Source organism: Emys orbicularis, chromosome 2, assembly GCF_028017835.1.
Source record: "Emys orbicularis isolate rEmyOrb1 chromosome 2, rEmyOrb1.hap1, whole genome shotgun sequence".
In the NCBI taxonomy this organism is placed as follows: Eukaryota; Metazoa; Chordata; order Testudines; family Emydidae; genus Emys; species Emys orbicularis.
Genome location: NC_088684.1, coordinates 25,273,280 through 25,345,368, shown reverse-complemented (window position 1 = coordinate 25,345,368; position 72,089 = coordinate 25,273,280). Strand labels below are relative to the sequence as shown.

At 45.9% G+C, this 72,089-nt stretch overlaps 1 protein-coding gene across 1 annotated transcript; it reads left to right on the top strand.

Annotated features, from left to right (window-relative positions):
* Positions 1–52,399: 52,399 nt before the first annotated feature.
* CCN3 (cellular communication network factor 3) lies at positions 52,400–57,700 on the top strand. Its single transcript, XM_065399282.1, has 5 exons — positions 52,400–52,471; positions 52,575–52,800; positions 53,504–53,755; positions 56,377–56,585; positions 57,407–57,700. Exons 1-5 carry the CDS (start codon positions 52,400–52,402, stop codon positions 57,698–57,700), a joined length of 1,053 nt encoding a protein of 350 aa, XP_065255354.1.
* Positions 57,701–72,089: the final 14,389 nt, after the last annotated feature.

The window sequence follows — 72,089 nt, the reverse complement described above, 5'->3', positions numbered from 1 at the left end:
CCTGACTTCCAGCTGTGAGTTTGTCAGATTACAGCTAAGCCAACTGATTTGATCAAAGCTGGCATCAGTGTCACACCCTCAACGCAAAACTTGTGTAGGAAGGGGTGTCATCAATGCTGCTGAATATACCTTAGGGTCCCCCCGTTCTTGATAAGGCATCAGACACTACACATTTTCTTTCCCCTTTATATGAATTATTTCCATGTAAAATTACTGTAGGGCTAAACTCCAATGCAATAATATAGAATTCATCCCCTTCGCTCAATGCAGCCATGTTAATGGTGCACGGTCAGTCAAAACCTTACATTATTTATTACACAAATATTGTTTGACAGCCCAGACAATGGAATATCATTCTTTTTCAATAACAGCGTAGTTTTGCTCAGTGAGGGGTGAGTCAGTTTTTTGCTTAAGTAGGCATTTGGATGCTTCTTGTCCCGCACTCCTTCCTGCATCAGCACTGCACCTAACCCAGTGCCAGTACACAGCACAAATGGTTTGTCACCAGCTTCCATAAGAGACCTTACTCAATACATTTTAAAATACAATAATATTGTATACAATCAGCTCATTCAGTTGCTTATTCTTTGAGGTTCAGACTACCTGTTTCTCCCAAGAGTAGCTTATAATTTTCCTCTTTTTAAAAATAGGTACAATATTTGCCTGTCTCCAGTCCTGTGGGACCTCATCTAACCTTCATGAGTTCTCAAAGATAATAGCTAATGGTTTTGAGATTCCTTCAGCTAGTTACTTAAGAACATAAGAACAGCCATATAGGGTCAGACCTATCGTCCACTTAGCTCAGCATCTGGTCTTCCAACAGTGGCCAGTGCTAGATGCGTCAGAGGGAATGACAGAACAGGCAATTTTGAGTGATCTGCCCCCTGTTGTACAGTCCCAGCTTCTAAAAGTCAGATGTTTAGGGACACCCAGAGGATGGGGTTACATTCCTGACAATCTTGGCTATTAGTCTTTGATGGACCTATCCTCCATGAACTTATCTAATTCTTTTGGAATCCACTTATACTTTTGGCCTTCACAACATCCCCTGGCAATGAGTTCCACTGGTTGACTATGCATTGTGTGACGACTTACTTATGTTTGTTTTAAACCTTCTGTTTATTAATTTCATTGGGTGACCGACCCCTGGTTTCTATGTTATGTGAAGGGGTAATTAACACTTCCCTATTCACTTTCTCCACACGATTCATGATTAGATAGATCTCTGACATATCCCTCCCTTAGTCATCTCTTTTTGCTAAGCTGAACAGTCCCAGTCTTTTTAATTTCTTCTCATATGGAAGCTGTTCCATACCCCTTAATCATTGCCCTTCTCTGTACCGTTTCCAATTCCAATATTTTTTTTTTAAGATGGAGTGACCAGAACTGCATGCACTGTTCAAGGTGTGGGTGTGCCATAGGTTTATATTGTGGCATTATGACATTTTCTGTCTTATGATCTATCCCTTTCCTAAGGTTTCCTAGCATTCTTTTTGGCTTTTTTTGTTTTTGTTTTCAGAGAACTATCCACAGTGACTCCAAGATCTTTCTTGATTTAGACCCCATCATTTTGTATGTATAATTGGTATTATGTTTTCCAATGTGCATTACTTTGCACTTATCAACATTGAATTTCATCTGCCATTTTGTTGCCCAGTCACCCAGTTCTGTGAGATCCCTTTGTAGCTTTTCAGAATCAGTTTTGGACTTTTCTTGAGTAATTTTGTATCATCTGCAAATTTTGCCATCTCACTGTTTACCCCTTCTTCCACATCATTTATGAACAACACTAGGCCCAGTACAGAATCTCGGGGGACCCCACTATTTACCTCTCTACACTGTGAACAAAGACCATTTATTCCTACCCTTTGTTTCCTATCTTTAAGCCCATTACTGATCCATGAGTAGCCTTGGGTGGATTTAATCAGGCCCTGACGACTTGAATACATCTAACTTATCTAAATATTCTTTAACCTGTCTTTCCCTATTTTGGCTTGCCTTCCTTCCCCCTCATTGTTAATATTAATTATGTTGAGTATTTGGTCCAAATTTACCTTCCTAGTGAAGACTGAAGCAAAACAGGCGTTTTTGATGTCGTCCATTATTAGTTCTTCTTCCCCACTAAGTAGTGCATCTACATTTTCTTTCATCTTTCTCTTGATCTTAATGTATTTAAAGAACCTCCTCTTATTGTCTTTTATGTCCATTGCTAGGTGTAACTCATTTTATACCTTAGCCTTTCTGATTTTGTCTCCACATGCTTGTGCTATTCTTTTGTACTTGCAATTTGTCCATGTTTCCACTTTTGGTAGGATTCCTCTCAATTTTCAAGTCATTAAAGAGCCCCTGATGGAGCGATATTGGCCTCTTGCTATTCTTCCTTCCTATCTTTGCTTGGCATCAGGATAGTTTGCCATCGTGGCTTTATCATTGTGTCTCTGAGAAACTACCAGCTCTCCTGAACTCCATTTTCCTTTAGATTCTCTGAGTTTGTTAAAGTCTGCTTTTTTGATGTCCACTATCTTTATTCTACTGTTCTCACTCCTTTCCTTAGAATCATGAAACATATCATTTCATGATCACTTTCACCTAAATTGCCTTCAGATTCACAGTCAATTAAGAACTAAGGTTTCCCACTAAGTTGATTTTTTCCCCATATTTGCAGAATAACTAAAGTTTATGGAGATGAACAGAGTTCTCCTTGGGTACTAGCTGCTAGCAACTAAACCAAGAAGAGTTTATGTTCTAGCACTTAATTAATAAGAAATGGGATGTTTGCCGAAAAATCATTCAGGAAGGCTCAGTGCCAAGAAAAATTATTTTTATCTCTGGTATCCAGCATAAAAGGAGCATCATATTCCTTCAAAATGTATTTTGCTTTTCATTTTTAACACAAAATCCTTATATACTCTAATCCAGGGGTGGCAGAGGTTGTAGGTGTTGCCATTTCTATCCCCCAGCCCCGCTCAGACAGACACATACACGTGTTACTGGAATGAGGATTCCTTTCTCACATGGCTTAGCCCTAAGCAAAGTAATTCTAGAGATCCCCTGGATTCCTTACTGGCCTATTCATCCCTCTATAGAGCAGTATTTTCCTACAGTATATACTCCTCTCGGGTGTCTGTGGTTTCATTCTTTGACAGAGAGAAAAGGATAAGTGACCTCTTCAGAGATCATAAACCTTATAGTATTTCCCAAACTGTTGAAAGCTGAGACCCACCCCAGTCACGAAAAATGAAACCAATCAAGCTCCCCTCTTGAGCTCCACATGTGTAGTTGAAGACCTACTCAAAATGAGCCAAGAGTAGATCATGTAGCTCTTCATAATATGAAACTTTCTCTTCTTTTCTCATGTACTTTAATGAGCGATAAAATGTTTCACAATATAAGACATTTAAGGTATCACTGGTATCTGAGTTGCCAGCTATTGAAATGAGCAAGGCAATTCACACCTCAGAGCTATTGTGTCAGGCTCTCTGCAAACTCAGACAGACACTGCTGCATCAGTTACAGCCATTTCATGTTTTCAAAGTTTTCTTCACATAGGTTAAAAGTTATAGACTTATTTAAAAAAAAAAAAAGAAAGCTGAGACTCTGGAACTCAGAGGCCTGTCTGTGCCCCCAGTTAGTACTTCCGACACCCACAAGCAATACATACTTTGGGAAACACTGGCCTACAACATCATTTCCTTAAGCCATTGTAAAGATGGGCATGGTGATGAACAGATATTATCGATGACTGTACCATTTTACTTTCAAAGAGTAAGATGTGATGGTTGCAGCAACTGTTAAGTCCTTTACTGGGTCTTGCCCTTCAAGGTTTCTTGGAAAGAGGGTAAATACATTTTTCCTCATAGTTTTCACGATGGGCCCGGTTCTCTCCTGTTGTTTGTATTTCCCTCTCCAGGCCGAAGACTGAGCCTGCTTGTGACTCTGACCCTTTCTTTCACAACTACTTCCACACAAAGTATTCTACTGCACCAAGACTCCTATTTGAGAAAGCCTCCCTATCCAAGGAAGCATGTGCTTACATCAATGGAAATTAAGCATATGTTAAAAGATAAGAATATGCTTAAATGCTTTTCCTGAATCAGGGCCTGAGAGCATTGCTCAAGGAATATATCTTCCTACAAAGTGAGTAACAGAGTTTAACCTTTGAACAGGAAGGATCAACCTTTGCAATATCCACAACCACCTTGGCAACTTACATACTAATTTACGTAACTATATTTGTATAAAAAACAAAGCTACAGAAACTAATCTATTATGAAAGAAGCAAGGCCAAGTAAAAGTTTTAATCAATTTTACTTAGGGTATGTCTACACTACGAGAGTAGTTCGATTTTACTTAAATCGAATATGTGGAATCGATATTACAAAGTCGAACGTGTGTATCCACACTAAGGACAGTAATTCGACTTTGTGAGTCCACACTAACGGGGCAAGCGTCGACATTGGAAGCGGTGCACTGTGGGCAGCTATCCCACAGTTCCCACAGTTCCCACAGTCCCCGCTGCCCATTGGAATTCTGGGTCGAGCCCCCAATGCCTTCTGGGGAAAAAAATGTGTCGAGGGTGGTTTTGGGTAACTGTCGTCATCCAACCGTCACTCCCGCCCTCCCTCCCTGAAAGCGCCGGCGGGCAATCAGTTCGCGCAGTTTTCTGGTCAGTGACAGCGCGGACGCCACAGCACTGCGAGCATGGAGCCCGCTGCGACCATCGCTGCAGTTATGGCCGTTGTCAACACCTCGCACCTTATCATCCACCTTTCCCAGAGGCAGATGCTGAGAAATCGGGCGAGGAGGCTACGGCAGCGCGGTGAGGACCTGAAGTCTGAGAGTGGCACAGACCTGTCACAAAGCACGGGACCCCGCGCCGAGGACATCATGGTGGCAATGGGTCAAGTTGATGCTGTGGAATGGCGATTCTGGGCCCGGGAAACAAGCACGGACTGGTGGGACCGCATAGTGCTGCAGGTCTGGGATGAATCCCAGTGGCTGCGAAACTTTCGCATGCGGAAGGGAACTTTCCTGGAACTTTGTGAGTTGCTGTCCCCTGCCCTGAAGCGCAAGGACAGCCAGATGCGAGCAGCCCTGACTATCCAGAAGCGAGTGGCCATAGCCCTCTGGAAGCTTGCAACGCCAGACAGCTACCGGTCAGTCGCGAACCACTTTGGCGTGGGCAAATCTACCGTGGGGGTTGTTGTGATGCAAGTAGCCAACGCAATCGTTGAGGTACTGCTCTCAAAGGTAGTGACCCTGGGAAACGTGGAGGTCATCATAGATGGCTTCGCCGCGATGGGATTCCCAAACTGCGGTGGGGCTATAGATCTCAGCGAAACCAATATCCCCATTGTTATTGCAGCTTGCTGTGTGCTCCACAATCTGTGTGAGAGCAAGGGGGAGACCTTTATGGCGGGGTGGGAGATTGAGGCAAATAGCCTGGCTGCTGATTACGCCCAGCCAGACAGCCGGGCGATTAGAAGAGCCCAGCGGGACGCGCTGTGCATCCGGGAGGCTTTGAAAGCTAGGTTCCTGAGTGAGCAGGGTAACCTGTGACTATGAAGTTTGTTTACAGAGAAGCTGAACCTGCCCCCGTTTCTTTACCCAGTGAATGTTCACTATCCTCTCCTGTCACATACCCCATTCACCCTGTTCCCCCCCTTCCGACACACGTTTAAAAATAAAATCACTGGAAATTTGTTAATGAACACCGTTTTCTTTATTACTGTTTTCGCGGTAAAGTGTTGAAACTGGGACGCAGACTGTGGTGGGGAGCGGGTGTAGTGTAGTGATGCAAAGGACGCTTCTAAACTCGAGGAATGACAGGCTCCTGCTCCTAGAGCGGTCCGCACTGGTGGACTGGTTGTTTCAACGGAGCCTGCCACCCCTCCTGTTCGGGACTCTGTGTGTGGGGGCTATGTGACTTTGTGGCAGGGGGAGGACGGTTACAGATCCCCTGCTTCGTGGCTCTGTGATCCAGGATAAGGACCGCTGCCTAAGATCTCTAACCGCCCTCCCCCGCCACAAAGTCGCATAGCCCCCCCCAACACAGAACATGAAAACCACCTCCAAGACTGACCAGGGTAACTAGTGACTGCAATGTATGTGTGCCCTGCTGCTGAACCTGCCCCCGCGTCTGTACCCTGGTAAAGGTGACTGTCCTGTCCAATTACCAACCCCCTTCCCCCCCTTCAAACAGACTCTCCTCTAAAAGAACATGATGGAAACAGTAATTAACAGAAACGTATTTTTTATTAGCAACTACACATGAAACTGGGGGATGAAACTGGGACGGGGGCTTGGGTGAGGCGGGAAGGAAAGGACTTATCAAATTTTGGGGAATGAGAGCCTTCTGGTACTTGAGCAGTCTGCAGGGGTGGAGTGAGAGTTTTCACGGACTCTGCCGCCCCTCCTTCTTGGGACGTTGGGTGAGGGGGGTATGGGACTTTGTGGCGGGGGAGGGCGGTTACAGATAGACTGCAGCGGGGCTCTGTCCTCCTGTCTCCGGTCCTGCAGAACATCCACAAGGCGCCGGAGTGTGTCCGTTTGCTCCCTCATTAGTCCAAGCAGCGTTTGAGTCGCCTGCTGGTCTTCCTGCCGCCACCTCTCCTCCCGTTCAATGTGTGATCGATGGATTTGGGACAAGTTCTCCCTCCACTGGGTCTGCTGGGCTGTCTGGGCTCGGGAGCAGCCCATAAGTTCTGAGAACATGTCATCCCGTGTCCTCTTCTTTCTACGCCTAATCTGCGCTAGCCTCTGGGAGTGTGATGCCAGGGTAGGTCAGGAGACAGTCGCAGCTGTGGGATGGGAAAAAGGGAGTGAATTCCTCAGAAAGATAAATTTTGTTGGGAACAAAGAACATAGTCTTTCTCTGTGAACAAGACCATGCACAGCACCTATCACATGCGCACTCAGGACAAGGTCGAATTTTCGGCCTTCGCTTTCAGTGCCTGGGGTCTTGCAGTCCAGATCACACAAGCGGGGCAGGACAGCGGAATTTTGGTAGCAGGCTGACATGGTAAGCCATAGACTTGTGGCTGCTTAAAACTTTAATAATAGCACTGGCCTCCTTTCACGTTCAAAGCAATGCTCCTAGCGTTGGCCAGTTCCTGCTGCCAGCAATCCAGCCAGCATGAACTCTGCCCCTGTCCCACCCCCTCGTGGCTGTCCCAGGGAAAGATCCCTGTATGCTGCCCCTCTCCCGCCTCCACCGCGTGGCTGTAAACCGCCGGTTACAGTTCTGTAAAGGAACAAGCAAGCAGTCCCAATACTAACATTCCCCTACCTAATTCAAAGCAGGTCACCATGAGCGACATCACTCTGATGAGGATTTCAGAGACCAAGAAAGAAAGGATGCTTTGGGAAAGCCTGCAAAGACCAGGGCCGTATGCCGCCATGCTCTGCAAGGCAATGATCCCCGAGTACTTGCTTATCTCCTGGCGCGGAAACGTTTCGTACTACGGAGGACACAATAAGGCCGCTCTCCCAAGGAACCTCATGCAAAGGCTTTCCAATTACCTCCAGGAGAGCTTCATGGAGATGTCCCATGAGGATTTCAGCTCTATCCCGGGACATATAGACCGGATTTTACTGTAGCTGCACTGGCAAGGACTAAACAGTAGAGCGCCTAGGGCAAACCAATCATGATAAACCGGACATTGTTAGATTTTTTTGCAGTAGTTGCACTGCCAAGGACTGAAACGTTAAGCGCCTAGGGCAAACTAATCATGAAAAACCCATTGTTAATATTGTGAAAGTTACTAATGACCCCCACTTAACAGAGCAGCCTTTATGTCAACGAGTGGCCATTAGGGGGAAGCAGACACTTCAAGTACACAGTAGCCTGAACTTTTCAACTGTTTTCCCTTCAAGGCCTTAAGGTAGTTGGAGCTGGTCCCAAGCCGGTTTTCACTGACCAGATAGCAAAAGCACGGGTCTGACCACCACCAATCAAGTGTTAACACTGCAAGGACCTTTGTCTGAATGTGTATAAAGGATCTGTAAAATGTGTGTAAGACAGAGGTTTTGTACCAAGGTGCAAAGCTCTCCTTTCTTCTGCAGAATAAAGCAACTCCTCCTTATCCCTGTCTGGCTGTTATTGGCTCTCAGCTAGGTGGACCCGATATTTCGGTGACAGTTTCTGGCGGCTCTGCCGGGACTCTCCTAGCTCGGACACTGGACTCCGGACGGCTGCGGCGAACTGGGAATGGCGCCAACGGGGTGTTTCGCCCCTTTTCTCTGCTTCACCGCAGCCCCTGGGGTTCGTGCTCCGATAAGGTGAATTCTAATAGGATAAGGAGACACTATCTGGTTCTGGTCTGGTCTGGTTAACCGGTTAATGAATTTCTGTCTTATACATTTGGGCGTTAGGTGTGTGGATGGAACTAAGCCTCTCATTCGTAATTCATCAGAGTGGAAGCCATTGCGTGCGATAAAGCTCTGAGGTTGAATTGGGATCCTTCTGTCCCGTCCCCTGTAGCGGTCAGTATTAGTAGAAATTCCTGTAATAGGATCCTATTAGGCCATAATTCCCTCTGTTCTCTGTGTAATTCTCTGTTAGAGTGTCAGCAGGCAGATGGGTGGGTCTCTGGTAAAACCCTCTGAGGATAGCCCTTTAGATTATATGTTAAGTAAATGGTCTTTACCCGGTGTTCAAAAAGAAATAGTTACACCTTGTGTAGAAATGGATGTGGCTAGTGTTGTGGAAATTGAATTGTGGAGAGGATGTGCATTTTCCCCAGAACAAGTGCAGTGTATATTGTAGTAGAGGTAAAAGAAATGCAAACCTACCAATATAGGTTGTGTTGTCTTTTTCAGATCACTGTGTGTTTGAAAGCAGGAGTTAGAAGTAAAAGGCAATCAAAAATCTGGGAAAGTTAATTGTGTCCTTTTATTTTTAAGTAAGAATCTTTAAACTGTGGATAGCTTTGGATCTGGAAGCAAGCCAGAAAGCATCTGTATTAATGCAATTTTCTAACTAATAAGGTAGAAGCCACTGAAACCTGGGCTGCCTATGAAACACATACAAGGAAATATGGGGTAATTCCTCTGTTTTGCCTAAAATCAACAAGAGTATGTGTATATAAAGGAAATATTTTAAGCAATGACTGACTGCCCAGAAGGGGTAGACCTCTGTTCTTTTGTCTTTCAGATCATCAGAGAAAACGGATGCCAGCTGAATAGCATTCAACGTACCATGCATTTACTGGCACAATAGGAATTATTTTTGTGTTCTATGGCCAAAATTGTTGTTAAAATTTGCATACCAACAGTTTTTGGAAGCAAGGACATGGAAGGTTAACCCATTCCCCATATTGCCCATGGGATCCTTCTGGCTACCTCAGATTTCTAGCCAGAGGGCTGGGGAGGGAGGAAAGCTATTAAACACCAGAGGTTGTACCGAGTGGACTCCTCAAAAGTGGGTGTGCTTGTCCTGGTTTTTTGCTCCAAAGCTCTGTATAGAAGTTATTTTATTAGAAGGGTGTATATGGCATATATTAAATAATAAGACTAATGTACTGTATAATGGCAATGTGTATGTGTTTATTGTTGGGAAAAGGTGTATGAATGAAGAGTGCAAGTTTCCTTTGTAGGTTAAAAGAAGCCAAGAAGGGGAGAAGGAAAAAAAACAGAACAAGTTAACCAAAAAAAATAGCTAGCAAGCTCAGTCCAAAGATAAGATGCTGGCTCCATCCAAGGACACTACCCACAGCTAAGACTTGGCTGACAGCCAAGAAAAGGGGGGCCTGAATGTGCCCAAACAACTATGAGATCTGCAAAACACTGCCAGGCATTAATGAAATGTGTTAGGTTTCTTTTCTCACAGATAAAAGAAGTGCTACCCAAAGACCCTAGCAGCCCTGCTGTTCATTGAAACAAGGAGACTGAGTCTATGTAAAGTCCATCAACAAAAGACTGCTTTGGCTCCACACTGGAAAGGCCCTTTCCAAGTGCTGTTAACCACCAACACTGCTGTGAAGTGCCAAGGACTGCCTACCTGGACCCATGCTTCTCACTGTAAAAAGACCCCTCCACCTTGGGAGGGCTCTCCGACTAATAAGCCTATTTCTCCTTCTAGCTCTGCTGTGCCTTCTGGACAGCAGGAAAAAGGAAAAAAAGACAAGGTGAAGTGCTAGTAACCTCTCCCTTGTCCACTAACAGACCTACTGTGCCTTTAAATTTTTTTAGAAGACGCAAAACCATTACAGGGTGATGTGCTAGTAACCTCTCCCCTGTATAATGCTGAACCATAACTGTTTCAGGAAAAGAGAAGAAGGAACACTTGCTTCATTGGAACCACCAAAGTCCAGGGATTCCTGCCTACAAAAGACATTAAGAACTGACCCTGGTGAAGAAACAAAGAATTATACACTGGCAGAAAAAAACTTGTGGAACCCATGCTTGAGAATGTGGTATAGTACTACACCAAAAAGAAATGTATTAGAATATCAATGAACTGTGATTAACACTACACTAGGGACTGTTAAATTTTCATTACCCTTATCCAGTTTCCAGATCACCTCTACATACCCAAATTGCTCACAGGGGGCTGCCATTCGATTAGCACAACAGAGGGCTTGGGTTATTTCCTCTAGAAAGAAGAGAAACTTGACCGGATCCCTTTGGGATGGGGCCAATAGTGCAGCAGCAGTTTGGAATATTTTTAAAAACCAAAACATGATGAGAAATTGGGGCACAGCTAACCCAGGTACAGGGTGGAATTGGTGAGTTACATGTTATCTCCGCCCTTAGTTCTATGACCTGGAAGTTGCTGACAGAGATGGTATTGAATATCACTGAGGCTGGGAAGGCATTGCAGTGGGATCTAGCATGTTCAGAAATTCAGGATTTCCTGAATGACCAGCTAATGGCCATTCGGAATGATCTAGAGCATCAGGCTTGGCCCACTGCCCTTACAGACACATCAGGAGTACCATCTGATCTGTGGCCACGGAGACATACTTGGAAACTTTCTGGGTGAAAGTGCAAACATTCTCAATGCTCCTTCCAAGCATATAAACCAATTGGGGGGGACTTGTGCTCGCATTGGGAAAAAATGTTGTTTCTATGCTAATCATTCCGGCTTAATTGAGCAGAACTTACAAGCCATTAAGAATGCTGCTGTTGTTTTCCGTGCTGTATCTCTTGATCACACCTTTAGTTTTGAGGACCTCCTTCCAGACCTTGGGTCATGGTTTACGGGGCTCTTTCGAACAATTGTTAAATGAATTCTTTTCTTTCTATGTGTTATCTGGATAATGATACAATGTGCCAAATGCCTGTATAATGCTATAATCAAAAGCTCTGCTGTCCATAAAAAAACCCAGTATCTGTCCCTCCAGCTTGATCGCAAATTGCGTAACGGGCCTGACAATTTTTGAATTTGTCAGGCCCGAAGGGGGGACTGTGAAAGTTACTAATGACCCCCACTTAACAGAGCAGCCTTTATGTCAACGAGTGGCCATTAGGGGGAAGCAGACACTTCAAGTACACAGTAGCCTGAACTTTTCAACTGTTTTCCCTTCAAGGCCTTAAGGTAGTTGGAGCTGGTCCCAAGCCGGTTTTCACTGACCAGATAGCAAAAGCACGGGTCTGACTACCACCAATCAAGTGTTAACACTGCAAGGACCTTTGTCTGAATGTGTATAAAGGATCTGTAAAATGTGTGTAAGACAGAGTTTTTGTACCAAGGTGCAAAGCTCTCCTTTCTTCTGCAGAATAAAGCAACTCCTCCTTATCCCTGTCTGGCTGTTATTGGCTCTCAGCTAGGTGGACCCGATATTTCGATGGCAGTTTTGTTAATATTCCTGTTCTGTTCAAAATAAATGTTTACATGTTTAAAACACTTACCGACTGATCCTTCCCCTGATTCTGGGTCCGGGTTAATGCCTGGGGACGGTTGGTAGGGGATCTCTGTAAGGGTGATGAAGAGATCCTGGCTGTTGGGGAAATCAGCGTTGTAAGCGCTGTCGACTGCCTCGTCCTCCTCATCTTCCCCGTCCGCTAACATCTACGAGGAACCGGCCGTCGACAATATCCCATCCTCAGAGTCCATGGTCAGTGGTGGGGTAGTGGTGGCGGCCGCACCTAGGATGGAATGCAGTGCCTCGTAGAAACGGGATGTCTGGGGCTGGGATCCGGAGCGTCCGTTTGCCTCTTTGGTCTTCTGGTAGCCTTGTCTCAGCTCCTTGATTTTCACGCGGCACTGCGTTGCATCCCGGCTGTATCCTCTCTCTGCCATGGCTTTTGAGATCTTCTCGTAGATCTTTGCATTCCGTCTTTTTGATCGCAGCTCGGAAAGCACGGACTCATTGCCCCACACAGCGATCAGATCCAAGACTTCCCTATCAGTCCATGCTGGGGCCCTCTTTCTATTCTGAGATTGCACGGCCATCTCTGCTGGAGAGCTCTGCATCGTTGCCAGTGCTGCTGAGCTCGCCACGATGTCCAAACAGGAAATGAGATTCAAACTGCCCAGACAGGAAAAGGAATTCAAATTTTCCCGGGGCTTTTCCTGTGTGGCTGGTCAGAGCATCCGAGCTCGGACTGCTGTCCAGAGCGTCAACAAAGTGGTGCACTGTGGGATAGCTCCTGGAGCTATTACCGTCGATTTCCATCCACACCTAGCCTAATTCGACGTGGCCATGTCGAATTTAGCGCTACTCCCCTCGTTGGGGAGGAGTACAGAAGTCGAATTTAAGAGACCTCTATGTCGAACTAAATAGCTTCGTTGTGTGGACGGGTGCAGAGTTAATTCGATGTAACGCTGCTAAATTCGACACAAACTCCTAGTGTAGACCAGGCCTTAGTGGCTTCCTGCATCAGCAATAAAGCCCTGCACCTGATCATCTCTGGTTCACTTTGTATTTCCAAGGAATAACAACAGATAATTTTATATGACTGGTGGATACTCTGACCTTTAATAAAAAGTTATAAAACAAGCCAAAAACAAACAAACAAACAAAAAAAAACAAAGACTCCATTAACCATTGGAAAGATAAAGCAGCCTGTTAGAATTATTAGTTTCCATGAGCCAGGGGGATGGAATAACTGGGCATGTGCAATTGCATGCATTTACCAGTGTGCAACTTATTTGTGCACACACTAATGCATATGCACAGTTACATGTTTGTAACTTTGAAAATCTGGCCTGGCAGGATTCTGGGCACGGCTGGCCCTAGACCAAATGGCGCACCAGGCAAGCGTCTTTGGTTCCCCCACCCCCTCCATTTGTTAAACTTTTGAATACCTTATTTTTATTGCATTTGTAGCCCATTTCACGACTTTGAGGCATAATTTGCATGCATGATATCCCTGTCATATAAGACAATAAATTTGCATGCTAGGATCTGTAAATCTGTATTTATTCATGTCCTATATAAGCAAATCAAAAATTCATTTCCTCTAAGTTTATAGAAACTTTTTAATTTCAAGACTAACTGAAATGTACTAACATCAAGAAATTGAATTGTGCACCAACATTGGGTGGACCAGTGTTAAATAGTATTACAGTAGGTGATACCCTTAGAATGTTAACCCTAATCCTTTAGTTCAAAAGGTCTATGCTGTTCTGTTTCAGATAATTTCCCATCAAATTTGCTCCTTGCTGCAAACTAGATTGCTATTGAGCTTTTCACTGCCTATACTTAGCTCCTGAAGTCTTCTTCGGGGACATCTTTTATTTTCTACGTGTGAAAACAGTCAGTTTTAGGGAGAGCAAAAGTCTATGTTCCACAGTTTTAGAAAGTCATCAAACATTACGTATTATGCATAGCAAAAGAAATAACGGTATTTATTTTATATTGGTGCGTAGATAGATGTTTGATAGATATCTCTGGTGTCTCGTTAAATATGTCCTTTATTAGTCGTTGCTTACACTCTTCAACTCTTAAAACACAACTACCCTTTCACAATTACACAATAAAACAAGGTTCACAATATCACAGCGAGGCTCTCACTTCACTTCAGTTTGTTCTTATATCTCACTGACTGGTGATGCCCCGCCCCTTATATACCCGCGATGGCATGGCTGACAACCTTCTGGGAGGTTCAAAGAAAACGTAGTTTTCAGAAAGTCTGGAAGGTTCCATGAGATTCTACAAAGATTCAGAACATTCTAGGAGGTTAGTGAAAAATGAATCCACATACGGAATACCTGAAACATGTTACTTCAAACATTCTATTTTCCCTTTTGTTGCTAACAACAAAAACAGCTTCCCAAGCCCAGCGCCCCCTCAAGCCCAGCACCCCCAGGCAGTCACCTGGGTCGCCTGCCCCTAAATCAGACGAGGGCGACACTCACTTTAGACTTCTGCTCTGCTTTTGACTTCATACACCTTAGAAAAGGTCAGTTGTATTTGTGTTTGACCCATAGGTGCTGACTTGTGCTGACACCAGTGGGTGCTCGACCCCCCTTTGCCCCTGGCCCCGCCCTGACTCCATCCCTGCCCTGCCCCCATTCCAACCCCTTCCCCAAAATCCCCGCCCCAACTCCACCCCCTCCCTGCCCCTATTCCAACCCCTTCCCCAAATCCCCACCCCGGCCCCACCTCTTCCTCTGAGCGCACCGCATTCCCGATCCTCCCCCCTCCCTCCAGCTTGTTACGCCGCAAAACAGCTGTTTTGCAGTGGCAAGCACTGGGAGGTAGGTGGAGAAGCGGGGACGTGGCGCGCTCAGGGGAGGAAGCGGAGGCAAGGTGGGGCGGAGGGGCGGGGAGGGGAGCTTGGCTGCCAGTGGGTGCAGAGCACCGACTAATTTTTTCCTGTGGGTGCTCCAGTCCCAGCGCACCCACGGAGTCGGCGCCTATGGTTTGACCCTTAAAGGAGTAGGATATTCTTTACATTCACTTTCCTCTTATAATGAAGCCCTTTGTAGAGATGTCTAAACTCCAGAATCATTTGCTTCTCTGGATGGCCTGAAATCCATTCCAGACATAATAAAGGGATCTTCATAAGGCTGATAAATGCCTTACCATAGGATTAGCCTTTATAGTAGGCTCTTCTAATACAAAGTAACTCTTGGAAAAGTCTGATCAGGTTGCGATCTAATACGGCTCTCCTTAATGTATATAGGACCTGTGCCAATGCTCATTGGGAGTCTTTCTGGCAGCTTCATTGACTTCACTGGATTTTAAATCAGATTAATAAAAAACTGCATCTATTGAAATGCCGCTACCTCTGGGGTGGAAGATGATAGTTGTGCAGCATTAACATGAGCTGTAGAAAAACTGTTGAGGACAGGTATTTACAGGGCCATCCCTAGCTATTCTGGGGCCGTACGCAGCCCCCCCCCCCTGCAGGGGGTGTGTGGGGCCCCAGGCCTCCGCAGGGGTGGGGCCCCAGGCCTCCGCAGGGATGGGGGAGGCTGGCCCAGGCCTCTGTGGGGAGGGGGCTGGCCCAGGCCTCCACCGGGGAGGGGCTGGCTTGGGGGACAAGGGAGAGCCACCCCCCAGCACTCACCGGTGGCGCAGCTGGGGTCAGGTCCCTGCACTTCCCGCCGCCAGTGAGTGCAGGCCCAGTCCTGCTGCACTCCTCAGGGGCGGGAAGAGGCGGGGCTGGGGCAGAGCAGGGGTGGGGGGCCTGGGGAAGAGGCGGGGAAGGGGCTGGAGCAGCACGCAGCTGCGCAGGGCACCAGGAAATTTGGTGCCCCAAGTTTCCTGGTGCCCTACGCAGCTGCATACTTTGCGTATGGGTAAGGACGGCCCTGGATATTTAAGAAAACATACTATATTCAATGGGGGTTTGGGTAGGCAGGTTGTAGCTTCTTACATTGGCATCTGGCCAGGAGATGGGAACTAGGATTTTTGAGCAGCAGAGTGGTCAGTAGCATCGTTTTCCATCTCTTCCAAAAAAGCTGCATGTCCAGCAGCACCCTGCTGGGACATTGATTCCAAACTAACTCAGACAGAACTGCTTCCCACTAAAACATCCCAACAGCACACTGTTTTCTTCAGAGGTCACTTATCCAAGCACCAACCAATCTTGACGCTGCGTACCTTGTAAAATATTACAACAGCACACTACTCTATGGATGCAGACAACATCTAATCGCTTTTCCAGTGCTAAATATATGCACCCCAATCTGAGGTTGTTCATTAATAAAGATAAACAGAGAATGCTATAATTAGTGTGTATCTGCTGCTAACTCACCCTGTCTCTTCACGCTCTCTTTATATAACTCTGCCTGCTTCTACACTGTATTAAGGCAAATTGCTGGTAGTTCGTTAAATGAGAGGGTGGGGGAGGAGGTGGGAAAGGAGGCAAGATAAAGCATATTCTCAGAGAAGGAAGAAGGCTAATTTGGTTTTATGGATTAGGGGAGCTGTGGAAGCAGAGAAAAGGATAAAGGGAATTTGAACGCAGATATCTTAACTTTTAGGAATAAAGTAAGAGTCAGGTTAACACTAGCTCTAATAACATGAGATTTCAGGCAGGGCCTGGGCAAGTGGAAAGCGAGTGGAACAAAAAAAAAAACGGTAAGAGATACTGTTTTTCGACCTTGTGTTAGATAAGAATGGAATACAGACTGTAGCAGGAACTGCTGAGAAAAGTAAGATATCAGAAGGAATATGTATAAACAAGATGCAGTTGTTGATCATTATAGTCTGTAACAAAAGGTATATATGTTTGCCCTAATTGTTTATCTAACGGAGACCTGCCTGGGACGGGGGGAACCCCTCCCTGTGTGTACTCTCCCCTTGCATGTGTCAGGAAAATAAACTGTCTCTGACTTGTTGCAAGCAACCTGAGAGTGAAGACTCTGTTTTCTTCCACAGAGCCTATACTGGATAAATAAACTTCCATGAGTAGAATGTGCTTGTCAGTATTGCTTTATTATTCCAACTGAAAGTGAATGCTAGAAAATATGACCAGAGTTATCTTATAGCAGCAGAAAAATGTATAGATGTATAGATTTTAAGGCCAGAAAGGAACCATTATGTCCATCTAGTCTGACCTCCTGTATAACACAGGCCACTGAATATCACCACGTGGTTCCTCCATCAAACCCATAACATGTGACTGAGACAGAGCACGACTTTTGGAAAGGCATCCACATGCATTCGAGCCAGGTGGCTAACAGAAAATCTTTCTTCTGCAGTGATGTGGAGTTAAAGGACATGGCAAATTAAAAACCTCTAGCTGGGCTGTGACTGAAGTTAGAGCCGAGAGGCCAGGGCCCAGGACTGGCAATCAGAAGAGCTGCCGTTTTCTATTCCTGGCTTTGTGACCACGAGCTAGTCTCTTCACCTCTGTGTGCCTCTGTTTCCCCAACTATAAAATAGAGGTAATCAAGGTTTCATTTATTATCCCATTTTACAGGGTGGGAGACTGAGACACAGTTGGGGCCTGTCTACTCTACAGGACTGTAGTGCATTTGTAAGCTGCCGACCCCCACGTGTTGTTCAGAGCCTATGGATAACAGCTCCTAAGCATCTGTTTGTTCTTTGCTTAGCCCCTATGTAACAGCAGGACTGGATGGCCTTTTCCCAAGCAGGTACTTGGTACTAGGGATCTGAAAATGCTCTGAAGAACTAATTTTTTAAAAATAATTGTTATCAATGAACTGGAAGAAAATGTAAAATCACTGCTAATAAAATTTGTGGGTGACAAAATACTGGCAGAGTGATAAATAATGATGACGACAGGGCAGTCATACAGAGTGATCTGGATCACTTGGTACGCTGGACCCATTCAAACAAAACCAGTTTTAACAAAGCCAAATGCAAGGTCATCTACCTAGCAACAAAGCATGCAGGCCACACCTACGGAATGGGGACCTGTATCCAGGAAAGCAGTGACTCTGACAAGGATGGGTCATACTGGATAAGCCGCTCAACATGAGCTTCCAGTGCAATGCTGTGGTGAACAGGGCCGAAGCCCTCATTAGATATATGAAGAGTAGTGAGTAGAGAAGAGAGGTGAGACAGCATCAGTGAGACAGCATCAAGTTTTTGTGTCCACATTTCAAAAAGATGTTGAAAAAGTGGAGATGGGGGAGCAAAGAGCCATAAAATGTTTTGAGGGCTGGAGAAAAATGCCTTCTTGTGAGCTATTGAAAGAGTTCAATCTGTTTAGCTTATCAAAAAGAAGGTTGAGTGGTCACTTCATTGAAGTGTTGAAGTGCCTTCATGGAGACAAAATATCGGGTATATAAAGGGCTCTTTAATCTCACTGAGAAAGGCATAACAAGACCGAGTGGCTGGAAGGTGAAAACAGACAAATTCATATTAGAAATAAGGCACAAATATTTAACACTGAAGATGAATCACCATTGGAACACACTATCAAGGGAAGTAGTGGATTCTCCATCTCTTGATGTCTTCTAATGAAGACTAGATGCCTTTCTGGTATGTGCTTTGGTCAAAAACTAGCTATTGTGATATACAGGATGCTTGTGATAGGCAGAAGGTCAGATTAGATGCCCTAATGGTCCCTTCTTGCCTAAAGTCTACTAATCTGTGAAAAACTGACTGTGGCATACTGAGCAGCCTCTGATGCTTTACTGTATAGCTGGCTTGATCCCCAACTCAACAGTTGAGTGGGGTGAGCTAGGGGAAGCAACTCAAACATCCAAAGAAGCAGGGGCAGGACATCAGCCTTTCAGGGAACGGGTGGATGTGGCAGTGACATCACAAAGGCTCATTGCAGGACCTCAGCCTATTCGTCAATGGTGGTGGGAAGGCAGTGACCTCACAGAGAGAGCCTGACATCAGCCAGGCAGGACAGAGGTGCAGGGCAGGGGCAACCTCAGAGACCCCTGTGGCTTTGCTGCATCAAGTCTCCTTCTCAGGGTCTCTCCTTGAGGACTGAGAGAGAATTAGGATTCACGTATGTGAGTATGAGGAGGAACCTCTTCGGAGTTTTCTCCTTTCGTACTACTGATTTTGTAGTCCCTGTTTAGAAGATAAGAGCCTCAGAGAGGTCCAGAAACTGTTCAGTCTGATCCACCAGGTGCCGGCTGAATTCTAGGCATAGAAATTAAGGTGGCAGAATTTTATTTCCTACCTAGGACTATGTCCCTTAGAATCTCTGGGGACATTGAGGTTTCTTCTTTTTCCTCTTTCCCTCCCTCCTTTCTCTTCTTCTCTTGCTTCTTTTTTCCCTTTACCCTGCTTCCCTCCCTCCACCAAGAGGTTTGTGTTGGGGGGTTGGGAACTTCTTTCATTGTGGGAGGCCCTCACAAAGAGGTGGGGCTGCAATAGTGCTCTGAGAGTGATCTCCTCCGGTGGTAACCTTGGCCATCCTTTGGGACCTCTCAGCCTCCCACCTCTAAGAGGCTCAATGCTGATTGGCCGAGCAGCAGGCTATTGACAGGGAGGACTCAGGTCCTTTCGGTCTCTTTTAAGACCAAGCAAATAAGTCATAGCCTATCATGTATTTGATTAATCTTGCTGCTTCTTTCCAATAATTGTCTCTGTGCAGTTCATGATTCTCTCTAATGTTCTCGTTTTTCTAAAATACTTGCTGAATAATGACTATGAACAGCGGTTGGTCTGTACCTCATTTGAGAGCACTTTATTCTGATCAGTCAGTGTATCCAAAGGGGCTTGCCAGGGGCAGGACATCAGCCTTGCAGGGGAATGGTGGGTGTGGCAGTGACATCACAAAGGCCTGTTTCAGGACCTCAGCCTATTCGGCAAAGGTGGTGGGGAGGGAGTGACCTCACAGACAGACCCTGATATAAGCCAGACAGGACAGATGTGCAGGGCAGGGGCAACTTCAGAGACCCCCATGGCTTTGCTGTAGCAAGTCTCCTCCTCAAGGTCCCTCCCTGAGGACTGAGAGAGAATTAGGGTGCACGTACATGAGCATGAGGATGAACCTCTTCGGAGTTTTCTCCTTTCCTACTACTGATTTTGCTAGAAAATGAATGTCCCTGTTTAGAAGGTAAGAGCCTCAGAGAGGTTTGGAGCCTGTTCAATCTGATCCACCTGGTGCTGGCTGAATTCTAGGCACAGAAAACACTGTGTTAAGATGGCAGAATTTGATTTCCTACATTGGGGTTTATACTTTTTGGTTTCCCTTTTCCTCTTTCCCTCCTTCCTTTCTCTTCTTCTCTTGCTTCTTTCCCTGCTTCCCTCCCTCCACCATAGAGGTGAGCATGGGGAGAGGGGGGTTGCTCTCATTGGAGGACACCCTCACAAAAAGGTGGGGCTGGAATAGTGCTCTGAGAGTGATCCCCTCCGGTGGTGACCTGGGCCATCCTTTGGGACATCTGGTGAGACCCCTCAGCCTCCCACCTCTCAGAGTCTCAATGCACATTGGCCAGGCAGGAGACTATTGACAGGGAGGAGATGTTTCCCCAGTTTCCCTAACTCTGACCCATGGCTCTTCCTTCCTTGGCAGGCTCTGCACAAGCTCTTGGCAGACCTCATGGATGCCATGCTGGGGAACCCTCTGGCAGAGTCCCCAGACAGAGACAGGCTCCAAAACATCTTGGAGGTGAGCACGATGAGGAAGGGTAGGGGGCAATTTTACCTTAGCACTGGGGAGTACTGGAAAGGAGAGACTGGACGATCCATTTTCCAATCTGTCCTCCTAGCCTGCACCCCAGTGGGCCATCCTTGGTCAGGGCAGTCAGTGCAATGCTATGTTGGGCCCTTCCTCCTTCAGGGACAAGGGAAGGAGCTGGGACTTCAAGCCAGGGCTCTGCCTGGTTCTGTTGAGCTGTAACGACAGGGCTCTGTGATGACTTGGGGAGTGAGAGCCTCAAACTCCTTCCCCCCACACACAGACATTAGATCCAGGAGATGGTCCTCAGGGAAGAGTCACTGGCTCCTTCCTAGAGAACTAGGAGGATCCCCAGGGAATCAGCCCTTCTCTCCTACGGGCACTGAAATTCTAGGTGGGGATTGTCCTCACAGTCATTCCCTTCATCCAACCAGGATTTTAGAGTCTGGGAGCAGCAAGGCGTCTGTCTCCATCCTGACAAGGTGTTCACGAATCAGGAGTTCAGAGAGGTTGGGACCAGCCCCGACACCAAACATTGTCACAGTCTAGAGAGACAAAGACAAGTTGTGACCTGCAGGATACACACATGGTCCTGGGTGCAACAATCACCTTTTAAAGCTCCATGATCAATTAATCAGATATTTCACCCTGAGCATGTCTCTCAGAACCCTGGGGGTGGGAAGGGATTCATTTACACAGCATGTGAACTTGCCATTGATCCTGACCTGCCTCCTTCCCCCACAGCATGTCAACTTCTGGATCAGGTCCAGAGTGTCCCAGGAGAGAGCCAGGGCCATAAGGAGCAGCACAGCCCTGCTCTGATTCACCATCACCCTCCCTGAAATTGATGTAAGTGACCTCTGACCCCAGCTTCCTGACTCCAGGCTTAGGTGGGCTGGCTCCGACAGGCTGTAGGATCTGCTACTGCAGGGGCGGCAGGTTGGGAGAGTTCCCCTAGGGGACACAGAATCAGAACAGGGAATGAGATAGGCTTCAGTTAAGTTCTTTTCCTGGTTCAGTGGTGACTCTGGGCCTTTAACGGGACCATGGTCCATACCTTGCTCCAGCCAGCTTTGTGCCTGGCCTTGGGTCCCTTCTTGTCATCCTGGAGCAGCTGGGGATGCTCCTCTCCCCCAGTGTCTCCTGCAGAGGGATTCGGGGGGAGGGGGGGAAGAATCCTGGCCCAGGGGAGACTGGGAGCTGATGGTAAAATGCTGATGGAGCCCCCTCTCCTCTCCCTTCCATTAGAACTCAGCACAGTTCCACAAGACAGGGAACCTCGTGGCTCAGCTGGGTCTGTACATCAGTGACCCAGCTAAGGACATCAGCCAGCACATCTGTACATCAGTGACCTAGCCAAGGATATCAGCCAGCAGGCCAGGGAGGGTATTTACTGGCTCTACCAACTGCTGCTGCACCAGCGAGGTAAGGAAACCTAGCTGGGAAATGGGACCCAATAGAACAGTGACACTGACAAGCTGGGCAATGAGACCCCTGAAGAAATGAACCTCCTCCCATCTGAGACTGATCCCAATTGGGTAATCGGACGCCCTGCACTGCCCAAATCTGCCAGCTCTTCTGAGATTGACCAAAGCTGGACAAATCTGTCTCTCTCCTTCTCCTCCTACCCAATTTAGGATCAACCCTTCTCCCCAGGCACCCAGGATACTCCACCCACTAGAGGGAGCCCTGCTATTCCGTTGGACCAGAGGTGCAGTGAGGGTTCCTCCCACTGTGTAGCCCCAATGGGAATGGAACAACACAGGCACTGAAACCAGAAAGAGAAATCTGACAAAGAGAAGCTGCCAAGGAACAGCTGTCATGGGAAAACTGAAGGAATGGAGGCAGGGGCTCACTGTACAGTGCGGCAGGGGTTGGCACTGGAGGTCACTAGAGAGGAAGACAAGAGTCCATCCCAGGGTTCCAGTTACCATTAATCCCCCCCTGATTCCTGGGGGCATCCAAGTTTCTGACAAGTTCTTGTTCTCTTGAGACAGGAGGACGTCACAGCCAAGATGATGCACCAGCTCCACACCATCCATTCCTTTTGCCAAGCCCCTGAGGCACTGCAGGGGCTGCGCCTCTTAGGACACATGTGATGGGTTGTATAACCCCACGCTGGGCCAAGAGGAGTTAGAGAGCAGTCCTGGGCCGCTGTGATCCCACCCCACCACACCTGCAAGAACCTGCTCAAGCTGGAGGAGAAGTTTAAAAGGGAGCCTGTCATGGGATGTATGTATCCCTGCGCTAGCCCAGCAACCAACAGGTTAATACAGGCACTGCCAGCCACTGCTGACTGGAAGGCTAACAGCAGCTGGAAGGATACAAGGGCTGGGAGCAGAAAGGCAGGGCAGCTAAAGAGGAGTGAGGAGGCAGGACAAAGGAACTCCTGTCAGCAGACTGCTAGAGAGCTGCCCAGGGATATCACCCCAGAAAGGGGTGAACAGGCCAACAGACTGAAGAGCCTAGAGAGGCCTGAAGGAAGGTAGGAAGCAGCTCAGGGCACTGTCAGAGTCAGTAAACCCTGACTCTCCTTCTCTAGCTTGAGGGCCCTTAGCTGGAACCCGGTGGGTGGGGGGGCAGGCCTGGGTTCCCCTGCTAATCCTCCTGATGGACCTGGGAACAGAGAGGATGTCGTTTGCACTGATGCCCCACCTCACAGAGCCAGACAGCTCAGAATGGGGAGAACCAGCAGAGAACAAGAGACTTACCTCTAGAGATCCTGAATAAGGGTGCAGCAGGCGTCTGGGCTGCAGGAGAGATTCTGCTAGCAGCAGCTACCCCAGGCCTGAGAGGAGGGGCTAGCCTTTCCCTAAGACTACAGAACCCTTTGATCTAACTTCTGGAGGATCATTTGACTGCCCAGTGGAGAGGGAAGGCCTGGGCTTCCGTACTAACCACACATTTCATGGAGGGGACATAGACTCTTTTCCCCCTCTTGGAGAGGAGGAGAGGGTAGAAATATTATAAGCCCTGAGCCAAAGGTGTGCCACTCACAGGTGACCAGAAGTGGGTTGAAGACCCTTTCTTTTATGGGGATGTTGGACTGTATACATTTTGTTGGACTCTGTTAACCAGGAACTCAACTGGTGAACAGGCTGGAGGGCCAAGACCTCAGATCCTCATCACTAGGGCCCTACCAAATTCACAGTCCATTTTGGTCAATTTCACAGTCATAGGAATTTAAAATTCATAAATTTCATTATTTCAGCTATTTAAATCTGAAATTTCACAGTGTTGTAATTCTACAGGTCCTGACCCAAAAAGGAGTTGGAGGGTAGGGGGTGTTGTGGTACTGCTACCCTTACTTCTGCCTTCAGAGCTGGACAGCTGAAGAGCGGCAGCTGCTGGTCGGGATCCCAGCTCTGAAGGCAGATCCGCTGCCAGCAGCAGTGCAGAAATAAAGATGGCCTGGTATGATATTACCACCCTTACTTCTGCACTGCAGCCTGCACAGCTGGGCCCTCAGTGAGCAGCCGCCACTCTCCAGCTACCCAGCTCTGAAGGCAACAGCACAGAAGTAAGGGTGGCATGGTATGGTATTGCCACTTACTTCTACACTGCTGCTGGCGGGGTGCTTCCTTCAGACCTGGGTGCCAAGCCAGCAGCCACCGCTCTCTGGCCGCCCAGCTCTGAAGGCAGTGCAGAAACAAGAGTTGCAATACTGTGACCCCTCTAAAATAACCTTGCAACTCCCCTGTAACTCCCTTTTGGGTCAGGACCCCAAATTTGAGAAACTCTGGTCTCCCCCATGAAATCTGTATAGCATAGGGTAAAATCACACAAAAGACCAGATTTCATCGGGGGAGACCAGATTTCACAGTCCGTGATGCATTTTTCATGGCTGTGAATTTGGTAGGGCCCTACCCATCACTGAGCCCGGTTGATCCCACGCCTTCTGTTATCCCCATTTGAGCTACTATATGGGAGGCAGCCCCACAGGATCCTAGATCTCCTCCACGAGACATGGGAGGAGACAGATCCAGGAACAACCAATGTGGTACAATACATGTTCTGTTTGAGGGAAAACTTGGAGACACTGCAGGCTTTCTTGAGAGAGAACTTGCTGAAATCTCAGTAGAACCACGAATGAACCTACAATAATGGGGCCAGGATGTGAAAATTTAAGCCTGGTGCTAGTGTTTGTTATTGCTGCCAATCTTGAAGTCAAAACTTCTGGCCAAGTGGCAAGGATCATTCGAGGTTGTAAAAAGGGCAAGGGCAGTTGATTATCAAATCTGCCATCCAGGGAAGAGAAAAGAGACACAGGTGAACCTGTGAACCTGCTGAAGGCTTGGAAGGACCAAGAGGGCCTCCTCATATTGCCTTTTCCACCAGCACCTGAGCTCAGCCCACATGTGCCCTTAATCCATGACTCTGGCTTCAACAGAAACAGCAAATACAATGGAGAACAAACCCACCTAGCCTACCATCAGGTGGATAAGAACATGAGGAAAAAGGTCCCTAAGAATCTACAACCCCTTAGGCAGAAGTTGTGGGAAATGGTCTGCCAGAAACTATTGGGCATGTTGGACTTCAGGGTCATTGGGGAATATCCTAGTGCAGCCTTTCTCAAACTGGGGGTCCTAACCCAAAAGGGGGTCGCAAGGCTAGTGGGAGGGGGTCAGGAGTAGGGTCACAATATGTCAGGGTTTTCCCGGACATGACCTCTTTTTTTGTTCTCCGATCTCCCTCTGGGCAGATTTTGGAAATATGAAAAAATGTCTGTGATTGTTCCTTGCCTTCAAAGCTGGGCATCAGGAGAGCAACAGCCTATGGCCGGGCAACCAGCTTGGATGGTAGCACTGCCACCAGCAGAAGTGTAGAAACAAGGGTGGCATGGTATGGTATTACCACCCTAGTAGTATAAGGGCCCTACCATCAATCAAACCCTAACCCCGCCCCTTGACTCCTTAAACCCCGCCCCTTGACCCCTTGGTCCCTCCCACCTGTCACCGGAAGTCCCACCCCATGGGGGTATTACTTCCGGGGTCAAGGTGCCACCTGACCGGAAGCAAGGTGTGTCATGTGACCCCTCTAAGAACTCCCCCCACCACCCTCTACCAATCAGGAGGGGTTTCGTCCCGATAGGACCGCCCCAAGAGGAGATTTTGACCCATCAGGGGGACTTCCGGGGCGGGGGTGACCCGTCCGGAAGTGGGTCGTATGACCCCTCTAAGAACTCCCCCGACCACCCTCTACCAATCAGGAGGGGTTTTGTGCCGAAAGGACCGCCCCGAGAGGAGATTTTGACCCATCAGGGGGACTTCCGGGGCGGGGGTGACCCGTCCGGAAGTGGGTCGTGTGACCCCTCTAAGAACTCCCCCCACCACCCTCTACCAATCAGGAGGGGTTTTGTGCCGAAAGGACCTCCCCGAGAGGAGATTTTGACCAACCAGGGTGACTTCTGGGTTGGGGTGACCCCTCCGGAAGGGAGTCGTGTGACCCCACTAAGAACGCCTCCCAAGGCCCTCCGCCTATCAGAGTGCAGCACCATTACCCCATAAATCCCAGCGCCAGACAGAGGAGGCGGCCATCTCTTACCAAGGACACGTGTTTTCGAAAGCGCGGAAAGGCTGCTGAGAGGAAACATGGACTCCTTCACCACCCCCGTGAGAACTTCGGACTTTGTTTTAGCCCCGAGGGTCTTTGACCGTCCGCGGAGAAAGCGCTACATCAGCGACAGTTCCGAGGGGAGCCCTTTGGCCCAGCCATTGCTGGATACGCCGGAACCTGACCCCGAAACCCTCGTGAGACACCCCGATGAGCATGGCGGTCTCTCTTTGTCCACCCCCTCAGAGGTGGAAGGCAATCGCGGCTCGGGGGAGGCACCGGCGGACAAAGCGAATGGAAAAGACGGCGCTCAGGTAAATGAATGCTTAAGAAGCGGCGGTCGAGGAGGGGTGGGTAATGGGTTAGGAACCGGGGGTTGCATAAATTAAAAAAAAAAAAAAAACAAGCAGTGGGGGTGCTTACACGGTTTCTTTTCTGAAAATCTCTCAACAGGTCGACGATGCCTTTTTAGAGGCCTTTAAGAACTTACACATTGGAAGCCCTGTGGGAGTAAACATATCCTGCGTCAGCTGTTTTTGCTCATGTCTGAGACACAGATCTCAAGCCGAAAAGGACAAAATGGAAGAATGAACCATCTGAGACTCCCTTAGGGTAGGGGGTCATGGCATCCATTTTACAGGTGGCTGTAAAAGGTCGTGTTAAACCAGGCGATTAATAAAACTTATTTAAATGTGTCAATATGAATGTGTCCCCTTTCATACTCGTGGTAGTAAAAGACGGTACCAGTAACAGTCATGTCTACACAGACGGCGCTGTTAAAGAAAATATATTACGCCCCCGGGGAAGTTGGGAGCTTCGGCGGGGTCAACCCTCTTTTTCAAGCGGCCAGAAAGCATAGTAAAACTTTAAACAGAAGACAGGTAACAGCATGGCTTTCAGACCAGGATGCTTACACTTTACACAAACCGGCTCGAATACGTTTTAAAAGAAACAAGACCATTGTTTCAGAGGTGGATGCGCAGTGGCAGGCAGATTTGGTGGATATGCACCGGTTCTCCAAACACAACAGCAGTTTTAAGTACATCTTAACAGTGATAGACATTCTATCCAAATATGCCTGGGCCTTAGGCCTAAAAGACAAGACGAGTGGTGAGGTATCCAAGGCCTTTAAAGCTATTTTCAGTGAAGGTCGCGTGCCTCAAAAATTACAAACCGATCAGGGGAAAGAATTTTTAAACAAACCTTTAAGTGGATTGTTAAAGCGGCATGGAGTTCACCATTTTGTTACCAATAATGAAGTCAAAGCAGGGGTTGTGGAGCGATTTAACAGAACTTTAAAAACTAGGATGTGGAGATATTTTACAGCCCATAACACCTTTCGCTACATTGACATCTTACCTGACTTTATAAAGAGTTACAACCAGAGCGTTCACAGAACTATACGTACCAGACCCATTGATGTTAACCCTTCAAATTCTCTGAAGGTATGGAAAACGGTTTACGGAGATGATTTTAAAATAAAACCGGTTGTTGCCCCTTTTAGAAAAGGTGACCACGTGAGACTATCTAAAACCAAAGGCGTTTTTGAAAAAGGTTATGAACAGATGTTTACCGATGAGATATTCATAGTGGATGAAGCCTTAACCAGGGGCCAGAGACCTGTATACCGCTTAAAAGATTATGAGGGTGAGGCAGTTACTGGATCTTTTTACCCTGAAGAATTACAAAAAGTAAACCCCAAACGAGACAGGATTTACAGGATTGAAAAAGTTCTAGCAGAGAAAGGAAAAGGGAGAAAAAAGCAGCTACTGGTGAAATGGTTGGGGTGGCCTGATAAGTTTAACAGCTGGGTGGAAGCTTCTCAACTCTGTGACATCTAGACACGAACAAACAAACAAACAAACAAACAAAAGATTCCTTCTGCAAGGACAGAGAGAGAGAGAGAAAAATGAGTGACGGTGGGTTTTACATTACTTTGCCCAGCAATGCCAGCTCCGCAGTTTTTCCCCAAAACACCATTTCGAACTTTACAATACGGCTAATCAAGCCCTTGGATCTTCCGGGTGCCTGGGAGGTGGGGTTAGTGGAAATACAATACCCGCACAGCTGGAATACTATCAACGAAGACACCCCTTTCGAAATCACCTTTGGAGCTACAACGTGGAATTTCATCCTACGACGAGGTTATTACTCGACCATACCCGAATTACTGGAGCATATGAACAGCAACGTGGCTCGTCATCCCGGACCACCTGAGGTGGTCATGAACTATGATCCTGTGGGTAGAAAAGTGAGACTTAAATCTACCGATTTTATGTACGTGTTTTCTACTGACGGGGAGCTAGCTAACATTCTGGGTTTGGGCCACAAACGCAACGTCCAAAAATTCCCCTTCTCGGCAGACATCACAGGAGGTTTTAACTCCTTGTATGTATACACGGATATCGTAGAACACCAGTTTGTGGGGGACTTCTCTGTTCCCCTGTTACGCTGCGTCCCTGTCCGAGGAAGGAACAACGAGTTTGTTACCATCACCTACGACAAACCTCATTACGTCCCTGTCAGTAAACACCACATCGACACCATCACCATTGAAATAAAGACAGATCAGAACAGAGATGTCTCATTTCGCTTCGGCAAGGTGATCGTCAAGCTGCATCTGCGGCCGCGGAGAGAGCGAGGTTTCTAAAAAAAAAAAAAAAAAAAAGCAAAACCCTATTATGGCGATCCCAAAAAATTATGGCGACCCAACCATCTACAGGAACTATTACAAAGCCCAGGCTGGATACGCCCTTCCTGGATATCATGGGGCCCCCGTGATGTACGGGGCGGGTGTGGGTGGAATATTTCGTAGCCTCTTTCGAAAAGCCGTACCGCTTTTGAGGAGGGGGCTAGAGATTATTAAACCCCACGTAAAAACCGCCGCTCAAAACATAGCTAAAGATGTGGTAGGTCATGTCTCCCGGGCTGTTCTGGAGAAGGTGGGGAATACAGCTTCACAGGAAGGATCGGGGCTGATGTACATTAAAAGGAGGAAGAGAAAGAGAAATACGTCATACCCGCGACGCACAGGTCCCCCGAAACTCTTTAAAAGAAGGGCTTTGACACGCAGGGCCGGCCATAAGCGAAAGTCCAAGAGGAAGCCTGGGCGAAAGAGGAGACGCGCTCTGCCTGGTAAAAGAGACATATTTTAATCAACATGGCTTTTGTTCACTGCGGGTCTGAAGAGTGCACCAAATCCGAACTAGACTTGTTTCAAATAGCCCCTACGCAGACCAGCATCGAGAAAAGCATCTACATCGAGGTGCCGCCTCTATCGGCCATTACGGAGTCTGCCCCCATTGACTTTTTTATAGCAGGGAATGGCATAGATTATATGGATTTAAACAACACGCTGCTGTACCTGTGTTGCAAGATTGTAAAAGGAGACGGAACTGAACTCGCCGCGGACGCCGAAGTGGGTCTGGTGAATTACCCCGTGGCCTCTATTTTCAGTCAGTTGGATGTCACGCTGGGAGACCGCCTCATAAGCCAAAGCAACAACTGCTACCCTTACAGGGCCTTTATAGAATCGGTGCTCAATTACAGCGACGACACCCTCGCCACGCAATTTTCCGCCGGCCTGTTTTACAAAGACACTGCTGGACAACATGAAGAAACAGAGTTGGATGGAGAGAATCTAGGGTTTGTGAGGCGTGCAAAGCTGACGGCCGGGAGCAGAACGGTAGAGCTGCTGGGCCATTTACATAGCGACCTGTTTTTTCAAGAAAAACTTTTGTTAAACGGAGTGGATGTGAAAATTAAACTGACGCGCAGTAAAGACACTTTCTGTTTAATGGGCAGTGCGGCTGAAGGCTTTAAACTGCGCATTGTATCAGCGTCCCTTTTTGTGAAGAAAGTACGGGTGGCCCCGGGAGTCCGTCTGGGGCATGCGGAGGCCCTGCTTACCGCTAATGCTAAATACCCCGTGGACCGTGTGGGAATGAAAGTGTTTAGCATCCCCGCGGGCAGCAGGGTCAGTAACCAGGAGAACCTGTTCTTGGGACAGTTACCCAAAATGCTTGTCCTAGGGTTTGTGGATAACGATGCCTTTAGCGGAAGTTACGCTAAAAATCCCTTTCATTTTAAACATTACGATATTAATTTTGTGGCCTTGTATGTGGATGGTGAACAGATACCGACCAAGCCTCTGCAACCGGACTTCGAGGCAGGACGCTGCGTGAGAGAATACATGAATTTGGTACAGACAGCTGGTAAACACATGAAAGATCGTTCTCTGTTAATCGACCGTGAGGAGTTTGCACAGGGTTACACCTTGTTTGCCTTTGACCTGTCTCCCGACCAGGAATGCGCTGATCACTATTCCCTGATTAAAACCGGGAACCTGAGAGCAGAAATACGTTTTGGGAAGGCTTTAACAGTTACCGTCAATATGATTGTTTATGGGGTTTTTGACAATGTCATAGAAATAAATCAGAGGAGAAACGTTCTGTTTGACTACATGTGAACATGGACACCGTGCAGCTCTCACGTGTCTTATCAACGGACCCTTACACGAAAAAGAATTTCTTAGATGTGTTCCCTTGCGATTGGCTCCCAGGAGGCAAGCTGTCTCAGAGACCCCTAGGCTTGGTGGTGAACACGCATCCACACAACCAACCGGGTGAACACTGGCTCGCCCTGTATCTGGTGGAGCGTAACCGTGGAGAGTTTTTTGACTCATATGGGCACCCCCCGAACAGTGTGTTGTTTCCTAAAAGCATTATGAAATTTTTAAACAAAAATGCCACAGACATGGTGTTTCACAATAGACAATTACAAGACCCCCGCTCCGTCGCCTGCGGCTATCACTGCGTGTTTTTCTTACATCATCGTAGCAAGGGTTTATCTTTTGATCGGATTTTAAATTTGTATTCTAACGACTTAGTGCAAAACGACCGGATGGTGATGAATTTTGTAAAAAGTAAATTTAAATTCTTGGGCATGCCTAGCCTTGCTCAAAACATGTTTCAACAAGCCCAGACATGTGTATTTTCATAGCCATGTTACCCAATAAAGCACCCCAGGTGAGGGGTTTAAAGACAAATGATGTTTGGTGTGGTTTTTTTTGTTTTTGTTTTTGTTTTTTAAAAACCAATTGAGGAAAAAGTACACAGATTTTTTTTTTTAATTATAGAAATGTTTTATTTAAAGCAAAACATTACCAGTTTTTTTAAATTTAGAATGTGAAAAATGTTACACACTGAGCCATTCGGCTCTTTTAGCCAATTTTCGTTTTTTAGACGGCAAAAAAGGGGTCACGGTTTCTCGATCCACCCCGGTGTCAGCAGCCGAGGCCTTGAGGCGTTCCAAAAGATCTCTGTTGGCCGCATTGCCCATGACGGAAGATGGTACGTTCAGTTCCGCCATGGCATTCATAAACACATCCCAACCTTTAGGTACATGTCTGCTAGGAACAGAGCGAGTCTGGGTGACGGCCCTGACTAAGTCGAGCATGTTAGAACCATTAACCACAGAGCCTTTGTACACAAAAGACCCTTTATCGTTCCATGAAGAGAGATTTTTATCCTGGCCCAGCTTATTTAGCAATACTATTGCATTTTTCTTATAACGCTTATTTACGTTATCCAACACCTCCTGAGCAACAGAGTCTGAGTTCTTTGGTGTTTCTGGGGGTTTGGCAGTCACACTTTGTTCCTGTTCCGGTAGAAACAGACTTATTTTCCCTTTATCCGCATCGCTCTGCTTCACGTACATTAGGTACCTTTGAAGCACGGCGCTGTAAAGTTTAGCCTTTTCATATTCAGCCAAGTCAGTTCTTTGAAGAACAGACTTCATTTCAGCATCCAGTAAGCGAGTTGCAGTTGTTCTGATATTTTCCTCTGCCGGAGGGGGAGCCCTTAATTGCGCCAACTGGTGGCTGGACACCAGGAACATTTTTTCTGCATACTCCATTATCGATTAGTTAAAAGCCCCGTTATCAGAGGGATAGCAAAACTTAACAGAGGTCCGATAAACCCCCCAGACTGCTTTACCAGATGCTTTTCTCTTTTAAGTGAAACCCTTTTATTACACAAAGTTTTTATAAGCGTGCGTTTCTTTTTCAGCACACGCACTTGATTCTGTGTTAAAGGGACGTTTCCTTTTAAGGTATTGAGCGCTATTTCTGAGATGGCCGCTACTAGATCGTCAGAGGCCGAACACAGTATAGCCCTCCTTTGCTGTGGGGGCGATTTGCTAAGTAATTTTAAAAGGCCCAGGTTTCTCTTCACGCAGCTAGACATGTTTTCAGTCAGCAGCCCCGGCTGTTAAAAAGGGGCCTGACGATAAGTCATCTCTTTTTATACCCGGCTGTTCTTTTCAAAGTATAAACCGCCGGCCAGTCTGGAGGGAAAAGACCAGTTCTTAGTCTATAAGCTTCTGGTGTGGAAGCATTTAAATCCACCACCAGGTAGCCATAAGGTCTTTTGGTAGCATCCTCAAAAGCTTCTAGAAAGAATTGAGCTTTGCCGGGGTACATTTGCCGAGCGAGCGTAGCAATTTGTAATTTATCCCTGGGGTTTTTGAACAGAACCATGTACTTTGTGTTTAGGTTAATCGTGCGACTCTTTTTTCCCTGACAAAATACGTTTTGAACTATATACATAATGCTCAGGTTTCTGTGATGCACGTACTTGGTAAAGGCTTTCTCGATTTCATCGCTTTCACAAGCCGAGTTCATCAGATCGTCTATGATAATCATATTTACTTTATTAGTAGGAAACAAACTGTCATCGTCAAAAGCCTCAGGCAGACCCTCCACAAAATTGATAAAGGGATATTTACAAAGCAGTTCTTTATACAGAGGTTGCCAACAACTGTAACACCACACGATATTCTCAGGCATAACAGACAGTGTGTGTTTGGCATTATCCAACACGTTTTTTATAAAGTAACTTTTCCCGCAGTTGCTAGGCCCCGCGAGAATTGCAGAAAAGGGGTGTTTCCACCTCGTATCCATTTTTTTTTTTTTTTTTCAAAAGCCGTAGGGCAGGGTTTTAAAACCTTCTCCTAGGACCCTCTTGTTGTAAACCACTTTTTGTGTCTTTTTAAGGGTTTTTGTCTCTATTTGCCACTGGTTTTTGTTTCTTACGATAGAGGGCTGCTGCACCTCTATCTTTTTTGAGGTGTTTTCTTGCAGACCCGTGCAATAGTCCAAGACTAGATCTTTCAAACTGTCGAAGTTGATCTTTTCGCAATTTGCTACGTTTAGGGTAATACCTTTGACTTTCATACAGGCCTTTCCACCCGACAGCTTATACCCATAGGTTTTCGGGCCTGCCGACACAAACTCAGTGATGTGTTGATCTGGCGGGATCTCGCTCGTGAGGTCCCCTAAATAATCCCCCAGAGGGGGATTCCAGTCACCCTCCCTTTTCACAAAGATCACCGAGTCAGTGTCGTGGTACAGGCACCGCTCTTGCAAACCGTCTAGGAGGCTGTATAATTCTAAGCGGGCATAAGCGGTGGTGAAACAGGCTATGAAAACATTGGTATTGCCAGAGACAGAGTACCGCTCTTTTGCGTGCTTCCACGACACGCACGCTGTTTCATCATCGATAAACTCACAGGATGAAACCTCATAATTGGGGGAGAACAGGTACTGCAAGAGTTCGTCAGGGTCTCTCACGATGCTGGTGTTGGGTAGGTTGGATCTTTGGCCGAATTTACCCCACAGAGAATTTAAAAACAGTTTAGCGATTTGGCGTTTAGCAGGGTTTGATCTGATCTCGTGTTGGCGTAAATGCACGCCTTCTTTCTGGTAGAAATCGCTAACGTACTTATTTTGTTTTTCCTCGTCTGTGCACCAACTGGGATACCCTGAAGCCTCTTGTTTCTGACGGAGGTGTAATTTTATGTACTCTGAAAAGAGTTTATCAGATTTTTCATTAAAATGCCAGATTTCGTAGATCTTAGCCACCGCGTACCCCTTCGCTATGGCCGCGTTCAATTCCACCGTGCACCAAGTCCCCAGGATGGCCCGCTCCTCGTCAGTATGGGTGCATGTCTCCCGCTGCTCGGTTTCCGCACAGGTTCGGCATAGCGGGAATATAAGCTTGCCACCCACTCTGACAGGTAACAATGGGGAAAAGAGGCCTCGTGGGGGGTACACTTTAACTTTTGCAATTCCAAAATAATTTGCAAGGGGCCCAAATTTGTCATAGACTATATCGGGGTGTCCGATAGGGTATTCTTTGGTTTTGTTTACGAAAGGGTACAGGCTGGTAAAATCATAATAGTGGATTTCTTCCCCGGGGTTAGGCTTGTAATATAGGCGGATAGCGTTTGTCCTCCCCCCAAAAAGAGCATCCCTAGGCACGAGAGGCTGGGGTAACTGGGCTCGGTTTAAAAAGTCTGCAAGCTCCCTGTCTGTTTCTTTCACCACCTCCCACTCGTGCTCCCAAAGAGTCCTCACTACAAAACCAAGGCGTTTCAGATAGTCGGTCTTGAGCTGCGTCTTGTAATAAAGAAACCCAAAAGATGTCCCCGTCATAGGATTTTGTGCTTTTTCACAATAACAGGTGACACAGCCATGGAAAAAACACCCGTTAAACTCAAAGGCTGTGCGTACCCCATCAACATTGGCATAACCGTCTAAAAAGTAGGGGCCTACCTGTAGTTCCCCACCCTGTAAAGTGTGCCGTATTTGTATATTTTCTTTGTGAGAGATATTCGACCCCATCTATTCAGTGGCTGTTGTATATCTCTTTTTCTGCCTGTGATAGTTGTCTGGAGGGAGAAGAGCTACCGTGTTAGGCTCCAAAAACATAAACCTGTACATAGCCATGCAGACAGATGCCAGTGTTATGTACCGGAATGGATCTATACACAGTTTTATCTCGGTGAATTTACCAGGTTCTTCCTCTACTACATCTCCCTTCTCCGTCATTTTCATAATCTCTTTTCTGTATAGGATACAGGCCTGTCTCAAAATTTTTACATCCTGCTGACAGTAATACGCGAGCTCTTTCTGCAAGTCAAACGCCTCAGAGCTGTGGTCCCGATACCAGTCGAGAAACTCTGCTTTTTCTCTGGGCATCATGCTTTCTACACCATAGTGCTCCATACCGGGCATAGGCCCCACGTAATTTTGATTTTCTAACGTGTTAAAAAAGTGTGGAAAATACCCTTTGCACCCTTCAAACCCCATCGCCTGCGGTAGCTTGCTAAGCTTCATGGGCAAGAAGTTTAAAGAGTCTATAAAACGAATGCCCAGGGCCTTAACTTCCACGCACATTAGTTTACTACCTTGAGTGATCAGTTCTAGGCCCATCTTTTCCTTGAGTAACTGTCTAACGATAAAGTATGCATCATAACCTTTAGAATTGTGTGCTAGGAACGTGTAGTCCCGAAACGCTTTGCCAATAAAGGTCTTCACAAACACATAAAGACACTCATCGCCCTTAAATTCCCAGGATTTTTCTGGCTTTAGGGACATAGCAAAAATGGAATTGGGAGTGTGCACCCCGGTCTCCTGCGTGTATTCAAAATCATAAAAAATATACTTTTCTGAAGATTCGGGCTTTTTAAGACTGTCCATAAAACAGAGGTGACCGTCTACATCACCAACAATCAAACCCTGACACTGCTTACACCGTCTCCCTTTACACCTATGCCGCTTGTCCACGTAAGACTGACACTTCTCACACAAAGTTTTAGACAGGCATTCAACTTGGTTTTTTGATGCACAGTCGATATGTCTGTCTAAACACTCTTTGGACCGACAATACAGTCTACAGCTAGGACACCGCTGCTGCTCACCCACGCTGTCTGAGCACGTTACGCTCAAGCAGAGGCGGCAATGATACCTGCAAGAGTGGTCGTGGCTGTACACCATGTGGCAAAACTCACAATAATTTTTCGCTCCGAACAACTTTTTTACATCCAGAACCCCATAGTAATGCTCATCGTGCAACAGAATAAAATAAGTCTTAGGGTACACTGTGCCCCCCATTTTAAAAAAGCCCCAGCCGCCTTTCGCCGTATACAGCACCACCTGTATGTTAACTCCTAAATGCTGTTCAAACTTTGCTACGTCGCTAAGCATAACCTTTTTTTGATCTGACCACCCCAGTTTCTCATGTAACTTTCTCGCCTCCGCTAACAATTCCGCGTCCGTAGGTTTACGATCGGACATAACGGCCAAGAGCCCACCCGCAAAACACAAATTGGTACCGGTGTAAGTCAGGTCTACTAAACACTGTCTCTTTTTATGAATAATTTGACTATTAAGGATAGTATTTAAAACTCTACGAGCGCCCCCACCCCTGTTTTTTACAACTGTCACCACAAGGCGCAACGTCCCATCGAGATGCAACTCTCTATTGCTCTGTAGCAGTTTGAGGTCTGATTTAAGAAATCCTCAGCAGACAGCTCACCCCTAGTTCTTTTGACCGAAAACAAAGAGTTAGTTAAATTACGGCTCTCTAAACGTAACTGAACATAATCATCAGGGCCTACCCTACCACTAATGTCATCGAGCACTGACTGTATTCCCCAGTGTATGGCTTCAACAACCTGCTGAGCTGAATTTATTTGCTCAAGATTAACAAAACGAAATTCCTCACAATACACTGACCCCCCAAATCTGGATACTTCACGTTGCCAACTTCTCACTCTCTCCATATACACCTCGGCATTTTCGGGGTTACTTGGGAGTTCCTCTACGGGATCATTAGCGGCATCTTCTACATCAAATGCTAATTGAGAGTCAGACTCTGAGGCGCCTCCATGAGGGTCATTGGGAGTAGAACGGGACCCGTCTAGAGAGCCCTCTGGGGAATTTGCTAAACCAGAGTCTGATTCCGCCTCCCCACTTTCAGACAAGCCAGTTTGAGAGCCTCCAGTAGGGGGCATCTCTTTTTGTTTTTGTTTTTTTTTCCTTATTACCTCTTTAGCCCTTTTTAAAATTTTTACAACAACCCGGGCCTGGAACTTTTTGGCAGCCATCTGTTTATCCCCCAAGCGCTGTCCCCCCTTTTGTTTACACATGAACTGATGTGTACCCTGGAGGGTGCCCCTTTTACCCAGGCCCCTTTTCACGACTAGTCATGCCTGCTCAGAGCCACCCTTTCCAGCCCTTATGTTTTTCAGCATGGCTCTGAACCAAGCATCATATTTTTCCCATTTCTTTCTAGAATCCCGTTCTTTTAGCCTATCCGAGGATATATCCTCCACCACTTTTCTGAGGGAAGCCTTAAGCCCTTCCCAACTACTAGAATATGGGGGAGCTGGGACAAGCTTATGGTTTTGGGAGAATGGTTTGTCAGTTCTTGGTTTTTTATTCACAACCCCTAAAGCGCATGCTCCGGGTTTGTGAATGTGGGTGTTTTCGCTCACAGTTTCCTCAGGGCTTGGTGTGGTGGTGGTGGCCGCTGAGGAACTGGAGTGCTGGTTGTGTGATTGCAATACCTCAGCATCGCAGAAGCTTTTAGTCCTTGGTTTTTTAAACGCAGCCCCTAGAGCACATGCTCCGGGTTTGCGCACATTCAGAACCCCTAGAGTGCGTGCTCTGGGTTTGTGAATGTGGGTCCTTTCGCTCACAGTTTCCTCAGGGCTTGGTGTGGACCACTGAGGAACTGGAGTTGTGGTGGCATGGTTGTTTTTTACCAGAGTCTTTTGTTTTGTCCTTGGGTTTGACGTATATGAGGTTTGGACCGCCCGGATGTTTCAGCTGCACTCTTGCGCTGTTTTGCGTTGTTAAAGGTCTCAAAGCAGATTCCTGGTTCGTTGGCAGTTCTGGAGGAGATGTCCTTGTATCTCTGACTACAGCATTGTCAGAAAAGTTGCCCAGGCCTATGACGGGGGAAAAACAACATTTTACAAAAACTGAACTTTACCACCTCTCTCACCCACACCTATGTATTTACTTAAAATACAAAACCTCATAGAACAGCCAAGCCAATAAGCAAAATATATTTACAGGGCTTCATCCATCCATCAGTCACTGATGCTGGTGAATTTTCCTTTTCAGCGGTCTCTTTCCTTTTTCTTTTCAGCTTGTTTTCCCTCTGGTCTAAGGATCTCTCATGTTTTGACTGTACTGTGGAGCAAACAACAACATTATTATAAAACCGTCTTGTAAACATACATCACACTTACTTCATTAGGGTGTTTTTCTATTTAAAAAAGTCATAGCTTTACAACAAAATAATCCATTTCAGGCTGTACAACAAACAAGTTTTTTAAATACATCTCATTTTGCAGAATAAAAACCAAAACTGCTTTTAAAATCCATTTTGCAGAGAAACCCTTGTTAGTTTAAAACCCACATGCATGTTCTGACCCCAGCCATGTGTCTTTGGTTTTGGTTTAGTTAGTAGCATCCACCCCCACCAGTGCCTCAAACCCATCACATTATACACAGTAAAAAAAAAAAAAAAAAAACAAAAAAAAAAACCCTGTGCCAAGTACTTTAAAATAAAAACCTATGCCTTGCACAGGCCACACACACACACACACACACACACACACACACGTTTGCAGCCATACACTTTTCAAAAACCCCACATGCATTTAAAAGCCTGTTGCAAAAAAAAAAAAAAAAAGTTACCTTTCACTATGGGATAAAGTGTTGCAGGCACATGGTTGTTCTGTTCCCCCTCATGTATGCTTGAGCCTTCAGGTTCAAGAACAAGCAAAAATGTTAGTTAGTATTACCACCAAATCCCTATGCAGCCTGTGTAATACTTTTTTTTTTAAATTCAACAGTATTAAGCACAACTATAGTTAAAATGGTTTTTTTTTTTACCTTGGCCTGGTGGTGAAATGCAGTTTAAAGTTACTGGTTCCATGCTAACAGATCACACTGCAATAAACATAGGCACCATTATTTACTAAGACAGCATGGGCAAATAGTGGCCTTATATAATATATAGTTTCAGAGTTAAAGACAGCAAGTCTTACCTCTTTTTGCAGTCCAGCGGCTATCCAAGAAAGTTTTCTGTTGAAAAAGGACAAACTGCTGCATACCTAAGGTTTTTATACCCTCTTAGCCCATTGTTTCAAACAAAACTTCAACATAGTTGCTAACAGGTTAATTTAATCACCCCTCCCATAGCATTCCCTTTTGTGATCTGGGATAGTGAAACCATTTTGTCTGTGTGTGTGTGTGGTTAAAACCCCATTCAGTTCAACAGACTAAGGCTAGCTCAGTGGTTTAAGCATTGGCTTGCTAAGCCCAGGGTTGTGAGTTCAAGCCTTGAGAGGGCCACTTAGGGCTCTGGGGCAAAATCAATATTTGGCCCTGCTAGTAAAGGCAGTTCTATGAGATAAGTATATCTCCATATTAACTCTATTGTACTCAGACACATGTCTGAACTAGCCTTGGTTCTTTTATTGTAAGCACATTTTTAGGATTTTTTCCCCTTCCCCACCACAACATACATTTCAGCTTTTTGCTATACACACACACACACACACACACAAAACACAAGAGCTAATTCTCACAATTTATTTTTTTTTTATTTAAAAACATACAGCTTCTTGAAAACAAAACCAAGATGCTTCATTAAAACTTTTTAGCTCACTTAAAGGCCAAAGGCCTTCTAACAAAACACAATAGTCACAAACTCCCTCCCCCCTTTTAAAAAAATTTACAGCTACCAAGTTTTATATCGCATGTTTGTCCCCTCACCATTCTCTAACTTAATCCTTTTAGATTTCTTACAAATAGTTTTTTTCTTAAGCAGGGTTCTGTAACTCTTTGTGCGGACTAGACGGTCAATATAATGCTCTAAGCAGGCATCTTCCGGTTTGGTCATTTTCCTTAGAACACGGTCAGGGTCTGCACTGAATTGCACAGCATTTATCAAGGTCACCCCTTGCGCTAAATGTTCTTGGGTTAGGCACAGACATTGCATACCATAGCCTATGGCAACAACAGTGTTTAATAAGCTTTCCAAACACAGCTCAGCACACAGGCCCCGGAGCTTGCAGTTTATATCCACTGAAGTCCAAGTCACACAATCATGGTGCCTTTGGCCTGGCGCATCTATGACACAGCCCTCACAATCTTCAAAAAGCTTTTCCCTAAGGCAGTGTTTAAGGATAGCATAAACAGCAACGCGTACAATAGTCCGCATGACTTTTTTACGCTCACGATGTGGCACTGGCTCAGTTAGTTCTATGCCAAGCCGCCTCCTAAACTCCTCATAGCCATCATCCTCAGAGTCCTCTTCAACAACTCGTATTGGCGTTGAGCAAAAACATGGTGGGCCCAGTTCATCTTCGCTGCTTGATGCATCGCTGTCCGGGTCCTCTAGAAAGGCATCGTCGAGCTGTTGAGAAATTTTCAGAAAAGAAAACGTGTAAGCACCCCTCACTGCTTGTTTTTTTAATTTACGCAACCCCCGGTTCCTAACCCATTACCCACCCCCTCCTCGACCGCCGCTTCTTAAGCATTCATTTACCTGAGCGCCGTCTTTTCCGTTCGCCTTGTCCTGTTTCCTCTCAGCAGCCTTTCCACGCTTTCTATGCAAAGCCTCTTAAACTCCTCATAGCCATCATCCTCAGAGTTACCAACCCCTCCTCGATCATCGCTTCTTAAGCAATCATTTACCTGAGCGCCGTCTTTTCCGTTCGCCTTGTCCGCCGGTGACTCCCCCGAGCCACAATCGCCTTCCACCTCTGAGGGGGTGGACAAAGAGAGACCGCCATGCTCATCGGGGTGTCTCACGAGGGTTTCGGGGTCGGGTTCCGGCGTATCCAGCAACGGCTGGGCCAAAGGGCTCCCCTCGGAACTGTCGCTGATGTAACGCCTGCTCCACACAAGGTCAAAGACGGTTGGGGCTAAAACAAAGTCCGAAGTTCTCACGGGGGTGGTGAAGGAGTCCATGTTTCCTCTCAGCAGCCTTTCCGCGCTTTCGAAAACACGTGTCCTTGGTAAGAGATGGCCGCCTCCTCTGTCTGGCGCTGGGATTTATGGGGTAATGGTGCTGCACTCTGATAGGCGGAGGGCCTTGGGAGGCGTTCTTAGTGGGGTCACACGACTCCCTTCCGGAGGGGTCACCCCAACCCAGAAGTCACCCTGGTTGGTCAAAATCTCCTCTCGGGGAGGTCCTTTCGGCACAAAACCCCTCCTGATTGGTAGAGGGTGGTGGGGAGAGTTCTTAGAGGGGTCACACGACCCACTTCCGGACGGGTCACCCCCGCCCCGGAAGTCCCCCTGATGGGTCAAAATCTCCTCTCGGGGCGGTCCTTTTGGCACAAAACCCCTCCTGATTGGTAGAGGGTGGTGGGGGGAGTTCTTAGAGGGGTCACATGACACACCTTGCTTCCGGTCAGGTGGCACCTTGACCCCGGAAGTAATACCCCCATGGGGTGGGACTTCCGGTGACAGGTGGGAGGGACCAAGGGGTCAAGGGGCGGGGCTTAAGGGGTCAAGGGGCGGGGTTAGGGTTTGATTGATGGTAGGGCCCTTATACTACTCACCCTTCTTTCTGCTCCGCTGCTTGTGGCAGCGCTGCCTTCCAAGCTGGGTGGCCGGAGAGCTGCAGCCACTGGCTGGGCACTCAGCTCAGATGGCAGCACTGCTGCTAGCAGCAGGGCAGAAGGTAGGATGGCATGGTATGTTATTGCCACCCTTCCTTCTTCTCCACTGCTGGTGGCGATGCTGCCTTCTGAGATGGGTGGCAACAGAGCAGTGGCTGCTGGCTGAGTGCCCATCTCAAATGGCAGCACCATTGCCAACAGAAGCACAGAAGGAAGGGTGGCATGGTGTAGTATTGCCACCCTTCCTTCTGCACCACTGCTGGCGGTGGCTCTGCCCTCCAATCTGGGTGGCCAGAGAGTAGCAGCCGCTGACTGGGTGCCCAGCTCAGACAGCCATGCCACTGCCAGCAGCAGCACAGAAGGAAGGGTGTCATGGTATGGTATTGCCACTCTTCCTTCTGCACCACTGCTGATGGCAGCTCTGCCTTACAAGCTGAACGGCCAGAGAGCACAGACACCCAGCTCAGAACCCAGCTCCAGCTGTCCAGCTCTGAATGTAATAAAAGATCATGGACATTTTTTTCAGATTTCCAAAATCTGCCCAGAGGGAGATCGGAGAACCAAAAAAGAAGTCATGTACGGGAAAACCCAGATGTATGGTGACCCTACTCACAACCCCCCTACATTTCGCACAAGTTCCATGAAAATGGTCATAGATTCTCAGGAAAGTTTTTCATATTTCAAATATCTTCCTGGATGGAGATCAGAAGACCAAAAAAAAAGAGGTCATGTCCAGGAAAACCCAGATGTATGTTACCCCTATCAAAACATCAGCACCCCTCACATTAAGTGTCCAGCTATTTGTTTGTACATAGTTGTGTATAAAGCCACAATCCTTGGACAATGTTATGATTATTGCCACAATCAAAAAGGCTTCCAGATCCTCAAACTGTATCCTGTTGTCTATTTTTTATTTCAGAAAATATGTGTAAGCAGGGTCTGAATGGATGCTTCCCTGACAGCTAGCTGGGAGGGAAAGAGACTATGGGTGTGTTTATGTAAATAGTTTTCTCCTGCTCTGAGAAAACTATTTACATAATTTATCATTTATAGCTGTGTCAAAGGATCAACTTTGGTTGGTGTTGGGTACAAATGACTTTAGTACTGAATGCAGGGGTAGTGAAATATGGTTACCAACGTTGTAATTATTGTAGGAATACAGGAAAGCAGGATTGTTCTTAACCTGCCACAAATGAGGGTGCAGAGACAGGTCAGGCATGTGAAAGGGACTTTTGGGTTGCTGGACTTAAGAACCTGAGGGGAAAAGGACACTGCCCAACCTACTTGCCGGTGGGTCTTTTACTCATGGTTTATGTTTATGAACCCTGTTTGCGGTGTTTCCCCAAATTAATGCTGAGTTACTTCCCTCCTTTTATTAAAAGTTTATTTTCTACACTCGGACTCTGTGCTTGCAAGTGGGGAAGTATTGCCTCTCAGAGGCACCCACGGGTGGTGTGTAATTTTCCCAGGTTACTGGGTGTGGGCTCAAGCCGGTTCTGTGGTGTATCAATGGAAAGGAACCCCTAGATATTGAACCCAGCCCTGGTTGCTGCTGGCTCCACCTGGCAGAAGGGTTACATACGTTTCTTAAATGTCAATATATTTATTCCTGAAGGCTGTTACTTTACACTTTTTGAGAGGCTTCAGAGACTTTGACTGCAGGGATAATGGTTACATGCTTCATTTAGTGCTCCTATGAGTCTGTACAGTAATTTACTATCACTTTTAGGGTGGGAGTCCATCACAGCCTGAAATATTTTCAAAGGAGGGCTTTAATGCATACCACACACTGGACAAGAGAGGGTTAATCCCATGTTATGGATGGTGGAAATCCCACCCCTCAGACTGTGCTGGGCATGCTCCAACTGCTGCCTCAGTACAAAAGGGAGCAGCCCAGCTCATTCAAGGTGGAATGAAGGAAGGGAAGGACCTTTGGTGAAGGCTCTAGCTGAAGTGCTGTCACAGCCATTACCTGCAGGACCTGGAGATCCTGAGAGTCGGACTGGAAGTCTATGGCCAATGGAGCCCCAGGGAATCATCCATGCTGATGAGCCCAGAGACCCCGATACTCAACTGCAGCTTCTGGAAGCATGGTAGGAAGTAACCCAGGGAGAGTGCATGAGTGGTATCTCCCACCCAAGTGAGGTCAGTGTGTTTCAGTGGGATTCCCCACTGATTCTGTGGTGGACCACTCTGCCAACTGTTAGAGCCCTGGGTGGGCCAGGGCCCCCCTACCCGGACTGCTGCCCCCCCCGGTAGTGGCCCCCTGGGTACTGGCCACGAGGTTGCACTGTCCATTGTCTGTGGGCTGTTATATGGACTCAGGCTGCTAGGCTGTGCTGCCCTGAGTACAAGGGCTGCTGCAAGTGACTCTGGCTATTAGGCTGTGCTGCCCTGAACACAGGAGCTGTTGTAATTTACTCTGACCCCTAGGCCACACTGCCCTGTGTCTGTGGCAGTTATATGGACTTTGGCTGCTAGGCTGCACTACCCTGAATGCAAGGGCCTCTGTAATTGATTAGGCTGCACTTCCCTGACCCTAAGGGCAGCCATATTGTGTCTGGGTCGTGCCACTGTCAGCCTAAAGACTGTCAGGTAGACTGCAACCGTGGCGGTATCACAACCCCACCATGCTCCAAATGAGGACAGGGTGTGCATACCACGCAACAGGGGCCCCGCAAAATAAGTTTGCGATCCCCTGCCTTAGACACTGCTTTAGCTGAATTCAATAAGGAAAATACATTGGCTCTGTGATGGGATGTCACCCCGGGGGTGCACTCTGGGAGCTATGGGAAACACTGTGCCCCTCTAAGACACACAGCTGAGGTGGCCCTATTTTCACACGGCTTGGTTGGAGACACAGCCAGCCTCACCAGGCCCTGTTATCACCCAACACGACAACATTTTTTTTTTTTTAATGGAGATATCCTATCTCCTAGAACTGGAAGGGACCTTGAAGGTCATCGAGTCCAGCCCCCTGCCTTCACTAGCAGGACCAAGTACTGATTTTGCCCCATATCCCTAAGTGGCCCCCTCAAGGATTGAACTCACAACCCTGGGTTTAGCAGACCAATGCTCAAACCACTGAGCTATCCCTCCCCCCCTAACATGTGGCACCACTCACCCAAACTGAGCTACCTAACTGCAAACAGCAGACACCAGTCAATTTCCCAGCTCCTTGGGCACGCACACCCCCATTGGAGTACAAACCCAAAATTATACCATCTTGCACTGCACAGGGGTTTGTACAATGTAAACTCATAAATAGTTCGCTCTCCCCTCGATGTGGGAAAGATATGCAACAAGCCTGTGTTAACCAAGCTGAGATTTTTTTCCCCAGACACTTCACTCAATGGGGCACTGGTTTAGATAAAGCAAAAAAACCAAGTTTTTTAACTACAAAAAGATAGATTTTAAGTTCTTATAAGTGATAGCAAACAGATCAAAGCAGATTACCTAGTAAATAAACAAAACCACAAACTAAGCCTAAAATACTAGAAAGATTGGATATAAATTAGCAATTTATCACCCTGGTTGATGCTACAAGCAGTCCACCAGGTTTCCATACACAGGCTAAAAATCCTTTTAGTCTGGGACCAGCACTTCCCCTAGTTCAGGCTTTGTTTCTCAGATGTTTCCAGGAGTGTCCTTGTGTGGGGAGTGAGGCCTCTAGATGAGGTAACACCCCACTTTATATAGCTTTACTATATGGCGGGAGTCCTTTGTATCAAATGTAGTTTCCAGCCCAGTTTGTGGAAAAATACAGGTTCCAAAATGGAGGTCAGAGTCATGTGGGCGGTGACATGCACCTTGCTGAGTCACAGCAGGCATTACTCATGGGCTGGCTGAAAGGTTCACCAGAAGGTTAAGCTCTTCCATGTCCCATTGTCTTTGCTGATGGGCCATCAGCACTTTCTAGCTTCTTCATTGTTGTACCTGAAAGGCTAGCTGTAGGTGTTTTCCAGAGTAAGCACATTTGAAATATAGATACATGTCAATATTCATAACTTCATATACAAAAATGATACATGCATATAACTAGAAATCATATTCAGCAAATCATAACTTTTCCAGACACACCTGAGAAGACATATCTTGTACAAAATGCAATATGTCATAATTATATCAATTATACAACTATGAAGAATATCAGGTGCAGTGTCACAGGCTTTGTCAAGGTTATTGGCCCAATGATTTACTAAGACAAAGTACATATGAAACCAAATTAATGGTTGTATTAATTACTTTGCTGGACACTGCTGTTTGGTAAATTTTCAATATCTAGAATGGTGTCTTTGCTCTTCCAGTGACAGACTATTGCTGGGAACACCCAGCCTAACAGGGAATTGGGAGAGGGTTCAGAATTCACAGATGAGTACTTCTCCTCTGGTATTGTACACAGTGTATGATTCGAATCATTTTCTTTTGCAGCTATGTAGCAAAACCCTGCTTGAGTGAGAGAATCTCCTGTTACCTAGATGAGCAAAAACTCTGGCGTAGTCAATCTTATAATGCCCAATTTTTCTCCCATTGAAGTCAAAGGTGCAACTTCCAATACACCCCTCATTTGTGCGTGTGCGCATGCATGTGTGTGTGCAGATAGATCTAATGAGTCAACAATGAGTGACGGTGTTTTCAATAGACTCCAGCAGGGATTGGTTCTTGGCCCAATGCTATTCAATATTTTTCAATATGCAATGACCTGGAAGAAAATGTAAAATAATTACCGACAAAGTTTGCAGATGACACAAAGGTTGGCGGGGTGGTAAATAACAATGAGAACCGAACACAGATGTGGTGTGATCTGATTCACTTGGCAAACTAGGCACAATCAAAACACATCTTTTAATGCAACCAAATATATAGATACAGATACCTATGTATATACGCATGAGAAATCAGTCTGGCTTATAAAAGCTTCATAGCATGTAAATTATGCATGTCTGAAGCATAAATAGTTGATTGCTTTCATGCTGTTTTGTAAGTATAGCTTGAAGTAGAACTGTCCTTATGCATTACCAAATTAATAAGCAGAGAGAATAAAGAATAGCAACTGCTTGCACAGCCCATTATACTACAGCCCAATGCTACCTGGGCACTGGGGCCACATTTTGACACAACAAACAGTTTTGGAATAAAGCTAGCATCCAGTTTTTGGCCATAGTCTTCAGTAACATCCTGTACTCATTACTTGAGGAAGAAAGCATCACAATTCCTTTTTTCCAAACCTTTGTCTGGAAGTTCAATGGTTCTGATGGAGTGGTCTTTAGTCACTAGGGCCTAAATCCTCAAAGGTATTGAGGCACCTAACTGCCACTGAAATTAAAGGAGTTAGGCACTTAAGTACCTTTGAGGACCTGCCCATGTGGATCCCAGTGCAGAATCGATTCCTTTCTGCCTCAATTTACAGAATTTAAGATGATCTAGTGGTCTGAACACTCGACTGAGCGCCGGGAGCCCTTGAGTTCTAATCCTTCCTCTGAAATTAACTTCTTCTGTGGTCTTTAGCAACTCAAAGACTCTGTTCCTTGGTTTCCCCCAGATGGAAAAGTTGGACAATTGTGTTTCACTTCTAATAGTGTGAGGATTAATTCATTAATATCACTTAATTACTTTTAAATCCATGAATAGAAGCCAAAGCACTTGAATGAAGCCAAAGGTGTAACAAAGTGACTAGCTAATGTGGAACGGTTGCTGTTAGGAAAAAAAATAAAAATACCAATAAAAACTTTTAAAGGAGTATCAAAAAGTTATTGTATGACTTTTATTACTATTGATTTGCATCTCAGTAGCATCTATAAATGCCAACAAAGACAGCGCCTAGCACAATTGGACCTTGGTATGTACACACAGTAGCAGACAGTTGCCACCTCAAGGTGCTTAAGCATAACATAGCACAGAGGGCAGAAGTGACTCACTCAAGGTCATACAGCAAGTCTGTGTCCGAGCTGGGAATATCACCCAGGTCTCCTGAATGCTCAGCCATGGCTTTATCCAGTAGACCATGCTGCTTTTCTAGTCATAGCTTTTTGTTTGTAATGAACTTAATCTGATTCCTAAGTTTCACAACAAGAAAAGGGCTGACGTGCTAAGCTAGTCCCAGGCAGGCTCCCTTACTCATCTGTAGTACATTGTTCCTGTGTGTTTTCACTGGTATTATCTGCCTCCATAATTGAAATAGCTCTCTGGAGAAGTTACTCCAGGTGCTGATAGCTTTATGATTAATTGCAGTGGCAGCTTAGTCTCTGTGTACAGTGGCGGGGAAGGGCTTCTGTACATTTCCCCTCCCCCCACCCCGCCTGACTTGTCCATTGTTTCTGTGGAAATCTGCCCGTTATGTCATGCAACCAGCAAGGAAACTCTGGGTAACTGAGTTCCCAACTCACCTGTGGCAGAAAATTCATCAGTGCAGTCTATAATGTACTGGTTTTTTAAATGCAGTAAATATCTGCCAGAGGCCTGCTGGGCATACTGAATCCTGAGATATGTAAGGAAAACACCGATCAGATGAGAGCTGAGACAGTGATGCAGACCAGCCTGCTGAACATGTCTGATGGTTTGTGTGATGGGGCATCCACCCCACACTGGCAAGGAAGGGGTTAAGAGGTCTAGGGAGGCTGCTGGAGGAAGTGACGAATAGGAGGAGGGGCTGCGAGAAGCAGCCAATCCAGGCCCAGCATGCCCATATAAGAAATGCCCCTAAATCTGGCCTGGATTGGTACCTTGATGTTAAAAGGTGCTACATCCTCAACCTGGACTGTCACAATCTCAGATGCTGGGAATGCACAACTCTAAGTCTCAGGAGACCAGGAAAAGAATAAGGTAATTACACAAAGTTCAGGCTATCAAGAGTTTATGTAAACCACATTAAATATAATAATCACCCATCAAATTAAAGTTTCAGTTCACGAATTGAAACTCATTTCAATCTACATATGGTAAAGAAATTCAAAGTGATTCCTGGTGACCTTAGTAGTATTCTTGTGTTAACAGTTTTCATGTTGGGTTTCACTTCTAATTCATTTTCTTTCATTCATAGCATAATTTTCATTAGCTGTTGTAGTGATTTATATAGAGGATACTATTTAAAAAAAAAAATGAAAACTAACCCCCTGGGATACAATTTAACCTTGTAGTAAATTGTCTTGGTATAAGGATGACTCTAGACCTGAGGCTTGGGATCACCCAAGATATGGTAAATTACAAAATTCTTCATTTACCTGTGCCAGTCTGTAGAAATCCAGGGCCACGCAAGTAGGAGTTAAAAGGGTGGGAGGTCCAAACAGCCAAAGTCCACCTGGTAATCAGGACCAGTTGCCTATCCACCAGAGAGGAAAAAGGGCTGGAATGGCTGGTGGAGAGAGTTCTGGTGCACAGCGTAGTGTAAGATGGTCTATCAATGCTGGAACTTTATTTTAAATTGTTTCATATCCTGCAGGAGGGGGAAGAATTTTTATTTTGGAACTGCTATAATACCTTGAAAATGAAATACTTATGTTTTTTGGATAGGGTTTGTACCTGGGAAAGGCAGGTTTTTGTATATGTTGGGGAGCGGCACTGGGATCAATAGCAGCTAAGGTGTTTTAAAACCTTGTTTATAGCTTGCTACACTAAACTGTGATGGCCTGTGTCATGTTATTGTCTTTTTAAAAAAATAGTTAAAATGTATATTGAGCACCCATAAAAACCACTAACTTCTCAAGTTTTTAAATAGTTAAACATTTTATTTTACTTTCCCTTATTCTCCTTCCCTGTAGTTTTATAGACTTTTATAGGGGAAACTCCTTTGCTTAAGTCTTTGGATGGCATTAAATAGCAACATGAAATGTTCTTATTGAGGGGTGAGGGTGGAAATGGCTTTTAATAGCATTGGGTTGTTGTTACTGATGTCTGTCTTTTTTTTTTTTTTTTTTTTTTTAAGACTTAGAGAGGGAGAGAAAATGCATATTCTGTGTTTCTCTCTTATACAGAATCTCTCTTACAACTTAGCTGCTGAGAAAATTACAGGGAAAGCATGGTATCTGATTAGCCACTCTTAAGGTTTGGCAAACGTCTAGCAGTTGGACTAAAAGCATTGTTTATAAATTCTTTCTGGCCACAGGCACACAGCAGTGCTGCAAAAGGTGGCTTTGTCTTGGCTAGATAAGCCAGAAGGCAAGAGAAAGATAGAAAAGAAAAGACGGGGAAGGGGAAATGACAAATTAGGTAGGTGGTGATTGCAGAAACCTCAAGTTCATACTCAAGCTGTAACTTAGTGTAGCTGGTAGTACCATCTGGTTCCCTATCCTTGCCTGGTCTGGCCAGAACACTGTTCAGGAGTAAGAGAACAAAGGGCCAAAGCTGTGATGGTAGATTTGTGAGTCCTGGGAGATGGAGAGGCTGACATCCATGATGGTGTGGTTTGTGCCCTCTGCAAGCTGGGTCATTCAGCAACCTAGCTGTTACCAAGTAACTTCCAGAAGGATGTGGCAACATGGTCCCAATCAAAACACACATCTGGTGACTTCAATTATAGCAACATCCTTCTGTGCTGATGCTGAGCACCATTTTGGCTGGTTGCTATAGCAATCTTTTAACCACCTAAATACCCCCTGTTGGTTCTTTAAGCTTCAAGACCTCCAGTTTTCACCAGTGTCTTCCATTTTGGTTTCTTTTCAAATGATGTTATTTAACAGTCTGAGTTAGACTCTGTTACTTATTACCTGCTTCAGACAATTGTGCATACAGGCCTTCTGCACAACAGAGTCTGCCTGGGACCTGGGGCGGTTACCCTTGGATATTCATAGCATAGCTCTTGATGAATAAAATAAGTTAAGAGTAGTTACTTCTGATTACACTTCGCCTGAATTTGGCACCCTACATTCTAAAATAATTTCCCATTACAGAGCACAAGAGCTATGTCTATAAATTATTCCCACGGTTTGATGCTCAGGGTTCTGCACATTTCACAGTCATGCACATACAATATGCATAGAGAGGACTGTGATCTTTTCAAGACATCACAGGGGCTCTTCATTAAGTAATGTGAGGGTGAAGGAGTTTGAGTAGAATTTCCGTTAAAATAAACTACTGATGTAAATATACCTGCTTGCATATGCTGAATGAACTCTGACTGAAACTGGGAATCTGTATAGCTTGCTGGTGACTGACACTCCCTCTCCCTATAGTGCACATTCAGTGTTTATATTGATGAAGCACATGTAATACTTAGAACTGGATGAAAAACAGAATTTCACCAAAAAACTGCCAAACTTTCAAAAGTCTCCCCCCCCCTAGTTATTACACCTATTAGAGTAGCACCTTGAGGCCTTGTGCAGGGTCAAAGGTCCATTCTTGGCCAAGAACTAGCATAAAGCTCCTCACTTTCTCCCAGGGGCACTTCTTCCCTTCACTAACCTCATAATTTTGTTTTAAGTCCTCTGCAGTTTGCCTGCAGGGAGGAAAAGAACGGCATGTGTCACATGCTAGTCATGTTGCTGAAGGCACTATGGGAAAGTGCTTAGATACACTACTCCCATCACCATGGTATCAGCTGAAACAGAACAGAAAACAGACAGGAGTCCAGATTCCCAACAGAAAATGCTGAGGCCAGATAAGCAACCAAGTAACTTTCATTTGACAAATGGATAAACATTAGGCTTCTCACGGATCTCCTGGGGCCTTCCCAGGACTGATCCAAGGAGCACTGCTGTTGCCAACTCTCATGATTTTGTCATGAGTCTCATAATAATTGTTTTGCTGAATGCCCCAGCTCCTGGAGTCAAGTGGATATGTGATGATTTCAGCCTTCATTCTTAAACAAAAAGAAATTTTCTAGCTCTGGTGGCTGGGGAGAAAACTTCAAAATGTGACCCCCAGTGCGCACTCATGCTCAAAAAGGAGAAGGCAAATAAAAAACACAGAATCTATTATTTTTTTACATAATCTGATCATTTTAAGGTGAATCATGATTTTTGGTAAGCCTGACTCATGATTTTTGAACATTTGGGGTTGGTAACAGGGTGGGCCGTGCACACCACCTAATATTAACTCCTGCACTGATGCAGCAAACAGTCCAGGCTCAGGGAAACCATAGTGCTGATCCTCTCAAAGGACCCAGCCATTAACCTCTGGGCTAATCTTAGCAAATTGCTTATTCCTTATTGAGAACTCTAGCAGCACCCAAGTACAGATGTGATGGGTGCACACACAGTGCAAAGGTGAGGATGGTCCTGGAGGGACTTCTATGCTTTGTGCCACCATCTTCCCCCATCCATCTGCTTCATGCCTCAGCTCTGCACTTGCCAGGGTGATTAGCATTTTTTGTTTTGCTTCCTGAAAGTGGTGGCTGGGAAATTATTCCCTTAAACAACAGACTGACTTCTGAAAGGGCTGAGTCCTGGCGGGAGGCAGGTACTCACTAAATCTAGCAGGCACCTACTTCCAGGTTTTCTGTTAAAGAGCTGGATTACTGTATCTGGGCATTTGGCCGCTCTAGAGCGTTAACCCTTAGACAGGCGGCAGAGTGCAGACTCAGTGTCCAGGGAGGAGCACAAGTCCCTGTCCTCCTAACAACTTCTCTCTCACATATGCACACACGTTCTCCCTCCGTCCCTCCCTCTTTATGAACCTCCGTCACATCCCTACCCGTCCAGCTCAGGCAGCAGCTCCCACCGCGGTCCCCGCACACGCTCAGCTCGCGGTACCACGCCGTGCCACGGGCTGGAAGTTAGGGCCCGAGTCCGATGCGGGGAGAGAGAGGGGACCAGAACCTGCCCCTGCGCCTGGGATTGGTTCCCGCGCCGCGCCCCGCCCCCGCGCTACCCAATGGGAGGACGGGGTTTCAGTGGCGCTCTATATAACCGGCTCTAGAGGGCTGCGCGCAGGGAGGCCAGCGGAGCCGGGTGGGACTCGCGGCGGGATGAGGCTGACGCGTGGCTGTGACCGGAGGCAGCGCCTGCCCAGCCTGGGGCTGCTGCTGCTGCTGTGCAAGGCAAGGGCAGGGCCGGGCCGGAGCTGCGGCGCCCCGTGGCTGGGCGCTGCGGGGAGGGGGCCGCAGGGTGCCCGCTGACTTGGTCTGTCTGTCTGCCCCGCAGGTGAGTGGCCAGCCGCCGCCGTGCCCCCCGCAGTGCGGCGGCCGCCCGTGCCCGGCAGAGCCACCCAGCTGCGCCCCGGGAGTGCCCGCCGTGCTGGACGGCTGCGCCTGCTGCCTGGTGTGCGCCCGGCAGCGCGGGGAGAGCTGCTCCGAGCGGCAGCCCTGCGACCAGGGCAGCGGCCTCTACTGCGACCGCAGCGCCGGGGCCGGGCGGGGCATCTGCATGGGTAAGTGCGGCTGCGGAGCCTGAGACCGGGTCTTGGGCCAGCTGCAACGGGGCCCGCCTGAGAGCATCGCAGCCAGAGCTGCTGCCCCCGGTGCCGGGCTGGGCTGGGCAGTGCTCAGCCGGGATGCTTCGGGGCTGGGCGAGGGACATCCGCTCCCAGCTGGGCTCTGCCCGGGGTACCTCCTGGGGGCAGAGTCAGGCACGTTCCCCACACACAGATCGGTGGGCCCCTAGAGATGGGCGTGGCTGCCCCTAACATGGAGACCATATGTCACAGGGGGAGAAGCCATGGGGATGCTCAGGCACCAAGGAAATCTGTTGGCTTCCTCCTCAGCTAGGGAAAGGTGTCTCTCTTCCTCCACCCCCGTGTATCTTTCTGTGATTTACATTCCTGTTTGCTAACCATATGAGCTACCATGGCACCGCCTACTTTAGATCACCGCTTGGACACCTCTTCCTCAGGGCTTCCTCTTCCTGGAGTCACCTAGGGATTTCACCACCAAAGTACTGGGGTAGCAGGTGTGGCAGACAAAATGAGCTCCTCTAAAGTGTAAATGAGAAGTCTTTCACCTCAGAACTGCAGCTTCTGCGTTCTGCTATGAAAGAGAACATTGCTATTCTTTTAATGAAGTGGAGCAAATATGCCACCTGTGTGTAGTCTTAGTTTTACATGTAACTCATGCACTTTCCCCTCTTTATACCAGTGCTTGAAGGAGACAACTGTGTGTTTGATGGGGTTATTTATCAGAGTGGGGAGACATTCCAGCCCAGCTGTAAATACCAGTGTGCCTGCAGAGATGGACAGATTGGCTGTGTGCCCCGCTGTAACCTTGACCTACTGCTCCCTGGTCCTGATTGCCCTTTCCCAAGGAAAACTGAAGTCCCAGGAGAGTGCTGTGAGAAGTGGACTTGTGACCCTAAAGAGGAAGTGACTTTGGGCAGTTTTGCTATGGCTGGTGAGCTATTCAGACTTGCTATTGCAGTCAAATGAACCCTGTAATGATTGTGTATTGGAAATGCCCACTTGGTTATCAAACCTAGAACTCCACTTCCAGTTTTTGTATAAGAAATGCATATAGAACATTAGTGACTATACAGAAAATAGGACTAAAAGTGGAATTGCAAAAGGCACTTAAAACCACCCCCAAAGGAAACAAATGCATAAACTGTAATTAGCCTCTTAAAACCAGGGCCCTACCAGGAACAGCAGTGCCCAATCACTAGTCCCGTAAGCACTACACCTGGTAGTGTGTGCAGAGGTGGGGCCGGCCTGAGAAATGATTTTATTATGGTAGTGCCTAAGGGCCAACCAAGAAGGGACCCTCACTGTGCAAAGAGTAGCAAATGGTCCCTGCCCTGACAAGCTTGCTATCTAAATAGACATGGCAGAAACAGGGTGGGGGAAAGAGTAGAACACAAGCATAGTGAACAATGGCAAACATCATGTGAGTTCTGATTCTTTTGGGGTGGGGAGGTTAGCTAGGAAGTGATATCCTGAAAGGAAGGGGGGGATGAGGAGTAGCTGTGGAGTGAAGCTAAGGTGTAGAGACTGGGAGGAAAAGGGTTGGCACAAACAACCTATCAGCACAGGGCAGAGAAAGTCTGGTCAAAACCCTAGAAAGTTCTCCAAGGACCAAAGGTCTCTGCTTTGACTGTATCCACTCCTACTTGCACGAGACTTTGGATGGCTTTCTCTCTGCAGTCTTCTCCCAAGACCACGGGGGGGATGGAGGGAGGGGACAGGACAGAGACAGGGAGGGGGAACCAACCACCTGAGTCCTACTGCTCCTAGATCTACAATCTTGCTGGTTTCTCTGAGACTAACATCAGATACTACAGAAGTCACCTTATCTATACTATATGCTCTTCCTAAAACTTCTGTCCATTGCTAGTGGTAACAATGGTGGAAGATGTGGTATAGACATGGTAATTAAAATGGCACCAGCTTCCAGCACCTGTATATGTTCGAGCTCCCATAGCTACAGCTGTTAACAGCAGCAGGCAACATTAGGGGAAACTACTAGTGTAGATACAGTCAGTCAATGGGTCTGAAAGAACCATCCCATTCCAAATTTTCTCATTCCTCTTGTTGTCACTTGGTCTGGCTGGGAAACTGGGGAAGTCTTCAGCTCAGTTCTCAGGGAACCTGAGGAGCATTTTAGAAAAATCAAGTACCAGTTGGATTTTTTTTTTTTTAAAGCAGCAGCCATGTAACTTCCCCTCCACCCTTTCTGAAATTATGAATGTTTTTCCTTTTTAAAACTGTAGTTAAACTTACCAGTTCTTTGTAAGGTAAACCTGCAAATCTAGTGCTAAAAGGTAGGCGTTGGGGCCACTGCACCTTGCTTTTCAGTGTGGCCTTGATCCAGTCACTTAACACTGCTGAACATCAGCTCACACATTTGAAAAAGGAAACCATATTTACTGGTTCTTGCCTGGCAAGAATGTTGAGCTCTAGTTACAGTTTAGAACATGCTCTGAAATATCTGATGAAAGGTACCGCATGATGTAAGTACAAAATATTGCCACCTTCATCCTACAGTTCCTCATAATCATTTGCTTTTTCTTGATGACAGGTTGACGCATGGACATTGTCAATATTGGTCCTGGCCTTCCCCCCTCCCTGCCCCCTTTTTGCAACTGGAGATATCACTTAGAAAATCTCCAGTTTTTTTGGAGCCTGCCTTTGCAAGAGGATAGTGGAATAGCTTCTAGCAAGAGTTGTCGCAATAGTGTAGCCAGTAGGTTTCCACTGGGAATCAAGCCAAGCCCTCTTGACTGGCTCAGGAAATGGGTGTTCCAAGGTCACTTGAACTCACTCTGGTTCTCTCCTAGGGTAAAAGAATGTTAGCCTTCACCAAGTAACCATAAAGCTGGCAATATTTGTTTTACAGCTTAACACATGCTGTACATGTGGTAGTACAGTGTCATAACAATAATCAGTCTTTGTAAGTACTTTGACATCACTTTTTTAATAATTGACAAGATTGCTTTATTCCCATAGCCATAAAATCATCTAACTTACTTCCACTGCAGTTTACTACAATTCAATAAGATGTAAGGATTGTCTTGAAATTATATTTCATACCTAAATTTTTGGTGACTAATCTGACAAAGAACAAAAGATAAACCTCTTGTAAAACTTAGTCATTCACACATGACTTGCAGATCAGCAGTAAAATCCTCATCACAACTAGCAGTGATGGGGAAGTTATCACACTGGGCATGGAGACTGAACGACTCTCCCCTCCGGATTAGGGTTGGGATGCATGGGAAGGGATAGTGTACATAAATTTCTGCACTAAGCAGTACCCATTTTGTTGATAAACCGAGGACTTCAGTCTCCAGGGCTGTCAAGTGAGCCCTTTCAAACACCTAAATAACAAATCTCTAGTGCTAAAAAGCACTCCAGTAATCCGCTTTAAAGTTGCTAAGTCCTATTTCAAAGTCATAAGGTAAGAGAATTTATTTTTGTCTTGGATTGTTCGCTATTAACGAACTAGGTGGAGTTCAAATGGACTCTTACAGGAATCCAGTATTTTTATTATAATGGAGTATTTGGGTTTTTTATTTATAGCATATACAAAAGAATCAACTCTTGGAATTGATGTCTCTGACTCAAGTTCCAACTGTATTGAGCAGACAACAGAATGGAGTTCATGTTCCAAAAGCTGTGGAATGGGCTTTTCCACCCGCATTACAAACAGGAATCCTCAGTGTGAGATGATGAAGCAGACACGACTCTGCATGGTGCGACCTTGTGAGAACGAACAGCTGATTGATAAGGTATGAACCCAAGCACTTGCTAGAGTGAGTTCTTTGTTGCCCGAATTCCTCCTCCTTTTCAAATACAAAATATAATGCTGGCATTTCAAGTGCATTAAACAGACACATGAACAAGCAACAGTTTGCTTTTTCCAACACATTACAGAAGTTTTATTTGTAGGGAGGTGCTGTCCGTTAACTATGTTCTGGCATCTGTATGTTTCATAAGATTTATTATAATTAGTAACCGTTTTAGTTTCTAAACTTCCTGGTGCAACTTTACTGACTTCAAAGAGGTGTTACACAAAGATTTAATTTGAGCAAGGGTTTGGGATTTTTCTTGGTACATTTAATTGTCAACGGTGGGCCTGACCACAGAATAAGTAGAGGTGGCTTACCAGAGACTTGTGCAATACATGAATTAAGGGGCCTGGGTCAAATCTCATGAGTGAGAATAGTAATTCTGGCCAATTGGGGGAGGGGGGGTAGAAAAATGGGCACCCCTGCTCTGCCTGCCCACCACTCCTGCTGGGTGAGTGGGAGAAGCCCCCGTCCCCTGACCCCACTCCCGAGCAGGAGCGGGTAAGGAAGATTACAAGCAGAAGGGGTAGGGATGGGGCCCCATTTGCTCTCGCCCAGGGCCTCACAAAGCCCTAATCTGCCTCTGCTAGTAATATGTCCATTGAAGTAACTGGAGTCTGACTGCTGTAGCGCCAGTGAAGAGATGAGAAACAAGCCCAAGGTTTCCAAACCCCACAGTAAACCTGCATGTTTCTAACTTTCTTCTGTATACTAAACTGCCTGTATGACACACATTTAATGACACTTGATGTTTTTCTTAGAAAGGGAAAAAGTGTGTCCGAACAAAGAAGTCATTGAAAGCTGTTCACTTTGAGTACAAGAACTGCACTAGTATACAGACCTATAAACCCCGCTATTGTGGGCTCTGCACTGATGGACGATGCTGCACACCACACAACACCAAGACAATCAAGGTTGAGTTCCAGTGTCCCCAGAGCAAAGTCCTCAAAAAGCCAATGATGCTGATCACTACCTGTGTCTGTCATAACAACTGTCCCCAAGACAACGTTTTCTTCCAGCTGTTAGAGCCAATGTTCAGTGGAGTAAAAATATGAAACACTTAAACCAGGTTACTTTTTCAAAAACTTAAAACGTTTGAACAGTTTATATGAAACTTATTACATTCATCTGATCATGGGTTATATCCAGTCTTTCTAAACTCATATCACTTCTTCCTGAAATAACTCATGCTATACATTAGGGGAGGAAAAATGTATTTCACTAACTTGGAGAAAGTTCAGTTTCCTGGAATATAGTTTCATCTTTAATGTAAAGATGAGTAAGCAAATGACCAATTTCTCTCCTCCTTGGGAAATTATGCCATTGACCTCAGTGGCAATGGGATCAGTGCCATTTATCATGCATTTATTAAAAAATCCTCTTCCTGCTACTTTATGTAAAACTTCCATGTCCTCTCAATTTGCATAATGTACTAGCTTTGTTTCTACGTAACAGTTCATTACAATAGGAACAATTTGATTACTGTAAAACCCTATTGAAAAGAATATATTTTTGAGGCCATGTGCAGGTAAAAGGTGGCATATCTGACTTTTTACTGAGAATCAAGTGCCACATGTGGCCCCAAGAATGCTAGAGAAGAGGTATAAGACACAAAGCAGATGAGAGAAACTTCACTAATCTCCAGATACTTAATGGCTTCACAAGGAGCCCAGTCCAAATCCTATTGAAGTTGTCCATCTACTAATACCTAGTTCTTACAGCACTCTTCAAAGGAAGGTCGGTATTCTTATCCCTATTTTACAGATGGGGAAACTGAGGCACAGGGCAGTGAAGTGACTTGCCCAAAGTCATCTAGTGCTCAAGCCAGGAATATGATCATGTCTGAATCACTGTCCAGTTCTCTAGCCATTAGGCAACCCTGCCTCCAAAGTGTTATTACAATGTTAGTCTGCAACAGTAAAAGGTTTGTAAATTACTTTAAAGTATTGTTACTCTTTCTATAAAATGGAACACAATACATGTATATAGAAACTGTATATATTGTAATGTTTCTGTAAATGTCTAAGCATTGAGTAAATAAAACTAAGCTGAAACTTTTTTTTAGTTATTTTTGTTACTACCAAACTTCCAAAAAAGCTAAAAGTTGCAGTTAAAATCAGACCCCATTCTTGTGAGGTGCTTGGTACACCTCTAAATCCCAAGTCTCTACTGCCTAACAGTGAGGTGATACAAATTCTCCATCTCTTCTAGGAACCCGTAAGGGGGTAGGTCTAGAATGTACACACCTGACACTCACCTTTTGAGCAGTTAACTGACATTGGGAAGGGATTGTGCAGCAAAGAAGTGATGGGATTAGATATACTGTGTCATAAGGGTTTTGGTGGCTTTTCTTAATCTGTGACTGTTGTCTAACAAGTTAATTTCCAGCACTTACTGTGGCACACAGTTGTAAGATGCTACAGTTTTCTCCTATAATTAGGAAATAACTCTTCCATTGGGGAAGTGTTGCCTTGTAATAGCAACCACTGTATATAAATAAACTGCCATGATAATTACCTATTAAAGAAAGATGGTGTGGTAACACCTATGAAACCAAAACATCGACCAGGACTCCACAGTGTGGGGTACTGTACAAACACTGTCCCCCAAGGAACTTACAATAGGGGGACTGCATTAATATGGATTTGCATTATTTTGTATATGTTGTGTTGAATTTGGTCTCGGGTCATGCAAGCTTTACAATATGGAGGATATAAACTCCATATCAAAGCACTGTACCATGTTCAGCCACTCAATTGGCTAAACAGCCCCATCATTATGGGACTACTTCCATGAGTAAAGCTAACCAGGTGCATAGATGCCTTACTCTTATAAAGATCTAGCATAAGTTTGAAACTTTCTCATCCAGGTCACCTTGAGGACATTGTTGCAGGACCTGAGTTTCATTCAACTGAAGCCAGGGGCATTTGGTTGCTTACTCGTGGCCTGCATGACTGACTGTACTAGTGACAACCTACTGATGGAAACTTTAATGATCACAAAAAAGCTTATTGAAACTTTTCACTATAGCTCTTAAAATTTTACAAGATATAATTTCATTCATTGCTAGCGCAGGAAATGCTCTCATGTAAATAAAACGTGATGTGTAGAATCACCTCAAATCTACATTTTGTGGCTTCAGTCTTAATGGCTGAGAATGTAGCTCCCTCAAGTAGGAAGCTTGGGCCAAATTCTAGTCTATGTTCTAGCCACTCTACACTGCTCATGTGGCATAAAGATGCTGTAACACACCCTGTCTGAATTCCCACAGCAGAGTTTGTGTAGGAAATACTAGGATTCCTCCCTCTAAGCCCCCAGTACAGAGGTGTGCCAAGATGGGGAGCAGTCAGAGCAGTTTGTGCTCCAGCTACTCAGTTGTGTGTGTTTACTTGTTTGTTAAGACCCTAGTACACTTTTAGCACTATGTAAGTTAACAAATTTCTTAAACTTCCTGCAAATTATTAATTTCATCTATTAATTTGCAGCAGACAAGCCAAGTATTAGGTAGCAAAGTAGTGCAGTTGCCTAGGTGTGTTTTAACTTTAATTCTAACTTGTTAACTTGTGTAAAATTGATTTTAAATAAGAAGGGAGGTACTGTACACCTGGGGTCAGGCTTGGGTTAGGAGGGATTACAAGTGTTGGTTACAAGGTTTATAAGATATATACATAGTACATAACCAGCATAGACCCAGATTGGGGTGTGGGAGTTTTTAAAATGTCAGTGGATAAGTGATCTCGGATACACCACCCGTAGAATGTATTTAGAGTCCAAGTCAGTATTGTTGTAGTGAATAAGTACATGGGTGGGGTGCATCCCTTGGTTCATCAGGGAAGGAAGGAAGTGGGTTATTTCCCTGACCGGCATTCTCGATTACTCAAGGTGGTACTGATGGTGTCCCATGATGTGCTCAGTGTATATGTCTCTGGACCACCTGATGGTGTCTGACACCATGAGCCGGGCATAGCGTCAACTCTGCACGCTCTCAGCACTGGCTTGTTATGGAGGTCCCCAGCACTCCCACGACCTGGGCATGGATCTGGACCTCATAGCCCTGGGCTCTCAGGGTGTTAGCCAGCAGGGTGTATTTCAGCACCTTCCAAGCTTGGGCTTCGTGGAAGGCCGATGACGTGTTTTTGAATGGCAGCGTGACGTCCACCATTAGAATCTTCTTCCTTTCTGTGTCTAGTACAGATAACCTGATCCAATAGTAATTTTTGAGCAGGGAGGTTTCTATGATAACTCCTTCACTTGGTTTCTGCAGTTTGACAGAAAATTTCTTCCCTCCTCTCACTTTTGAATAAAATTTATTTATTTTGACATCTTGTTTAGGGATTGGGGGGGGGGGGGGAGGGAGGGAGTGTGTTGTGGTTTTTTTCTTTTGGCTCTTGTGGCATCATTCCTCCCTGGATTTGCTTTCCCTTCACTCTTCATTAGTTTGTTCCTTCTAACAAATATTTCCCTGTGGTTTGAGCCTATTCTGCCAGATCTTCTAAGCAAAGCATGGGACACATAGGTGCTCCAGGAATGGAAGCTGGCAGTTCAGTAATTGGCATTGTTTATTCTGAATCTGTCTGCACAAGGGTGGGCGGACCAATTTAACTATACAGAAATAGATTTAGTTAAACCAGTGCAATTTGTGTTTGTGGAGACAAGTCCTAAAAGGCCAAATCCTCATTACCCCATTTCTTGGAGCTACCCAAACAATCAAAATTAAATTATTCAAATATATAAGGTGGGACAACATCCAGCAGTCAAACGCATTTTTAAACCTCCCAACATTCACAGGTTATCAACTCTGGGCCTCATTCAGTGTATTACACTGTTTACACCACTGTAACTCCACTGGTGTGAAATTGGAGTAACACGGTGATTCAGGCCAATGGAATTCCGGGTGCCCCCCTCCTCCACTGACTCACCAGAGCTGCCATATTTAAATTTTGGTACTTAACTCATTCATAGGCAGCAAGGGTTGCCCTATAGCCAATTGCTCACCTAATTGAAAACTTCTAAAATTGGTTGCTTTTTACCATTAAAAATGGTAATAGGAAGGCTATGGTGCAGCTGGACTCATGTGATGTTAATAGAGCAACAGGCTATCTGACATGGTATCTCGCATAAAACACCACATTAAACAAAGGTGTTTGCAGCCACCTCTGGGACCATCTCATCCAGGGGATTTCAGTGGAGCAGCAGGAGCGTGCACTGTTTCTCCACTAATCTTGTGCTTGACCTGCTTAAGATGGCCTGATGTTGTGGCCATATGTTGTCTAAAGAGATGCATTGTATAGAATAGAAGCAGGCTGCCTCTGACTGACCAGTAACCTCATCCTCTCCAACCACAGGAGTGCCCAAATACTAAGGCAGTAATGGAAACTGGGCACACACGTTCCCTCAATAGTGGGAGCTTGTCACCCTACTTCCGTGACCTAGCCCACCAAATGCTGCAGTCTCAACCAAGGTGGCAGTGCAGATTTCAAACCAGCACCCAGAAAATTTGCGTGGTGACAGCCTAACTCCAGCTGCCTGATCCACAAAGAGATAAGGTGGGTGAGATAATGGTCTTTTATTGGACCAACTTCAGTTGGTGAAATAGACAAGCTTTTGAGCTACACAGAGCTCTTGAAGAAAAAGGTCTCAACTACCTTGTCTCTCTAGTATCCTGGGACCAACAAGGCTACAATTGCACTGATCCATAGAGGACACTTTTAAGCAATTCTTTCCTTGCTGATTTAGGAAGTGAGAAAAAAAATCCTAATTTCATCCTAAAAATCACCAAAACAGGGATGCCCTCATACACTGCTATTATAAAACTGTCCACATTTTCAATAATTTTGTCTACCAAAGAGCAAACATCCAAATAGGCTACTTTTTTTCTTTTCCAGTACATTCTCAGTGGAATACACACATACTACTCTCTCTTCCTCATTTTCTTCCAATCACTTACATCTATCCCATGTGCTTGTAAGGAAGTACAATAGCTACATCTGGACCCTGAGAGAGAACTCTTGGAGACAAATCTCTAATCTCTGTATGTACGGTGGGGTGTTTACCCCACAAATGCTATGAAACTGTTAGTATGGACCTGAGAAGCCAATTAACCTGTTTGAGTGCACCTGGAGGGTGGGCCAGGCCTACTTAGTGATAAAGTCCACTCGGAGGGGGAGCTGGGTTTTTTTCCCATAAAGAGCTGGGTGAGCCCAACTGAGGAGACCTAGAGGATAGGAGAGGAGGTGGAGAGTTCCCTCTCTGGGGAGTTGCCTGAAAGAAGGCCAAGAAGGACAGACAAGCCCACAAGCTTTTCCAGGGGTGATCTGAAAACCTGACTGGAGCCAGAGGTCCTGATGCCTCATAGACTTTAAGGCCAAAAGGGCCCATCATGATCATCTAGTCTGACCTCCTGCGCATTGCAGGCCACAGAACCTCATCCACCCACTCCTGTAATAAACACATAACATCTGGCTGAGTTACTGAAATCCTCAAATCATTATTTAAAGACTTCACGTTACACAGAATCCACCATTTACATTAGTTTAAACCTGCAAGTGACCCATGCTCTGTGCTGCAGAGGAAGGCCAAAAGCCCCCAGGGTATTCTGACAATCTGACCCAGGGGAAAATTCCTTCCCAATCCCATATGGCGATCAGTTAGACCTTGAACATTTCGGCAAGACCCAGCAGCCAGACACCTGGGAAGGAATTCTCTGTAGTAACTCAGAGCCCTCCCCAGCTAGTGTCCCATCACCAGCCACTGGAGATATTTGCTACTAGCAGTCACAGATCGGCTACATGCCATTGTAGGCAGTCTCATCATACCATCCCCTCCATAAACTCATCAAGCTCAGTCTTCAAGCCAGTTAGGTTTTTTGCTCCCTCTGCTCCCCTTGGAAGGTTGTTTCAGAACGTCACTCCTCTGATGGTTAGAAACCTTCATCTAATTTCAAGGCTAAACTTATCGATGGACTTTAGCCTGCCTGAATGCCTGAGTGAGAGGAGGAGTGCACCAGCCCTTGGTCTGTGGAGTTGATTGAGGCTTAGAATACTGGTTAGGCAGGAAGACAGTCTAGAGCAACAGAGGTGGCTACCAGCTGAACCCAGACAGACTGAAGTTTTGGTTTTGTATATATTTCTGTTGGACTTTGCTAAGGACTCTGCCCCAGAAGGAGCAGGACACAGCAAAATAGTCTGGCTGGAAGGCCAAGGACACTCCTACAGCCTGAGTAGGCCAAAAGAAGATGAGGGAAACTGAGGCAAAATGTGCTGCAACACCACATCCAGCCAGGAGGGAGCATGTTGAGGGCAGCAACTTTGCTACAACATTGTACAACATTTTTGGTATGTGCACCAATCTCTGTACAAGCTGCTGCTCTGAAGTAATAAGTCACTGCCTCTGTGCCTATGAAGCTCTCCACAAGTTACTAAAGTGAGTATCCTCTCGGTGGGAAAACAAAGGTATTTTTTCCCCTTCTGCCAAGAGCAAACATTTTGAGTGAAATTTTGGGGTTGACTTCAATGGGATCGGGATTTCATCCTGTGTGCTTTTTCAGATGTTGCAATACATGATAACTGCAGGAATAACAGAACCATTTCCACTCTTCCTTCCCAGCCCAGGCTTTATAGTAAAGCAAGCTTTACTATCTGGGTATTATTATTTATATAGTGCTGCAGCTGTGCATGGCAATGTACATCCCATAACAAATCTAAAGCTAATGGAACAGACTTGTACCCCTCTTCTCTGCTAGGAAGATCCAGAATATGGTTAGTCCTACTTTTAGTTAATTTTTCTCTAAGCGGTCATGAAGAGTTGTTATGCATTGAAGCCTCATGCATTAGCTCAAGTCTCACAGAGCCATTGCCCTGGTCTACACTGTGAGGAGGAGGGGAATCGATCTAAATTACGCAACTTCAGTTACGTGAATAACGTAACTGAAGTCGACATACTGAGATCGACTTACCGTGGTGTCTTCACCGCGATGAGTCGACTGCTGCCACTCCCCTGTCAACTCCGCCTGCGCCTTTCGCGGCGCTGGAGTACAGGAGTCGACGGGAGAGGGCTCAGGGGTCGATTTATCGCATCTAGACAGATACGATAAATCGATCCCCGCTGGATCGATTGCTGCCCGCTGATCTGGCGGGTAGTGTAGACATACCCATTATAGTTATTCCTACCATTTATATTCAAATATCTAGTGTAGTCATCAACTTCTAAGTTACAATACTTGCTTTGAGATTTAACACAGGGCTGTAAATTAGTGCAAAATTTTGCTCTGAGATCCACATTATTAATCTCTTAGCGCCAATATTCTGTACTCCAGTAATGTCAACAGCGGGTCTATGGCTGTAGAATATCTGAACTGATATCAGTCAAGACACCTGCCACACAGATGTGAGATCAACATTTTCCTCACAATGTATAATATAAACTTCATATAGGCTTAAAAATGGGACCTCTCACATTGGCCCATAATATTCAAGGTTTCAGATAAGGTGCTCCTAAGGTTAAGCAATCAATACTTGAACCCCTGTCTTTAAAGGTGCTCCAAGAATACTGGGTCAACCATCTTTAAGTCCCCTTCCCTGCTGTTGGTGGAGGGCCTGGTATCTTTAAAAAAATATCCACTCACCTGCCAATTGATAGTATCTAGATCTCTCCCTCTGGGGAAAGGACAGATCAGATCACTTTCTCAGATCACAATGGCTGCATGGACTCCTCAATCCACCACTGCAATACTGAAAGGCACATTTTAAAAATAATTTCATGAAGCTTGAAACAAAACGGAACTAGGCGGAAAATGTGATGCTTATTCATTTGGTAATGCATAAGGACAGTTCTACTTAAAGCTATACTTACAAAACAGCATGACAACAATCAACTATTTATGCTTCAGATATGTGTAATTTACACACTATGAAGCTTTTATAAGCCAAACTGATGTCTCATGAGTATAGGCATATATACATAGGTATCTGTGTCTATACATTTGGTTGCATTAAAAAATGTGTTTTGATTGTGCCTAGTTTGCCAAGCGAATCAGATCACACCGCATCTGTGATCTGTTCTCATCGTTATTTATCACCCCGCCAACCTTTGTGTCATCTGCAAACTTTGTCGGTAATTATTTTATATTTTCTTCCAGGTCATTGCATATTGAAAAACATTGAATAGCACTGGCCCAAGAACCAATCCCTGCAGGAGTTCATTGGAAACACCCTCACTCACTGGTGACTCTTCATTAGATCTATCTGCACACACACACACGCGCGTACACAAACACAAGCGAGGGGTCTATTGGAAGTTTCACCTTTGACTTCAACAGGCGCAAGATTGGGCACTAAAAGGTTGAATATCAATTTGGCTTCATATGAACTTTGTCTTAGTAAGTCATTGGGCCAATAACCTTGACAAGGCCAATGTATTTTCCTTGTTGAAGTCCACTAAAGGAGTGTCTAAGGCAGGGGTTCTCAAACTTTTTTTGCTGCCCCCCTCCCCTTTGAAAATATTTCAGGCTGTGATGCACTGCCCCTCCTGCCCCCCAAAAAAGTGATTGCAAATTACTGTACATACTTATAGGGGCATTAAATGAACCATGTAATCATTATCCCTGCAGTCAAAGGCTCTGAAGCCTCTCAAAAAGTGTAAAGCAATAGCCTTCAGGAATAAATACGTGGACATTTAAGAAACATGTTTTCTGGAAAAAACAACAGGATACAGTTTGGGGAGCTGGAAGCCTTTTTCAGTGATTGTGGCAAGAATCATAACATTGACCAATTTGTGGTAATAATCATAATATTGTCCATGGCTTATTATTAATAATCATAATATTGTCCATGTACACAACTATATACAAACAATTATCTGGAAACGTAAAGTTAGGAGTGTTGATGTTTTGATAGGGGTACCATAGTCTGGGCTTTCCTGGACATGACCTCTTTTTTGGTCCTCTGATCTCCATCCGGGCGGATATTTGAAATATGAAAAGATTTCCTGAGAATCTATGACCACTTCCCTGGAAGATGTGGGAAACAGTCCACCAAGAACTACTGGTTGTGTTGTACCAGTGTTGTAGGGGAATCCCCTAGTGCAGTGTTTCTCAAACTGGGGGTCCCAACCCAAAATGGGATGGCAAGGCTAGTGCAGGAGGGTCACCATTCATCCGGGTTTTCCTGGGCCAACTTCTTCTTTAGTCCTCCAATCTCCATCCTGGAAGATTTTGAAAATATGAAAAAATGTCCATGATTTTTCCTTGCCTTCAGAACTGGGTGACTATAGAGTAGCAGCTGCTCTCTGCTGCCCAGTTCAAAAGGCAGTGCCACCACCAGCTGTGATGCAGAAGTAAGGGTGGTAATATCATACCATGCCACCCTTCCTTCTGCACTGCCGCTGGAGGTGGCACTGCCATCTATGCTGGGCACCCAACTAGCAGCCACTTGCTCTGCAGCCACCCAGATCAGAAGCACCCTGACTTTCACAATAAGCCAAAAATCAAGCTAATCCCATTTCAAAATAAGGCCAAAATGAGCCAATCCCTAAGAACCCTGACACTCTATGTCACTAGATTCCCCCCGGTGTGCAGTCTGGGACTGTAGTGGGCCCGCTGTGCACCCCTGACTCTCTCCTCCCCTTGCCCCTGCTTGCCCTTTACCCCTGCTTGCCCCTGCTTGCTGGGAGCCGATCAAAAAAAAAAAAAAAAAAAAAGAATCAACAAGCTACAACAAGCCAAAAACTAGCCAACAAGCAACTCACAAGCCAATTAAGCCAAAAACAAGCCCAATTTCTGTGTTTTTTTCGCAAGTTTGGCATGTCTGCTCAGAAGGCAGCACCACCGCCAACAGTGGCACAGAAGGAAAGCAATAACATACCATGCCACCCTACCTTCTGCCCTGCTGCTGGTGGTGTCACTGGCATCCAAGCTGGACACCTGACCAGTGACTGCTGCTCTCCTGCTGCCCAGCTTTGACGGCAAGGGAAAGTCATAGACATTTCTTCATATTTCCAAAATCTGCCCAGAGGGAGATCAGAGGACCAAAAAAGAGGTCACGTCCAGGAATACCTGGACATATGGTGACCCTGCTTGCGACCCCCCCTTACACTACCTTGTGACACCCTTTTGGGTTGGGATCCCCAATTTAAGAAAGGCTATACTAGGGGATGATTCCCCAATGACCCTGAGGTCCAACATGGCCAATAGTTTCTGGCACACTGTTTCCCACAACTTCCGCCTAAGGGGTCATAGATTCTCAAGGACCTTTTTCCCCAGGTTGGTATCCACTTGATGGTAGGCTAGGTGGGTTTGTTCTAAAAACACCAAGGGGAAGTCTTTGATTAGCCATTGTATTTGCTGTTTCTGTTCAGGCCGAAACCCCTCATCTCCAGCCCCACCCCAGAGCTCACACCCCCAGCCAGAGCCTTCGCACACATACCCCCCGCACCCCTGCCCCAGTCTGGAACCCCCTCCCACATCCTGAACTCCTCATTTTTGGCCCCACCCTAGAGCCCACACCCCCAGCCGGAACCCTCACCCCCTCCTGCACCTAAACCCCCAATTTTGTGAGCACTCATGGCCTGCCATACAATTTTTACACTCAGATGTGGCCGTCAGGGCAAAAAGTTTGCCCACCCCGGTGTATGGTGTGGCGCCACTGTGTTCTGTTCTGCGCCAAGTCCTCCCAGTTTGTTGGGTTGATGCCTCCCTTTTTAAGGTGTATTTTCAGTATGTCTTTGAAGTGCTTCTGCTGCCCTCCATGAGCCCTTCTTCCCTGACTTAACAGAGAGAAGAGTGCTTGCTTTGGGAGGCGAATGTCAGGCATATGTACACAGCGGCCAGCCCAGCAGCCCTGTTCTGCCCCCGCCCCATCGCGCCACACCCTCGCTCCTCCCCCACCACCCCAGAGCCTACTGCACACCACGAAACAGCTGATTGCGGGAGGCAGGAGGCGCAGGGAGAGAGGGGGAAGCGCTGATCAGAGGGGCACAACGGTGGGCGGGAGGCACTGGGAGGAAGGGGGGAGCTGATAGGGGGGTTGCTCAGGACCCAGTACTTTTTCCCCGTGGGTGCTCCAGCTCTGGAGGATATATTGGAAAATGGGCTATATGAGGATATATTTATCGGAGGATAGATTGGAAAATGCATCTTCCAGTCTCTTCTTTCCAGTCCTCCCCAGCGATTAGGTAAAATTGTCCCCTGCCCCTCCTCATTGTGCTCACCTCCAATATGTATTGGAGCCTGTCTGTGTCTGGGGACTCTGCCAGAAGGTTTCCCAGCATGGCATCCAGGAGCTCTGCCAAGACCTTATGCAGAGCCTGCCAAGGAAGGGAGAGCCATGGGTCAGAGTTAGGGAAGCTGGGGAAATTTATCCTCCCTGTCAATAGCCTCCTGCCTGGCCAATCAGCATTGAGACTCTGAGAGGTCTGAGGGGGTCTGAGGGGTCTCACCAGATGTCCCAAAGGATGGCCCAGGTCACCACCAGAGGGGGTCACTCTCAGACCACTATTTCAGCCCCACCTCTTTGTGAGGGCCTCCTACAATGAGAGAACCCCTCCCCTTCTCCCCCCAACACAGGTAAGGGAGGTGGAGGGAGGGAAGCAAGTAAAAGGGTGAAAAAAGAAGCAGAGAAGAAGAGAAAGGAGGGAGGAAAAGGGAAACCTAAAAGGACAAACCTCAATGACCTCAGTGATTCTATGGGAGAAAGTCCTAGGTAGGAAATGTGGATGTTAATTTTCTAGCAAAATCAGTAGTATGAAAGGAGAAAACTCCGAAGAGGTTCATCCTCATGCTCACGTACGTGAATATTAATTCTCTCTCAGTCCTCAGGGAGAGACTTTGAGGAGGAGACTTACTGCAGCAAAACCACGGGGGTCTCTGAGGTTGCCCCTGCCCTGCACCTCTGTCCTGCCTGGCTGATGTCAGGGTCTCTCTTTTAGGTCACCACTTCCCCCCACACACACCTTTGCCCAATAGGCTGAGGTCCTAATACTGGCCTTTGTGATGTCACTGCCATGCCCACTTCTCCCCTGCATGGCTGATGTCCTGAGCCTGGCCTGCCCTTTTGGATACACTGACTGATCAGAATGAAGTGCTCTCAAATGAGCTACCAACCAACCGTTGTTCATAGCCATTATTCAATTGATATGTTAGAATCACTATAACATTAGAGAAAATCAGGAACTGCATAGAGCCAACTATTGAAGAGAAGCAGCAAGATTAATCAAATACATGATAGGCTATGACTTATTTGCTTGGTCTTAAAAGAGAACAAAAGGACCTGAGTCCTCCCTATCAATAGCCCTCTGCTTGGCCAATCAGCATTGAGACTCTGAGAGGTGGGAGGCTGAGGGGTCTCACCAGATGTCCCAAAGGATGGCCCAGGTCACCACCGGAGGGGATCACTCTCAGAGCACTATTCCAGCCCCACGTCTTTGTGAGGGCCTCCCATAATGAGAGCAGCCCCTTCCCCCCCAACACAAACCTGCTTTGTAGAGGGAAGGAAGCATTGAAAAGGGAAAAAAGAAGCAAGAGAAAGGAGGGAGGGAAAGAGGAAAAAGGAAAGTAAAAAGGACAAACCCCAATTTCCCCAGTGATTCTAAGGCAGTGGTTCTCAGCTGGGGCCACATGCACCCCTGGGCGTATGCAAAGGTCTTCCAGGGGTGCATCAACCCATCTAGATATTTGCCTAGTTTTACAACGGGCTACATAAAAAGGACTAGCAAAGTCAGTACAAACTAAAATTTTATATGGACAATGACTTGTTTATACTGCTGTATGTACTATACACTGAAATGTAAGTATAATATTTATATACAAGTTGATTTATTTTATAATTATATATGGTAAAAATGAGAAAATAACCAATTTTTCTGTAATAGTGTGGTCTGACACTTTTGTATTTTTATGTCTGATTTTGTAAGCAAGTTGTTTTAAAGTGAGGTGTAACTTGGGGGTACGCAAGACAAATCAAACTCCTGAAAGGGGTACAGTAGTCTGGAAAGGTTGATAGCCACTGCTCTACTAGCATTGCACTTCATTATATGGATTTAAACAGACTGGAGGGTTGTATAGCAAACTATAGAAAAGAGAGACATCTAGTGGTAATAAATGAATTTATGTGGAAATTATGATTTACTTAGTGTGGGTCTGATCCTGGAAGTAGAGGGTGCTCAACATCTGGCAGGATTCGGCCTATTGACAATTTGATTGATAGTAATTTCATCTTCATATGTTGGAATGGCATTACCAAGCTGTTAGGGCAAAAGCTGCCCTGACAGCTGTCTCATTCTTTAAGTATTTCAAATTATTATTAATGTGATGGTAGTACCAGAGGGCCTCAACCAAAACTGGAGGCCCCATTGTAGTAGGTGTTGTAGATACACATAGTGAGAGACAGTCCCTGCCCCCAGAGAGGCTTAAAATCTAAAAAGATAGGACAGGTAAAGGATGGGAGAAGGGAAGGATTTTTCCCTGTCACACAGAGAGGCTAACAGTCAGGAAGTGTACTCGGGCCCCTTGAGACACACTCTAGGGCCATCCTTCCTCTCTTATCTTCCATCTTATCCGCCATCCTTTTCTTCAAATGATTCCTGCTCCAAGGGGAAGTGGAACAATATTCTCTCTTTATGCAGAGGTGTCAGGCGCTTTACAGACACATCAGACCACAAGATCCTTGGCTCAGAGAAGTTTACAGTCTTAATCACAAAGAAAGCAAACTATGATGGAGGGGGATGTGGAGGAGGCAACAAAGAAAAAGAGGGAAAGGAGAACTGCTCTTGGACGCACTAGCCATGTGTTAGCAATATCGCAGTTTCAACATTTTCTCATTCCTACAAGCATGCTGTAAATGTTTTGTTAAGTATTTTAAGATTTTATATAGCACCAATCACTCTGGCATCTAAGCAATGCAGTCAACAAGGCCAATTATGGCCCTTATATGCCAGTACAGAGATTTTGAGCTGCAGTGAAGCCCAAAGGCAGGCTAAGAAAAGCTGCCATAAATTAGCTCTCAGAGCTGCTGTAACTTACATCGGGGGCTGTCTGGAAATCTTGACAGTCTGAAATCTTGACAGCACAAAGATGGCCTAAAACCACCTTTGGCCCCTGCCTTAAGCTGTATCTTCTATGTTGCATCTCTCAGGAGACATACTACAGAATTTGTTCCAATGTACATAAAACATTGGGTGGTTGCAAGTGGATTTCCTCAGAGTGCTTGTGGGAAGCAAGATGAAAGGAGGGATTTATTAAGATTTATTGTTGTGTTTTTTGCTCCTTACACAGCAACAATAATATGAATAAATCACATGGGCACAGTTGGGTCCCAGATAACTATGTTTATTAACTATATACATATATGCAAGGCCTAGTTACATACTAGAGCTAAGCAAAAATCTGAATTATGTCCCCTGGAAATTTTGATCTGTAACATTTGTTTTTGTCCTGAATTGAAATTAAAAGTT

What these genes read in the sequence shown, in the direction of transcription:
- CCN3 (XM_065399282.1), top strand. Translation starts at nt 52,400, where the DNA reads ATGAGGCTGACGCGTGGCTGTGACCGGAGGCAGCGCCTGCCCAGCCTG. An exon ending in CGGGCGGGGCATCTGCATGG is followed by an intron (nt 52,801 to 53,503) that starts GTAAGTGCGGCT and finishes TCTTTATACCAG; the next exon opens with TGCTTGAAGGAGACAACTGT. An exon ending in GGGCAGTTTTGCTATGGCTG is followed by an intron (nt 53,756 to 56,376) that starts GTGAGCTATTCA and finishes TTTTATTTATAG; the next exon opens with CATATACAAAAGAATCAACT.